The 70797-nt window shown below is 49.1% G+C and overlaps 3 protein-coding genes and 1 pseudogene across 3 annotated transcripts; all 4 read right to left on the reverse strand.

The window, feature by feature from the left end:
• Window positions 1–2411: 2411 nt before the first annotated feature.
• Window positions 2412–4003, reverse strand: LOC120640352 (putative cysteine-rich receptor-like protein kinase 35). The gene is made up of 7 exons (XM_039916188.1): window positions 3979–4003; window positions 3860–3886; window positions 3591–3772; window positions 3291–3501; window positions 2976–3213; window positions 2717–2867; window positions 2412–2624 (listed from the first exon to the last, which is right to left on the reverse strand). The coding sequence occupies exons 1-7, from the start codon at window positions 4001–4003 to the stop codon at window positions 2412–2414; spliced, it is 1047 nt and encodes a 348-aa protein (XP_039772122.1).
• Window positions 4004–11919: 7916 nt separating this feature from the next.
• Window positions 11920–13110, reverse strand: LOC120640353 (S-locus-specific glycoprotein S13-like). The gene has a single exon (XM_039916189.1). The coding sequence runs from the start codon at window positions 13108–13110 to the stop codon at window positions 11920–11922; it is 1191 nt and encodes a 396-aa protein (XP_039772123.1).
• Window positions 13111–16352: 3242 nt separating this feature from the next.
• LOC120641892 lies at window positions 16353–20567 on the reverse strand (annotated as a pseudogene).
• A 1942-nt stretch (window positions 20568–22509) lies between these two features.
• On the reverse strand, window positions 22510–25480 carry LOC120640354 (G-type lectin S-receptor-like serine/threonine-protein kinase B120). Its single transcript, XM_039916190.1, has 6 exons — window positions 25111–25480; window positions 23710–23891; window positions 23410–23620; window positions 23072–23309; window positions 22813–22963; window positions 22510–22719 (listed from the first exon to the last, which is right to left on the reverse strand). Exons 1-6 carry the CDS (start codon window positions 25478–25480, stop codon window positions 22510–22512), a joined length of 1362 nt encoding a protein of 453 aa, XP_039772124.1.
• Window positions 25481–70797: the final 45317 nt, after the last annotated feature.

Here is a 70797-nt window from a genome sequence, read left to right on the forward strand (position 1 = left end):
TAAAAGTTTCAGCTCATGAATATTAGAAGAACAACTTGGATAATTAAATTATTTATCCTAGGCATAAATCAAGACTTAAATAAAACCTACAGCTAAGAGTGTCAACTGGCCACCAAACTTTTACAAAAGCCTAATCTTCTAACATGCAACATACTGACCAAAAATGGTAGCCATGCACTATATAGAACTTGAGATCAAATTAAGTGCCTAATAAATTTATATTTAATCTAGACCAAAAACCAGTAAGCAAATGAAAAAGTACATGTAAAGAAAGTTGTAGATCTAGTAACAAGGAACTCAGCTCAATTGAGTTTGCATTTTTATGATTTTTATACGAATTTATATCTATTTTACAAGTTTGCTATTTTTGAAAACAAAAGAAAAAGAAAACGAAACTTTGCAGTTGGGCCCCTGGAATGTTTTGGGGGTTTGCAATCCAGCCCCTGGCCGGACTTGAGCAGGGGAGGCGGCTCAGCCGGCCGGAATCCGGCGATTCCGGTGGCCTGCGGCGAGGGCCCCGTGGGGAAGAGGCAAGGGGGCGCTGCGGGCTACCTGTGGGTGGGTTTTGGTGGGCTAGGGCGGCTGGAAAAGATGTCGACGGCGGCCGTGGGCGGTCGTGGGCAGGCCTGGGAGCTTCGGTGCGAGGTGGGGATCCCGTTTCTGGGCTCCGTTGGGGGCGAGGAAGGGCGGAGGAGAGGGTTCCGCGGCAGCCTAGGGAGGGGCGGTGACCATGGCGTGGCGGGGTGCGCCTGGGCGTAGGGAGGAGCTCGGCTCGGCTCTGGGGGAAAAGGATGGAGTGAAGTAGGAGTGAGAGGAGGCTTCGCGGCGAAGGAAATGAGGGGGAGGGGAGCTGGGTAGAGGAGGGGCGAGGGTAATGGCCGGGCGGCATTGATGGCCGACGGCGTCGAGTGCGCGTCGCGTTGCGGACGTCGGGGCGCGGCGTGCGCAGACGGCGATTAGGGCTTGGGGTCAACGACGGCCGCAGCGTGGTGGCAGCAGCGGCACGTGCTTGATGGGGCATCATGGCCGGGCAGCGAGCAGGCGTGCGTGCGCAGCGACGGTGCAGCAGCGGCAGGCGTAGCGCTCTGCTCTGCTCTCGAGTGCCGGGAGTGAAGGAAGAGAGAGGGAGAGGAGAGAGACAAGGGAGTCAACGAGTTCGACTCAAATTTTGTCAAAAATTTCAATTGTAATATGAAAAAATTTGAATACGAAAGTTGTTCAAAATTTAAAATCCTACAACTTGACACAAACTCATTTGAAGCCTAGTTAAAGAGTTAAAATTAAATTCTTGACAAATGTGCGTTATTGCCCTATCCGAATCCAAATTCAATTTTTTCTTAAATTTTTGTATAGCAACTTGAAAAACTTTGAACATGAAAGTTGTTCACAATTTGAAACCCTACAACTTTCATGTTGGGCAAACTTTCATTTGAGCAATGGTTTAAGTGTTATTTTAAATACACTCATATTTGAAATATTTGTAATTGCATTTTTAAAGTTCAAATTTTGGTCCAACTCCTGATTCGTTCCTGTGGACTAGGTCAACATGATCATGTGGATGTATGTGGCTAAACTTGTGTAGTTGATTCTAAAAGTTTATAGGATTATTCTACTCTTACACACATACATATATACATACACATGCATGCATAGATATAAGAATACATTGTTGTTTTAATTTAAACTTGGTTATTATGCATGATGACACGTTTAATGACCTTGCTAATTATTTTTAAACACATGAGGTGTTACATCTACACCGACGCTGACTGGGCTGGTTGTCCGGACACTCGTCGCTCCACTTCTGGCTATGCCGTCTTCTTGGGCGGCAACCTTGTCTCCTGGTCGTCCAAGCGGCGGCCGGTTGTCTCCCGCTCCAGTGCCGAGGCGGAGTACCGTGCTGTCGCTAACGGCGTGGCAGAGGCGTCCTGGCTACGATAGCTGTTGGCGGAGCTCTATAATCCGCTCGTCAAGAGCACACTCGTCTACTGCGACAACGTCAGCGCCGTGTATCTCTCCACCAACCCCGTTCCGCATCAGCGGACGAAGCATGTGGAGACCGACTTGCACTTCGTTCGCGACAGGGTCGCTATCGGCGATGTTCGGGTCCTCCATGTCCCGACCACCTCCCAGTTTGCTGACATCTTCACCAAGGGTATCCCCTCCTCGACTTTCTCGGAGTTTCGCTCTAGCCTCAATGTAGCAGGTGACTAGTTGTGGCTGTGGGGGGGTGTTTGCCCTGTGTGTGCTTTCTTTGTTGTCTAGTTTTGAACTCCGCTGCGTCGGTAGTTCAGACTGCGGGGGGTGGTGTATGTGTGAGTGGCCCATATAACCCAGGTGTTAAGGCCCATCTAAAGGCCCATATACAGCTACTATATACCCACCTTCTAGGATTCGGAGGAATACACTAATCATTCACTCCTACACATTGGTATCGGGAGTGGCGTGATTTTGTTCTCGAGCATGAATACAACTGCTGACATGAGTGGCCTACAGTTCGGACTGTCTTGAACACAAAGAAGTCCTATATGGATGCATCGCGAAACTTCATCGAGGCTATAATCCTCCTTAACAGATGAGCCCACCAAATCTTCTATGTTGCCATCCTTCCATAGGTTCCATGCCTGCACAGAGACGAATTTTCGGTGAGCTAGTATATTTTCAGTGGGTAAAAATATGTAGTAGTCCTGGAGTGGGCGCATCCCACAATACTTACATAGACTATAAGGTTAGGAAAATCCTTGATAAGATATGGTGAGGTGGTCTTTAGACCACTTACAATCTCCAACATTAGAACACCAAAGCTGTAGGTGTCTGACTTGACTGAAAATGCACCTTCCATTGCATATTCAGGGGACATATAACCACTATGCAAACATTCACCAGTTTGAGTTAGATCTGCACAATCTCAAGTTCTGAACTAGTGCCAGCAAATAAGTTCCATATTAAGAATTGGCAGGGCAGGTGTTACTTACTATGTCCCAACAACCCTGTTTGTATTTGCCTCATGCTGGTCGCCACCGAATATCCTAGCCATGCCAAAATCTGATATCTTAGGGATCATCTCTTTATCTAACAAAATATTGCTTGCTTTGAGATCTCTGTGGATTATAGTTAATCTGGAGTCATGATGGAGATACATCATTCCCCGTGCTACTCCCTTGATTATCTTGAACCTTGTCGGCCATTGAAGCATTAAGTTTCTTTCAGAGTCTGATAAAAAATGAGGTATGTTAATTATGTCACAGGGGGTTTGATCAACAGTTTGAAAAATTGAAAACTGAATGTACCAAAGAGGAAGTAATCCAAGCTTTTGTTGGGCAAGTATTCGTAGACTAATAGCTTCTCATCTTCATGAATACAGCAACCGAGAAGCCTAAGTAGGTTTTTGTGCTGCAATTTTGCAATCAGGGCTACTTCGTTTCTAAATTTCTGGGTGCCTTGCCCAGAACTCTTGCTAAGTCTCTTGACGGCTACTTCATTGGTGCCTGCCAACAGTCCCTACACGATTGTGTCACACAGAATTATTATACAGGTTTACTAGTGGTATATATAACTATCAAGGTAAAAAAAACTGTTGCTACTAGTACCTTGTAAACTTTTCCGAAACCTCCCTTCCCAAGCATATTGGCATCAGAGAAGTTGTCTGTTGCCACAACAATGTCGTGGAAGCTAATAAATGGAAACTCTATGTTCTTGTCCCCAGTTTCGTCCGTAGACCTCAAGTATTGTAACATCAATCTCTTCTGTACTTTCTTCTTTCGCCGTGTGCCTGCCAATAGAAACAACGAAGGGTTTCTCTGTCAACACTTGCACAACAACTTGCGTCTTGGAAAACACTGGCTCCTTTTCTTTTTACCTCTGTATTTGTATGTCCAGACAAGGACTGCAAATGCGAGTAGCAGAACGAATGCTGTAATCGGAAGGACAATCTTCACCAAATTGTTCTTCTTTTGAACTGCAAATAGAAGTGTATGCCTTCAGAAATTGCTGCACCGAGCATTACTTGCAATGGTTCTAGTTTGCTTGAGTATTGGAGTGCTAGTTATCCGTCAGTAACCTGAACCTGATCGAGCTTATTATCCGTGTAAAATAAGAGTTCATTTATAGTTGTAGGCAATGTACAAAATAGCCCGCTAATAGCCCGCTATTAGCTTTTTAGGAGATCTACCGCTACGCTATATAACATTTGTCCGCTATGTCCTCTAAAGGGGGTTTTACAGGATTTAGAGGTAATAAATGTCTGCTATGTCCGCTAAAGATTTATTCAAAAAAAATAAAAAAATCAATATAACTAGAATGGATCATAAACAAAACAGCAGAGGCATAGTTGGACAGTCAAGAGATGAGTTGAGTCTATTTTTAGAGTGTTAGACCAGTGATTCTTCTAAATTTGTATGTAATTATTAATTATTTTATTATTCCGCTAAATGATTTAGCTTTTGCTGTAGCTTTCACTATAGCTCTTTTAGCTTTTTGGAAGGGCTTCCGCTAAATATCTTAGCCCGCTATTTTTTACATTGGTTGTAGGCATCGCATCATCAACGGTTTGTTCGGATTGAGCAGGATCGGACACAACCTTTGACATTGAGGGGGAAAAAATAAAAAATCTCGCTGTGTGGGATCTTACTATTATTAATTAGAGACTCCTTTTAAAGCCTCACATGAAACCATCTAGGATCCTAGGTGGACACTTTAAAAAAATAGATAAATCCTAAAAATGCTTACAAAAATAAAAAACATCCGGCCATCAATTTTACTATTACTAAATGGAGACTCCTTTTGAAACCTCCCGTGAAGCCACCTAGGATCCTAGGTGGACACTCTGAAAAAAAAAATAAAAAAATCCTAAAAATTCTCACAAAAATCAGAAACATCTTGCCATCAATTCGGCAACTCTAATCATAATATCCATTGAATCTGTTATCTTTCCTAATAAATTACCCAACTATGCCATTAAAAAAAATCTAAAGTAACATCTAATCTTTCAATAAATCACCCACCATGCTATTAGAAAAATAATAAAAATAACTCCATAAATTTGCATATAAATTATCCAATTATGTCATTATTAATAGTTCAAGTAACCTCTAAATTTGAATCTAAATTATATAATTATAATAAAACATTGAAATGAACCAATATAAAATTCTAAATTTCTATATCTATCGTTATTAATATATTATTTATGTTATTGAAAGCGATCGGGTGCTCTAGCCTAAGAGGGGGAGGGGGTGAATTAGGCACTCTAAAACCTTAACCTACGGCTCCAACTAGTTTGCACAAAACTTAAACTAAAACAAGCTATCTAGATGTGCATCTACGGTTCACCTTAGTGTGAAACACTCATCCCAAAAGAGTTTTGCAACCTATAGCCAATCCTAGCAAGATACTACACTAAGAAAGTAAAGGCACACAAGTTGCAATATGAAATGCGGAAGCTAAAGGAGAGGGATGAGAGAAACCGAACTCTCGACATGAGGATATATCCCGTGGTTCGGTTTGCCACAAAGGCGCCGCTACGTCCATGTTGTTGAAGCACTCACTAAGAGTATCGCTTCCCGGCAATCAAGTCTCTTCCGTGAACATAATCACGGTCACCTTGATCCCGATCTTCAGTAAGGGAGATTGCCCACGAAGGAGGGGTCTCCGTCCCCCGTACAATATCGTCGACGCCGCTCCACACCAAGTCGGAGGGTCGTTGACTTGCCGGCGAGCCACCAAGGCTCCAAGGAGGCCGGCGCACCAAGATACAATGTTGGTTCACTTTAGAACCACATCACAAGAATCTAAACCTTGCTTGATTACTCACTCAAGAGCTAACCTTGCACTAAAACTCACAAAATTTGTGCTAAGGACTAAGGATTTGATCTTTATGCTCTTGGATGGCTTGGAGGTGTTCTTAGGTGTGTCTGGAATGTCCAGCAACTCCAGCAAACTTCAAATGGCCGGGGGAGCTCATATATATAGACCACCAACTAGAACTAGCCGTTACTAGCCGTTAACCAGTTTCTGCGTAGGCATCAGAACTTCCGGTCACTCACAGTAACTGAAGTAGCCGTTGGCTTGCTGACACAGTTGCAGTGACTCCAGAGACCATCGGATGAACCGATGCTATGGGCGTCAGTTCAACCGGTCACACATGGCAACTGACTAGCCGTTGGGCCTCCCTCTTCTGCTGACGTCATTGCTCCGATTGTATGCTCCGATGCGCCGTCGGTTGAACCGGTGCTGAAGACTTGGCTCATGGGCGCTTGACATCGTCTCTGCAACATAGTACATCCAATGCACCGATGCCTATCTTGACGCCGTCGGTTCAACCGGTGACCTGACTATCTTGACTTGGTCTTCGCTTGATCTCCATTAGGTGCTCAGACTTGCACCGATGCCAGGACGTTGGAACTTCCGACAACCATCGGATGCACCGATGCTACAGGCATCGGTTCTTTCGGTGCTCCTGTTTTCTGCAGAACTCATCCAATTCAGCGTTTCTTTGAGTTCTTTCTTCGTGTTTTGCTTTGCATGACCTTTTTACTTCATCCATGTGATTTAGAAATATTCACTTAATAAACCATTAGTCACATTGATTGCGTTGTCATTCGATCACCAAAATTACTCGAAATGGCATAAATGGTGCCATGTTCGTTACAATCTCCCCTTTTTAGTGATTGATGACAACACAATCAAAGCAAGCATAAAATTTGTAAGAATTGACAAATCTAACCACTTACACTCTCTTGGATGCTTACCATCATCCAATGACGGTTTGCCCCCCCTAAAACCATGATCCCCTTTGTTCCTTCTCCTATTTGCTACTCTTCTCTCATATGTTGACTTGATCCAGTCGGCATTTTCCCCCTTTGGAATATACTTTTTTCTTCTTGGGAACATCTCCCCTCCTTTGTTTGTTGGGAACATGCCTTGCTTTGATCCACATTTCTCCCCCTTTGGAATCAAATCACCTAAAAGGTCTTGCACCTAAAAGGTCTTGCAAAATAATATAGCTCAAGAGAAGATTAGTAGCCTAGAGAGTTAGTTTCATGACTTATGATCCAATTGTATGATATCAATGAAGATACCAATTGAAAATTTTACTATGGTGGATCACAAAATCACAAAACTAGCATGACATGAGCTAAGCTTTCCACAAGTGTGTACACAACATGATAATATGAAAAACAAGTGTACAACTAAAAAATTCAACAAGAAGGCTTAGATCATATCATGCACGGAGGTAGCTCTAAAATAAAGGTAAGAAATTGACAATTATACTAATTGAATGAGTTTAGAACCTTGCATACCTCCGGGGGATGTTTTTCTTTGTTTACCTTGTATGTACCAATTTGAAAGTGACATGCAACCAATTGAAAGTCTTTAAAAGAAGAGCACATGGTACACCAAGATTAAACAAATGTATGAGCACATAGCCTATGAACTTAGATATGAGCATTTAAGTTCAATAGAGCATGTCTCAATATGCATGAAAGTACGATTTATCTAATCACTCTTATAGAGTTGTTTGTTCACATTGATAGTGAGAAACATTTTCTTAGAGTGTTAACTCCACATGAGACTACAAAAGATAAACTTGCAAATATGTTAATCTCAAAATCACAAGCCATAGAGTGAACTCCCCATAAATGTGTGCATTTAGTGTTTGAATCACTAAGTAAATGTATGCACATTGATTTTGACACAATTGAAAAGTTTACCCTATAACTTGTGTTCATGGTACACATATGAAATACATACCTTATGAGGTCCATGTACCATGAAGGGTAGCTTTGTGTAGCTTTCTACACACTTATCAAACCATATAGGTTGCTCATGGGTTAGAATCATGACACAAGCAATCCACCATATATAACACTAGAAGATGCAATGCATGCAAATATCATAGCAAGAGCAATGAAGCTACATGATGCTTGAATTGAAATCTAGCTACCATTACCTTATGGGGGACTTGGGCAACAAATATCCAAGTTGTGAGCTTAGCTTGTTTAGCTTGAACCTTCACTTCAACTTGTAAGCTAAGCCTCCAAATCCCCCGAAGCCGTCCTTGGCTTTAAGTCTCCTTTGGAACCCACACCATTTGAGGCCCCTTCATATTGGTGATGATATCCTTGGGCACCCAAATAGAGTGGTTCCAACTCCTTTCCTTCTTCCCAACCTTGTGAGCAACCACCTTGCCATTGGCCTTCTTTTTTATCACATAGGAGGTGCTCTTGCTTTTGTTCCTCCGGTTGTGCTTGGTGTAGATGAGAGAACTCTTAATTGTAAGCTTCTACTTCTTCTCATCCGGAAGTTTTTTCCTTGGTTGAGGACACTTGTTGGACTTGTGGCCTTCTTTGTGGCATTTTGAGCAAGTCACGGTGGACCCCTTCTCAAGCTTCTTCACCATGTCTTCACGGTTATCTTGAGAAGGTTGGACATTGCTCTCTATTTCTTTGCCCTTCAATCTATGCAAGTCCTTCATGAGCCTTTCCACTTCTTGCTTGAGCTCATCATATTCCTTGGTAATGAGATCATCACATGATTCTACAACAACATTCTCATAGCATTTCTCATTATAAGGGTTAGAGCAAGAATCATCAATTAAATCAATGCAAGAAGTTGAAGCATTTACCCTAAAGATAGGAATTGCACAAGGGATAATTTGCTTCATTTCCAAAGAGTCATTAGTATCATTAATGCTCTCAAATTTTAATTTGAGCTCTTCATGCTCTTGCTAAGCAATTTGAATTTGCACATCAAATCTTCAAAATTTGTAGCAAGAGAAGCATTTAGATCATTGAGAGCATTAAGGTTTTTAATTTCTTTTGATTGCTTCTTAATGACTTTTTGGTGCTCATGAACAAGGTCAAAAAGTTCATCAATTGAAGGAGAGTCGGAGTCATCATCACTTACATCACTATCCATACCTTTGGCCATAAAGGAAGTGTTGGATGATGATCACATGCGGGTGGTGAATTTCTTGTTTGATTCATCACTTGAACTTGCACTTGATTCTTTACCACCGCTAACCCATTCACCAAATACGGCATATGATACATGCTTGGGCTTTTTCTCCATCTTTTGCTTGTTCTTCTTGAACTTCTTCTCAACCTTCATGAGTTGATGGTGAGGCCCATCTTTGAGGAAGACCATATACCCCATTGAGTTGATTTTCTTCAAACATTTGTTTATCTTTTTTACTTGCTTGTAGAGGTTGGGGTGCATAGGCTCTTTATCATCACTTGAGGAGTTTCTTGCATCCTCTTCTTCCGCATCACTTGAGCTACCTTTGATGGCCATCTTCTTCAACTTCTTGAGTTGCTTGCATGCAAGTGCACTATGTGTTGGTGAAGAAGATGGCGCTTTTGTCTTGATGTCATTGCGTAGCTCATGGGCGATCACCTTGTTGAGAACTTGATTTGGTGTCATTGTGTCTAGCTCTTTCTCATATAAAATTGTGGTCACCAAATCATAGTCCGGCCTTCGGAGTGAGTGAAGGATTTTGCGAATGAGTTCCAAGTCTTCAATTTGCTTCACACCTAAGGAATTAATCTCATTCACAAGAGTGTTCAAGCGTGAGTACATTGATTCAGCATTTTTTTATCATCAAGATGCTTAAAACTATTAAGCTTATCAAGGAGAACATGATATCTTTCGTTGGCAACATTCTCCGTGCCCTCATGGTTCTCCTTGATAGTCTTCCATAGCTCTTTAGCATTTTCACAAGAATAAACATGATTGAACACATTGTCACTAAGAGAAGACAAGATTATGCATTTAACGGTGACATCATATTGCTTCTCTTGTTGACCATTATTTTTTACAACTTCACTCACTACTCTCCAAATATTTAACCCGGTTGCCTGGAGATGGGCTTGCATTAAGATCTTCCATCGTTGGAAGCCCGTGCCGTCGAACCGTGGAGCGGGTCTAAAAGGATCCATTCTTTCTCCCTAAGAGCTAACTCACTAGGCGGTGAAGCCTACCGATCTAATGAGCTGGTAAACATAAATTTGCCAATGGAATTGGTTTTCTTTGTGAGAGAAGTGAGTCCTGGCTCTGATACCAATTGAAAGCGATCGGGTGCTCTAGCCTAAGAGGGGGAGGGGTGAATTAGGCACTCTAAAACCTTAACCTATGGCTCCAAATAGTTTGCACAAAACTTAAACTAAAACAAGCTATCTAGATGTGCAACTACGGTTCACCTTAGTATGAAACCCTCATCCAAAAGAGTTTTGCAACCTATAGTCAATCCTAGCAAGATACTACACTAAGAAAGTAAAGGCACACAAGTTGCAATATGAAATGCAGAAGCTAAAGGAGAGGGATGAGAGAAACCGAACTCTTGACACGAGGATATATCCCATGGTTCGGTTTGCCACAAAGGCACCCCCTACGTCCACGTTGTTGAAGCACTCACTAAGAGTATCGCTTCCCGGCAATCAAGTCTCTTCTGTGAACACAATCACGGTCACCTTGATCCCGATCTTCACTAAGGGAGATTGGCCACGAAGGAGGGGTCTCCGTCCCCCGTACAATATCGTCGACGCCGCTCCACACCAAGCCGGAGGGTCGTTGACTTGCCGGCGAGCCACCAAGGCTCCAAGGAGGCCAGCGCACCAAGATACAATGTTGGTTCACTTAGAACCACAGCATAAGGATCTAAACCTTGCTTGATTACTCACTCAAGAGCTAACCTTGCACTAACACTCACAAAGTTTGTGCTAAAGACTAAGGATTTGATCTTTATGCTCTTGGATGGCTTGGAGGTGTTCTTAGGTATGTGTGGAATGTCCAGCAACTCCAGCAAACTTCAAATGGCCGGGGGAGCTCATATATATAGATCACCAACTCGAATTAACCGCTACTAGCCGTTGCCAGTTTCTGCGTAGGCATCGGAACTTCCGGTGAGGAGGCGTCGGAACTTCCGGTCACTCACAGCAACTGAAGTAGCCGTTGGCTTGCTGACACAGTTGCAGTGACTCCAGAGACCATCGGATGAACCGATGCTATGGGCGTTGGTTCAACCGGTCACACACGGCAACTGGACTAGCCGTTGGGCCTCCCTCTTCTGCTGACGTCATTGCTCCGATGTGCCGTCGGTTGAACCGGTGCTGAAGGTTTGACTCCTGGGCGCTTGACATCGTCTTTGGAACATAGTACATCTAATGCACCGATGCCTATCTTGACGCCGTCGGTTCAACCGATGACCTGGCTATCTTGACTTGGTCTTCGATTGATCTCCATTAGGTGCTCAGACTTACACCGATGCCAGGACGTCGAAACTTCCGACAACCATCGGATGCACCGATGCTACAGGCATCGGTTCTTCCGGTGCTCCTGTTTTCTGCAGAACTCATCCAATTCAACGTTTCTTTGAGTTCTTTCTTCGTGTTTTGCTTTGCATGGCCTTTTTACTTCATCCCTGAGATCTAGAAATGTTCACTTAACAAAACCATTAGTCTCATTAATTGCGTTGTCATTCGATCACCAAAATCACTCGAAATGGCATAAATGATGCCATATTCGTTACTATTATTATTTATATAAACATACTACCTATGATATGTGTCACCTTATTTTCATGTATGATGAAAGAGATAAGAATATCAATTCACAAATAAATATTTCAATTAAATATATACCAAACACACATGGATGTGTGATGAAAAATAAAATTTATTGCAACTAGATAATGATAAATATATATTTTTAAGTTTATATTAGAATATTTAATAGATTAAAGAGAGTGTGAGATATATAATTATAATTATTAGCTATAAGTTTATTTTTATATTAATTTTAATTAGTCCGTGGAGTAGCATGGGTTGCTTCAATTAGCAAGCGCGCACCTGTTGATGAGCCGGCAAGACGGAGGTACAGCTTCTCTCCATCGATGTTGACGTCCTTGGCTATGTCGACAAGCTAGCCGAACCACAGCAAGCACCTGGACATGTGGCCCCCGCTTATGGCGGTGCTCAGGTTGGTGTAAGCGTAGGCCGTGCACGAGCAGTTGCCACGGCACTCCGCCGTGCAGCCGTCGAAGCTCCTGTTCCTGACGAACACGGGCATCGCTGGCGTCTTCACGCCCGGCAAGGTCGCGAAGTAGTCCCCGCCGCCGCATTGGAGCGGCTCCCTCCTCGTGCATCCGCCGGACGGGCTGGCCCCGAACCCGTCGAGGCACTTGCACGCCGGCGAGGCTTCCGTGGCGTCGCAGTACCCGAACGGGCCGCACGCCGCGTACCGGTCGCACCCGGCACCAGGGTGCGCCTCCAGGACTGCCCACGCCGCCGCGGTGCGGTTCCAGACGGTGAACTCGTACCTGCCCATGGAGGCCACCCTGACGTACATGCTCGGCGACCCGTCGGAGACGCTGAACATGAGCGAGATGTCGTCGCCGTTGGTGACGATGGACATGATTATGACGGTGCTGGCATTGTTGGGCGTGTAGTCCAGGACCATCTCGCCGTTCCAAGCCCCGCTGCGCCACAGCAGGCGGGGCCCGTCCTTGAGGACATACTGGATGCCCGAGCTGGCGTCCGCGCCCAAGGAGAAGTTGCCGGCGGATGGGTCCTCGGGGCTTCTCCAAGAAACCAGCTGGCTCTGCGTGAAGCGTGTCCGGTAGTTGACCCAGACCGGCATGCCGGGGAGGATGGTGTCGGTCGGGTGGTCGAAGCTCTGCCACAGGGTTGCGCCTTGGGATGATCGGAGGACCAGGTTGCCCTTGTCGTCGAGCATCGCCGCCGCCGTGCGCCCGGTGGTGGTGATGTTGTTGGTCGTAGTCCAGTAGATGCGGCCTTGAGTGTCTGACAGGACGAGGTCAGAGCGGTTCGTTACCGCGAGCGTCGCGGAGGAAGGGGTGACGATTGGGCTGTCGCGGTTGGCGACCCACACGACGGTGCGCTCGGGGTCGTTGTTGTACCATATGCCGATGTAGAAGCGTGGTGTGCTTGAGTTGGTTGGGGAAAAGAAGCCCAGAGCGAAGACGCCATTGTTGGAGATGAGCTTGCCGTCGGGGAAGGTGAGGGGTTTGGCAGGTGAGAGCTGGTCAGCGGATATGCATAAAGAAACCCAAGAAAGGAGGAGGAGCACGGTGGAACGGGAAGCCAAACCCATTGGTTTGCCTTGCCCTTTTACAGAAAGATGCACACAACTGTTAAGAAGAGTAGCTATGATACAACTGTTAAAGAGGTAAACTTGCTGACAATTCCTTTGGAATAGTACTGGATTTTCTTTGGAAGAGAGAAAGCAGAGATGAGCATGTTGCTGACTCCCCGCAATAGAAGACGAGCTTGCGTTTGATTTCTGATGGCAGTCGTGCTCGCAGAAAGAGCTAAAGAACAGTTGGACCGAGAGGCCTGGACTCGGGAAGAATTTTCATTTTTTCTGGCCGTTAAACCAAGATGTAGCTCTGATCTGTGTGATCATGCCATCACAAGCTAGAGTAGTGAGAACATTGTAAGGCGGCAATTGGCCAAGTCTTACTCTAACAGATAATGACAACGAACACCAAGACCAAAGGCCAAAGCTAGCATGCGCGTCGCGGACTTAACGAAAGTTGACAGTGCCGCATGCGCAGACTCTGCTACGGAGTCAGATCTGAAGAGTGTTGGACTCGGTGTTCACGGAAAAGGATGAGAGCGAACGTCGCTGTAAACAGTACCATTTTGTATCTTTTTGTACAAATTAATTTAGCTCAGATTTCAGGAGATTTTGTTTTTTGAGATTAGAGCTCAGATTTCAGGAGATGCTAGTTCATAATCCCTCGGCAAATTAGTTTAGTCCAATGACACGGTAAACTTTTATTGGGCTGGAGTGCTTTGTGTTGGGCTGCCAACGACCCATGTCATTTTTCCACTGGGCTGGAGCGTAAGGAACCGAGGAGGTGCCCAGCCTAGCCGCTAGACGGGGCTTGGTAAACTTATCTCGGCCTCACATGGTCGATCCAATGTCCCCAGGGGTGGACGGTATTTGAAATCCGGTCCCCCAAGGTCGGTGTTTCAGGCGCCGTCCACCCCGGCTGTCGGGCTTGTCGCAAGGACGCGCCGGCTCTGCTACATGCCGTGGCGGATGGCTAGCCGGAACGCCACTCCTCGCATACCGAGCGTCAGTTGATCTCCTCCATCCATGCTTCTTAGGTCACACGCTTCAAACATGGAAGAGGAGCCGTACCATGGCGGGCGGCGAGCACGGAGAGGGTGGGCGGTGTTCTGAACGAGGAGCGCCGCCTCTGCCCTCTACAGCATAGCGTGGCTCGCTCGCCGGAACGCCATCGCGTCCGTTAAGTAGCTTCCTCCTGCCCCTAAGCCCCTTCCTGGGGTTCGATTCCATGGAACCCTTGCTTGCACCGACAGAATTAAACAGTCCTAAGGCCGGTGTCACCCTCTCCGTCCAAGGCGGCTCGCTGGAGCGCCGCCTCGTTCCGGTCTTCCGGATACGCGGGCACTGCCACCACCGCCAGATGTCGCCGACGATGCCCCGGTGGACATGCCAGCCCGTCCGGCGTCCGCGCCCACGCGCGGCTGGTGGCGGAGGCAGCCTCCGTTCCGAGAACGGCTTTGCACTGCTGGCCACGCGTCATGCTGATAATTTCACAGCAGCTCTCCCCGTACACGCGCAGCCCCGGTGGCGACGAGGAGATGGCCGGCCGGCCGGCCGGCCAGCTGCGGTTTCTCTGGATGCAGCCTCGCCACGACGCCAGTCGCCCATCTCCTATGCCACAATCGTAGTTCTCGGCACTATGCCTAAAGGAAGAAAGGGATGAGATCCATCAACGCCCAGGACGCGGTGGCGCTCCGGCGAGCCACGGAGGCGGTGTCCTCGCGGCCGCTAGGGGCGGACGGCGCCGGAGCCTGAAACACCGACCGGGGGTGGACGGTATTTCATTGGATCGACCCATGGGTCCACCCATGGGTCCCTGCTAGTCATTGGATCGACCATGTGCGGTTCAGATCGGGCGTAGATCGCAGGTCAACAGTTGACTGGATGGATCGCCCCCATCATGCAAGCCCGGGGTGGGAGCAGGGGGCAGAGGGAGGGGCAGGGCGGCGCCACGCTGAAGGGTGGGTGGCGAGAACGCGACGCAGTGCAGCGGCGTCGGGAGAACCCGCAGCTTGTTCATCACGGGCAACACGAACGCGTGCTTCGATCTGGGCAGAGCGTCCATGGCCCCGGCCGCCCGGACAGGGAGACGGCCGTCCAGGTCTTCCTCCTTGCGCTCATGGACAATCCCAATGCGCCAGCGCTCCGGCGAATCAAGACCTGCAGTAGGTGGCCGGCCGGCAGCCGCCGGAGTTGCGCAGGACCGTCGGGCAGATCGAGCACCAATCGTGCGCTGCTTGCTGTTCGCCGAGCCACGCCGTGCTGCAGAGGCGGCGCTCCTCGCGGCAACCAGGGTCGGAACACCCCGCCCTCTTCGTGTTCGCCGCTCGCCGGCCATGGTACATCTCCTCTTCCCTAGTTGAAGCGTGCGACCTATGCAGCATGGATGGAGCCATGGAGGAGATCAAATGACGCTCGGGACACGGGCGGCGGCGCTCCGGTGAGCCACGGCATGCAGCGGAGCCGGCGCGTCCTTGCGACAAGCCGACAACCGGGGGACGGGGGTGGACGGTGTTTCAAATACCGTCCACCCCTGGGGTCCCTTTCGGACGTTGGATGAAAATTGTGCGGCCGAGATCGGTCGTATACTGAACGTCAACGGTTGACTGGGTCCTCCATTCTCGTCCTCCCTACCAGACAAGCGCGGGACGGGACGGGAGCCGAGGCAGGGCACCACCACCGCCGGAGGCTGGACGGCGGGAATGCGACGCAGCCAGGCGGCGCTGCTCAAGCTCGGAGCTGAATCAGCTGATGGGGGGGGGGGACCTCGCCGCTTCTTCTTCTTCATCAAAAGCAGCTCGATGACGCGCTCTGTTCTGGGCAGCAAAGCGCCTATGCGGCCGGCCAGCTCTGGCCTCTGGGAGATGAACGCGGCCGCCGCCGTTGTTGGGGCAGGCAGACGCAATTTCGCAGTGCGGGGTCCAAAGTGGATGACGGATCAGCAGGAACAGGAGGAGAAATGGCACGGAGAGATTCTGTCTGACAAATGCTTTCTGCTAGTTCTGTGGTCTCAGACTCTCAGTTCAGCATTTCTGCTATGAGTATCCTTAACCGTCCGATAGAGCTTGTTCATCTGCTGAGTATCTGGCATTCCATGCTTATGGCCTTATGGGGCTGCTTGCTTTTTGAGACTCTTGTTCGCCGAGCATGCTTGTTCCTCCCAAAGTGTACAGGTTCTCTGAAGTCTGAACAACGGATGGACTGACAGTAGATTACTGAATTACTGATGCTCGCATGTGTATTGTGTAGATGCCATGGACCGCAGCAAAGCAGAGCACAGGATTTTAAAATATCAATATTACAAAAGCACTACCGATATAAATATCAATACCTTGCAGCTAATGTTTCACACACACACATACACTCAACCAGTAGAATGGCTGCCTATCCTGGAAATGGAATTCACTTATCATGTACAGTTAAGGTAAGACTCTTGAACACTTGCAGAATCATAAGACTCGTGCATATAAAAAGTACTATCCATTTAGCATCTAACGGCCTTCGACCACCGTGAGGCTCATGCCATTCATGGACGGTACCCTGTTGTCGCTGCCTCTTCCAGGTTCAGCATCCCTTCGCCCAAAATACAGAGGCTGCAGGGGTGTTGGGAGTGGTGTGCTTTTACTCTCTAGCATCAACACAACCGTTGACATGAGCGGCCTACAGTTCGGACTGTCTTGAGCGCACAAAAGCCCTATGTGGATGCACCGTGAAACTTCATCCAAGGGGCAGTTCTCCTTAACAGATGGGTCCACTAAATCTTCTGTTTTGCCATCTTTCCATAAGTTCCATGCCTGAACAGAGAGATTTTTCTTTCAATGAGCTAATATATGTTCAGTGAGTAGGTTATGGTGCTGGATTGGGAGCATCACCCGAAACTTACATAGACTATAAGATTAGGGAAGTCCATGATAAGATGTGGTGAGCTGATCTTTAATCCACTCACAATCTCCAACAGCAAAACACCAAAGCTGTAGGTGTCAGACTTGACCGAAAATGCACCTTCCATCACGTATTCAGGGGACATGTAGCCACTGTAAAAGCGAGTCATCAGTACATGAGATCTGCATAATTTTAATAAGTCCAAGATTATGATTCCCTCTGAATAATTCGATAGTGCACGAGTTACTTACTATGTCCCAACAATCCGGTTAGTATTTGCTTGGTTCTGATCACCACAGAATATCCTGGCCATACCAAAGTCTGATATCTTTGGGCTCATCTCTTTATCTAACAAAATGTTGCTTGCTTTCAGATCTCTATGGATTATAGTTAATCTTGAGTCCTGATGGAGGTACATAATTCCTCTTGCTACTCCCTGGATTATCTTGAACCTTGTTGGCCACTGAACCATTGATTTTCTTGCAGAGTCTGATAAGAATAATATGGAACAAAACACATATGCATATTTATTTGTTGAGTTTTGTAAACATTGTGAAAAATTAGAAACTGAATGTACCAAAGAGGAAGTAATCCAAGCTTTTGTTGGGCAAGTACTCGTAAACTAGCATCTTCTCATCTTCATGAATACAACAACCTAGAAGCTTAACTAGGTTCTTGTGCTGCAGTTTTGCAATCAAGACTACTTCATTTCTGAATTCCTCTGTGCCTTGTCCAGAACCCTTGCTTAGTCTCTTAATAGCTACTTCCGTGCTACCATCCAACATTCCCTGCATGATCCCTCATTCATCAAAAAACAGTTACAAACCATATAATTTTCTATCAATATATAACAATCAAGTGAAACTTTTTGCTTGTACCTTGTAAACTTTACCAAAACCTCCTTTGCCAAGCATGTTGGTGTCGGAGAAATTGTTTGTTGCTGCAACAATGTCGTTGAAGCTAACAAATGGGAACTCTACATTATTCTTGTTCCCTGCTTCATCAGTAGATCTCAAGTACTCTAGCATCATGTTCTTTTGGACTTTCTTCTTTTGTTGTTTGGCTGCTAGTAGAAACATCAATGAATTCTTTCTCCTAAACACTTATGCAGTAGTGTTGCATTTTTGAAACTAGAGCTATTTTCTTTGTACCTCTTCTCTTACATTTCCAGATAAGGGCCGCGAACGCTAGTAGCAGCAAACATGCTATAATTGGCAGTAAGATCTTCAGCAATTCTCCGTTCTTTTGAACTGTATAAGAGGAAAAATATGTCTTCAGAACTTACCGCGACAAGCATTGTTTGCAATTGTGTGAGTTTACTTGCACAGGGTTACATGAGCAATCTGTGAATGCTTTAAATCTAAATAGACTGACTTGCTGTTGTGAACACAGAAGAACATGCAAGACGTTAACTGATAGGCTTTTGATATCGTGGTAAGTTTAGTCAGGTTGCGTTACGTATGCTCATGCAAAATAACTGTTGCAAAAATAAAAATAGGGTTGGGCATTTGTTATACTTTTTTTTTCTACTTTGATTGCATTGAAACTAGCACGGAGTAGATAAATGGTTGCTGCCATGGTTTATTTGATGCAAGTCGGTTTTAAACCCATTCAGGCCTTGCACAAATTTCAACTAAATCATAAACAATTTTAGAGCAATCTCCATCTTACTAGTATCTGACAAACATGCCTTAGAGCAGCGATGGCAGCACATTGTCACATCGAAGTACTAAACACTAATGCAACTTCTGGTGAAAGAAGGATCACTGGATGAGATGTACGGAACGCGCGTACCAGGAGATTCGGCAAGCCGGATGTACAAATTCTCAGTATAGAAGCTGGCCTTCTCCATGTCGATGAGATCCCCAGTCCAAACCAAACACCGCGATGTGTCGCCCATAGTGCCCCCAGCCCTGCTCAAGTTGGCATAGGCGTATGCCATACACGAGCAGTTTCTGGAGCACTCTTCTGCACACTGGCCGAAGTTTGTATTCCTAATGCGCAAGAATTTGTCAGGGACCTTCATGTTAGGCAAGGTCATGAAATTCTTCTTTCCGCATCTTAGCGCTTCCTTTCTCTGGCATCCTCTCGATAAGTTGAGACTGTCGACGAGCTCAAACCCATCAGGGCACCGGCATGTCGTCGGGATAGTTACCGCGTCGCAGTAACCGAACAGGCCACAAGAGGCGTAGAGGGCACAAGAACTGTTCTCGGTGTAATCAAATGTCCATGACAATGTGGTGTTGTTCCAGCTCAGGAGGGCCAGGTTACCTCTGTAGTCAAGCAAGATGCGTGTGTAGGGTGACCCATCTGAGACTGTGTAGGTGTAGTACAACTCATCCCCATTGTGGTAGAGATACTGAGACATGATATAGGTGGTGTTGATCTGGTATACGCTGCCGGATTCTGAAACTTCGTTTACAACATTGGGGCGCTTGTACGGCAAACTCCCGTTCTAGATGAAGAATTGAAGGTTCGAGCTGGGATCGATGCTTAAGGAGAAGTCCCCACTAGATGGATCATCAGGGCCCTTCCAGGCAACGAGGTGTCCAACCACCTGTGACTTGTAGCTCACCAAGACCCTCGTGTTTGGAAGTACGGTGTCGGTAGGATGATCGATGCTTTGCCACACGACCGTGCCGTTGAGCAACCGGAGCACAAAGTTACCTGAGTCGAGTAGAACCGCGATAGCTCCGTCAGCACCACCAGCGGTGGTGGTGTTCGCCGTCATCCAAACAGAGCGTCCTTCAGAGTCGAACAACACCATCTCTTGACTATTGGTGATGGTGAGCTTCACGGATGAATGGTTGGAGATTGGGCTGTCGCGATTCGCGACCCACACGACGGTGCGCTCGGGGATGTTGTGGTACCAGATTCCAAGGTATAGGCTCTTGCTGGAGTTGGTTGGGGAGAAAAAGCCAAGAGCAAAGACTCCCCCATCAGAGATGACCATGTTGCCGGGGGAGAGTGAGTTTTCCTGTGTTACTGTTAGTTGGTCGTTGGACTCACAGAAAGAACTCAAGATCAAGAATAGGAGGAAGAAAACATGGAGGTTGGCCTTGCCCATTACGTTCTTCAGTGCTGGTTTGTTTGCCTCTGAAGGGTGAAGAAAGTAGCGTATAGCCATGGAGTAGTTGGACCGTAAGAAATAGAGGCATACTTGGGATTTTCTGTCTGTCTCAAGGTGTCAGATCGAAGTGTGGCTCTCATAGAATTATAAGACGTGGAGAAATACTGGACAGGAAAGTCTGCAATAATTCAATCCCGTTCCCGTGCGTGGAATCTGGGAAGAGAGGGCGAGAATGAAACTTCAATGCACTACCTTGGAATAATTCAATCTGAAGCTCGAAACAATTCAACCTTGGAACATCTACATCTCGATGGACGATGGAGTCTCCATCAGTGCCGACGTGAGAAGAAAAACTGCCTCCACAGAGTTAGCAAGATGGGACCGTCACTACCGGATTTCGAGACTTCGCCGTGTGCCCCAAGCACACAACGAACCCTAGAAGGCACACGGCGAAGTCTTCGCCGTCGGTGGCTGACGGCGAACCCACGACGACAGCGCTAGGCACGGCAAAGACCTAGTTTGCTATGTGTCATTTATCGGGCACATGGCAAACACGTTCGCCGTGTGTATCCAAGAGTACATGGCAAAAAAAGACGAAGACGGCGTGACGGAGGAGTTCGCCGTGTGCCAGGCAGTAGGCACACGGCGAAATTTTCTACTTTGCCGTGCGCCACCTGGCTAGGCGCACGGCAAACGCGTGCGCGCGGGGCCCAACGGCAGAGGGCTTCGCCGTGAGCCTTACCTCTGGAGCACGGCAAAGTAGTAAGGTTCGCCGTGTGCCTTCGTGAGGCGCACGGCAAAGCATGGTCAGTTTGCCGTGTGCATGGCCCAGGCACACGGCGAACTTGTTTTTCAGGGCAGGCCAAATTGTCACTTTGCCGTGTGCCTAGTCCCTGGCACACGGCAAAGTCCCTCCAACTCAAAAGCTGCTCTTGTCACTTGTCAGTTGTCAAATTTAAATGGGATAGGAGGAATAGTCCAGCTTAGTGGTCAAAATTTCAGAGTATAGGATAGCGCCATCAGCTGTTTGCTGAAGCTCATATTCGAGGCGCATAACTCGAGGACGAGATGATAAGTTTCGAATACTAATTCTGGAGACATAGGATAACGGCCGGAAATTTCCGATATGTGTGGCGTCGTAGCTGATGCTGACAGCTTGACACTCGCCACCTCGCTGGAAATGTTGAACTAGCAGAAACACAAGTGGGCAATTCAACGTCGCGACCAGCCTATTGAGGGGAAATGCACACCAAGAATAGCACCGAGGCACAGGTGGTCGTGCGAGATCCACATGAATCTACAACGATAATCGTAACTACTCCTAGCTGGGAATGCACAGAAATCAAATGCATAGGAACTCCGGATTCGAGCTGCAAGAAGTCAGATTCCAGGTTTTCACAGAAAAGGGAGATGCCAAGAAACTGGTTACCGTCAGGCGGGGCTCCGAGCGCCGAAGGGACGGTTAGCTTCCCGCCGCCGGGGCAGCGCGACAGCGGGCTGGGACGGTTTCCGAGTTGTGACCTTGCATCGCGGCCAGGGGAAATGGGGAATAGCCCTTTGTTGGCTGTCGGAGCAGGCGTAGAGGAATACGAACGGGGTAGTGTGGCGGCTAGGTAAAGGGAAGGGAGATGAGGCACGCGGGGGCGGCGGCGGCATGACCGCCGGGCTGCGAGAGCGCGGCGTGCCGGCAACGACCGCCGTTCCGTTGTGCACGACGGGTTCGGGGTTAGCTGGCCCGCGGAACCCACTATGCTGGACCGAGAGCGGCGAGCCCATTGGGTTCTGAAGGAAGTGGTATGCCTCTTTGGTGGTCGGCGTTGGGCGGCAAACTCGTCGCTCTAGGCCCCTCCCACTCCAAATTTTATGAACTGATCTACATGTGTAATTCAGTCAAATTTGTGTTTAGAATTTTTTTTATTTTAAAATAATTTTTAGTTGTTCTATCAATAACAAATTTATTTGGAAATAAAAAAATTGTTCGAGAAAAAAAATAGTTATTGGGCAGTTACACGAGCAACTCTTAATATTTGTGTCGGCGTTCGCGCGCCGCTGCCAGTTACACTATTGAGAATCAAGCACACAACAAGTTACTTCAGTTAATGATATCGGATAACCTTCATTCGCAAGCATTGAACAACCGAAGATTTTTTTAAAAAAGCAAACTCTTGTAAATTATCTGAAATGAGAAATTTACCAATATTGCAATATAAATATGATCCAACACCTTCCTCAACTTGTTGAACGATCTCCTACCCTGGAATTCACATATACATTGTACAGTTTTTTTTGGGGGGGATATATATTGTACAGTTATGCTAAGACTTTACACTGCTGCAAGCTTATGAAATTCAGATACACTAAAAGTTGTTGGCATTGAAAATTTAACGGTCTTCTAGTGCTGTGAGGCTCATGTCATTCATGGAGTTGTCAGCTCTTACAGGGCCAGCGTCCATACAGGAAAATTACACAGGCTGCATTGGTATTGTGAGTGGCGTGGTTTTGTTCTCGAGCATGAATACAACTGCTGACATGAGTGGCCTACAGTGCGGACTGTCTTGAACACACAGAAGTCCTATATGGATGCATCGCAAAACTTCATCGAGGCGATAATCCTCCTCAACAGATGAGCCCACCAAATCTTCTATGTTGCCATCCTTCCATAGGTTCCATGCCTGCACAGAGAAGAATTTTTCGGTGAGCTAGTATATTTTCAGTGGGTAAAAATATGTAGTAGTCCTGGAGTGGGCGCATCCCACAATACTTACATAGACTATAAGGTTAGGAAAATCCTTGATAAGATATGGTGAGCTGATCTTTAGACCACTTACAATCTCCAACATTAGAACACCAAAGCTGTAGGTGTTTGACTTGACTGAAAATGCACCTTCCATTGCATATTCAGGGGACATATAACCACTATGCAAACATTCACCAGTTTGAGTTAGATCTGCACAATCTCAAGTTCTGAACTAGTGCCAGCAAATAAGTTCCATATTAAGAATTGGCAGGGCAGGTGTTACTTACTACATCCCAACAACCCTGTTTGTATTTGCCTCATGCTGGTCGCCACCGAATATCCTAGCCATGCCAAAATCTGATATCTTAGGGATCATCTCTTTATCTAACAAAATATTGCTTGCTTTGAGATCTCTGTGGATTATAGTTAATCTGGAGTCATGATGGAGATACATCATTCCTCGTGCTACTCCCTTGATTATCTTGAACCTTGTCAGCCATTGAAGCATTAAGTTTCTTTCAGAGTCTGATAAGAAATGAGGTATGTTAATTATGTCACAGGGCAAATGTGCATAATTATTTATTGGGTTTGATCAACAGTTTGGAACATTGAAAACTGAATGTACCAAAGAGGAAGTAATCCAAGCTTTTGTTGGGCAAATATTCGTAGACTAATAGCTTCTCATCTTCATGAATACAGCAACCGAGAAGCCTAACTAGGTTCTTGTGCTGCAATTTTGCAATCAGGACTACTTCGTTTCTAAATTCCTGGGTGCCTTGCCCAGAACTCTTGCTAAGTCTCTTGACGGCTACTTCATTGGTGCCTGCCAACAGTCCCTACACGATTGTGTCACACAGAATTATTATACAGGTTTACTAGTGGTATATATAACTATCAAGGTAAAAAAAACTGTTGCTACTAGTACCTTGTAAACTTTTCCGAAACCTCCCTTCCCAAGCATATTGGCATCAGAGAAGTTGTCTGTTGCCACAACAATGTCGTCGAAGCTAATAAATGGAAACTCTATGTTCTTGTCCCCAGTTTCGTCCGTAGACCTCAAGTATTGTAACATCAATCGCTTCTGTACTTTCTTCTTTCGCCGTGTGCCTGCCAATAGAAACAACGATGGGTTTCTCTGTCAACACTTGCACAACAACTTGCGTCTTGGAAAACACTGGCTCCTTTTTTTTACCTCTGTATTTGTATGTCCAGACAAGGGCTGCAAATGCGAGTAGCAGAACGAATGCTGTAATCGGAAGGACAATCTTCACCAAATTGCTCTTCTTCTTCTTTTGAACTGCAAATACAAGTGTATGCCTTCAGAAATTGCTGCAACCAGCATTACTTGCAATGGAGTATTGGAGTGCTGGTAATCTATCAGTAACCTGAACCTGATCGAGCTTATTATCCATGTAAATCTTAATAAGAGTTCATTTATAGTTGTAGGCATCGCATCATCAGCGGTTTGTTCGGATTGAGCAGGATCCGGCACAACCTTTGACATTGGGTTGGGGGCGGGGCGGGGTGTGTGTGTGGAGGGGTGGGGGAATCAAAAATCTCGCTGTCAGTCCAGTGGGATTTTACTATTACTAATTGGAGGCTTTTTTTGAAGCTTCACATGAAGTCACCTAGGATTCTAGGTAGACACTCTGAAAAAATAGAGAAATTCTAGACATTCTCACAAAAATCAGAAATATCCTGCTATCAATCCGGCAACTCTAATCATAATATTCATTGGACCTGTTATCTGTCATAATAAATTACTCACCTCTGCCATTATAGAAAAATCTAAAGTAACACCTAATCTTCCTATAAATCACCCACCATGCTATTATAAAAATAATGCAAATAACCCTCTAAATTTGTATATAAATTATCCAATTATGTCATTATTAAAAGTTAAAGTAACCCTGAAATCTAAATCTAAATTATATAATTATAATAAAATATTAAAATGCACCAATATAAAATTCTAAATTACTATTTCTATCATTATTAATATATTATTTATGTTATTATTTATAAAAACCTATTACCCACTTTATGTGTTACCCTGTATTCATGTATAATGAAAGAGATAAGAATATCAATTCACAAACAAATGTTTCTTATCTCTTTGTGTATTCACCTGAATGTGTGATGCGAAATAAAATCTATTACAATGTGATAATGATAAATATGTATTTTTAGTATATATTATAATATTTAATAAATTAAAGAGAGTGTGAGATAGATAATTATAATTATTAGCTATAAGTTTTATTTTTATATTAATTATAATTAGCCCGTGCAGTAGCATGGGTTGCTTCAAATAGCAAGCGCGTACCTGTTGATGAGCCGGCAAGACGGAGGTACAGCTTCTCTCCATCGATGTTGACGTCCTTGGCTATGTCGACAAGCTCGCCGAACCACAGCAAGCACCTGGACATGTTGCCCCCGCTTATGGCGGTGCTCAGGTTGGTGTAAGCGTAGGCTGTGCACGAGCAGTTGCCACGGCACTCCGCCGTGCAGCCGTCGAAGCTCCTGTTCCTGACGAACACGGGCATCGCTGGCGTCTTCACGCCCGGCAAGGTCGCGAAGTAGTCCCCGCCGCCGCATTGGAGCGGCTCCCTCCTCGTGCATCCGCCGGACGGGCTGGCCCCGAACCCGTCGGGGCACTTGCACGCCGGCGAGGCTTCCGTGTGAGGAATGAGCATTACTCACTCCTGGTTGTGATGAGTGAATTATCAACCGTGCGGTGTGATCGTGAGCTTGGTCTTTGGTTGCAGGTACACGGGCGTCGAGTGTCGACGGAGAGCTGCCGTGGAGGTGCTGTGGCCGATGGACCGCGCGGTGGACGGCGGTGAAGGGCAGCCGGGACCGGAGTTTGGGCCGGGCAGCAGCTGTGGCGTCCACTCCTGGATTGAGGGCGCAAGCGGCGACGGAAGGCGGGTTTCTTGGTTTGCGCCACAAAACCAAGCAGGCGGACGGCGGTTGAAGACGCCAAGTCGTGGAGGCATGGGCGTCGGTCTCGGGACTGGCGAGGAGGTGACGGGCGTCGGGCGGCGTCTAGGGCCGTCAGGAGGCCGAGGCGGGAACGGCGTCTAGGGCCACGGCGTGGAGGCGGGAATCTTCCCGCGCGTGGAGTTTTGGCAGTTTTCTCAAAACCGGCCATCTACCCGGGTTTCGCGGACCCTCCAAAACCGCGGACCGGATCTTCGTCAACGTGGAGGCATCACAGGGAAGACTTCGAGTCGAAGAAAGAAACTCCACCGTTGATTGAGGTCGTGTACAGGGCTGCTGCAGACCCGACCGGTCCCTTGGACCGGTCTGACAGGTCTGGCCGCTGCAGCTGGGTATTTAAGTCCCCTCACCTGTTCGTGGGGGTTGAGTCTCTTGAGTCATTTTTGGTTTTTCCTTCCCCTTCCCCCTGCTCCAGGTTAGGGCCAAGGTCTCCAACGCAAAGTAAGGTTAGATTATAGCTAATCTCTCCAATCTAGAGGGTGGATGATGGTGTGGTAGGCTCTAGCCTTTGTATAGGTGAATTCCTCTGAGATTAATGAATGAAATTTATTTGAGATTCACCTTTGTGTGCTGAGTTTTCGTCCTCTCCCTCCTCTCTTGCGTTTTGGGTTCGAATTCTCCTCTTTTGGTGTGTTTTGTGTTTGGAGGAGACAAATCTTTGAATTCGTGTTTTGTTGAACTCTTTGTGACGATTCCGTTGCATCTAGCCTAGTGCCAAACCCCCTGCAATCGCGAGTTCTCACGAATTGGAGTTTTTGTGTTCTTCAGAAAACCCCAATCCACTTTGATCTTCCTCCGAATTCTCAAGATCCTTTAATCTTTTGGGAGAGATCTCTTGGGGATATGTTCACGGGACAGGTGTGAAGGTATCCTCCAAGTTTCGTTGGATTTAGACTTCGTTTGCTCGAGATTTGCCATTTGGAGCTTTGGTTGTGGGCTGTCTGGGAGCGACCGGTCTGGGTAACCGGTCTGACCGGTCTGAAATTTCAATTTCCAACCCAACCGGTCTGACCGGTCTGAGCTAGTGGTCAGACCGGTCTGACTCAGCAGAGCTGCTGTTTGGGGAGTTTTCTCGTATTGCTTTTGTTTCTCTTCCTAGGCCTTCTTGCTTAGAGATAGCTAGTCCATAGCTACTCTCTCATCCTAGGTTCGAGGGCTTGTGGTGATTTTCGGGATATAGGCCGACGGATCGATTTCGAGAGAAATTTTGATCGGCTCCCATTCACCCCCCTCTGGTCGCCAGTTTCGGTCCCTCAATTTGTATCAGAGCTCGGTTAAGGTTTTCAGTACCTTAACCGGTTCGAAAACCACTTGGCGACCATGGCGAGTCTTGGGAAGATCTCGGTGTTTTCCGGCGAGGACTATGCTTACTGGAAGGTTCGCATGGGAGCCTTCTTGCAGAGCATGGGAGCCGAGGTCTGGGATATTACCAAGAACCAGGCTTACGAGGTGCTTGTCATTCGGACCACGCCTCTTCAGGTGTCCGAGCACGAGGCTAACGCCAAGGCTGTCAATGCCTTGTTCGCTGGCATTTCTCGTGCGGAGTTCTCACGCGTCCAGGGTTTTCAGGAAGCCCACAAAGTTTGGACGTGCCTTGTGAACTACCACGAGGGCACACCTCAGGTGAAGGCCAAACTGTTTGAGACTCACCGGCGTGAATACGAGAACTTCACACAGGGGGCGGGTGAGAGCATTGGTGATATGTTCAGTCGGTTTCAATCGATTGTGAACAAAGTCAATGCGAACAGATCTGCTGATGCTCTTAAGTACACAGAGCACGAGAAGGCCCTCAAGTTGCTCTATGCACTTGACCGCTCTGTGTGGGATCTCAAGGTGAACACGATCATTGAGTCTGCAGGCTATGAGACTCTGACCGTGAATGAGCTTTTCAGCAAGCTCAAGGCCGCGGAGGTGGATAACTAGACACGAGCCAAGCTCAATGGTACCCCTCCTTCCAAGAGCATCGCTCTTGTGACTGGCCCGGGTGGATCGAGCTCTAATGCTAACTCTGCTCTTGGCTTTTCTCTTGCCTCTTTGCCTTCTGTTACAGATGAGCAGCTGGAGACGCTGGGCAACGACGACTTGTGCCTCCTCATCAGCAAGTTCCAGCGCGTCTACCACAACAGGCAGAGGAAGAAGAACCCCGGGTGCTACAACTGCGGCGATTTGAACCACTTCATCGCCGATTGCCCCAAGAAGTCCGGCGGTGGCCAGAACAACCACTTCGACTACTACCGCCACCGCAACCGCGACGAGGGAGGCTCCAACAAGGAGCGTCGGCGCCACAAGCACCGCAGTCGTGACCGGGGGACGCTTCGACAAGGAGTCACTCAAGAAGCGCTTACAGTACAAGGCCAAGAAGCGGGAGAAGGACTTTCTGGCGCAGCTCAGCGACCTCGACAAGAGCTCCGACACCGACCGCTCCTCTTCACCGACCTCTGACGACAACGACAAGAAGAAGAAGAAGAAGCGGGACAAGGAAGCCACCGGCTTCATTGGCCTGTGCTTGGCGGCCGGTCGGCGCAAGGGTTTCTGCACCATGGCGGGCGAAGCCGATGGTGCTCGTGCATCTTCGGGTGGACATGCTACACCGACGCACGTCGACTCTTCTCCTGGATCCGAGAGCGATTCAGAGGTAAACTCCACAATCGACCTGCTTGATACGGAGGTTAGGGAGTTGTACGCCACTCTCGACAACCAGAAGAGGCTGCTTAAGGAAGCAGCTAGAGAGCGTAGAAAGCTTAGGGCTGAGCTGGCTTGTGCTAGGGAGAAATCTAGTGAGGATGAGTGCGTTGGCTGCATATCTCACATAAACGATCTTGTTGCTCTCTGTGCCAAGCATGATGAGAACGTTGCGAACTTAGATGTTGCTAAGACTTCACTTGCTGACGTGTCTCATGAGCTCGCTAAGGCCAAACATGAACTTGAGTTGGTTAAGGACGCTCCCATTGTTAGTGATGTGCTTGAATGTGATGAGTGTCCTATCTTGAAGGCTGATCTAGCTTCTTTACAGTCAAAGTTTGCTACTATTGTGTGTGAACTAGAGGAGCTTAGGTCTAGGCCTGTTCTGCTTGGTGCTTGTAAGCTTTGTCCCACGCTAAGGTCGGAGCTAGATGAGAAGAATGCCTTGGTTAAGTCTTTAGGGAAGACTAAGGTCGTGGAGTCTAGCCCACCTATTGACTGCTCTGTTTGCCCTGGTTTGATATCTGATTTGGATAATCTTGCATTAGAGAAAGCCAACTTGGAGAATGAGAATACCTATCTTAGAGCGATTTTTAGTTGGGTTTCTGCTAGTGAGCCGCAGTTGGGCATTATAATTAAGCAGTTCAAGCGTGGTGATGGTTTTGGGGTCAGTTACACCTACACGAAGTCAGACTTTGACAGGTTGTATGGTAAGATCGGCAAAGGCTGCTGGAGTTCAGAGTGCTCTAAACACTGCTAGTTCGAGCACGCAGCCTTCGCTTGTTGACCCCGTGGATGGTGTGCTGAAAGAACCATCAAAAGCACCTCCACAGAAGCAGGTTTGGGTTCCAAAGCCCAATGAGCTGAGGAATCCCCTCGACACACTCCCTGCTGCCGCAGCTCAGGTTGCCCAGAAGAAGAGGGCTGCTCCTCCCCGTCCGCAGTCAAGACCTCCACCTCCCAAGAGAGAGGTGAGGTACCACTGCGAGTTCTGTGACAGAGAGGGTCACCTGGAGGAGTTTTGCTTCAGAAGGAAGCGAGCTGTGAGGCGTGAGCAGAAGAGATGGAACGTGGACATGTACTCTGCTCGGGTGCATGGTACCCCTCGGCGTGGTGGTAGGCAAGATGCTAGGGCGCGCCGTGTAGGTGGAGGTCAGGGAGACAGTGGTGCTTACCGTGCTCCAGCGGGTGGTCGCTTTGCCGATCGTGCTTCTGGTCGTTTTCAGTACGGCTATGGACCACGGGACCGAGGCTTTGGAGGAGGTTATGATGCACCACGCTTTCCTCGCGGTGGTGTTCGTCAGTCACGCGGTAGACGATATGAGGGATACGCTTTGCCTGGTTTTGCTAACCCTTCTGTAGAGCAAATGGCTCGACACTGGTTTGCTTCTCACTTTGCTAACCCTAGTGTTGAGACATTTGCTCACCCTTTGTCTCACTACTGATGTGCAGGTTCGAGGCTTGGAGAACAGGTGGATCATGGACTCCGGTTGTTCGCGCCATATGACTGGGAATGACAAATGGTTCTCCAGCCTCACCCCGATGCGCTCAAAGGAGTACATTGTGTTCGGGGATAATGGAAGAGGAAAGGTACGTTGACTTGGCATTGTTCGAGTTTCTGATCGCTTTACCCTGAGAGAGGTTGCTTTGGTTTCGAACCTTGGGTTCAATTTGCTTTCTGTTTCGCAACTTCTTGATGAGGGGTTTGAGGTTCGCTTCAAGGAGGGTTGTTCGCGTGTTTTGGATTCCAGAGGAGATTTGGTTTGCCGGATTACACCTCGCGATCGGGTTTTCTTGGTTGACTTTTCTGGAACTCCTCTTGGCCCTTCTCGTTGCTTGTTGGCTGGTCCTTCTTCTGATCTGTGGAAGTGGCATATGAGACTTGGACATTTGAGCTTTGATCTGTTGTCGAGACTGGGCTCATTTGGCCTGATCCAAGGATTGCCCAAATTGAAGTTTGAAAAGGACCTTGTTTGCCATCCGTGTCGCCACGGGAAGATGATTGCTACTTCACACTCGCCTATTAATCAGGTGATGACCGCTCACCCTGGAGAGTTGTTACACATGGACACAGTTGGTCCTTCTAGGGTGATGTCTGTTGGTGGGAAGTGGTATGTTCTTGTGATCGTGGACGACTTCTCTCGCTATTCTTGGGTCTTTTTTATGAGAACCAAGGATGAGGCTTTCGAGTTTGTTTGAGACTTGATCTTGAGGTTGAAAAACGAGCTACCCCAGGCCATGCGAGCGATTCGCAGTGATAATGGCACAAAATTCAAAAACGCTAGTTTTGACGCCTTTTGCAGTGATCAAGGGCTTGAACACCAGTATTCTTCTCCCTACACTCCACAGCAGAATGGAGTTGTAGAGCGGAAGAATCGGACGCTAGTTGAGATGGCGAGGACGATACTCGATGAGCGTAGGACTCCTCGCAAATACTGGGCTCAGGCGGTTAACACCGCTTGTTACGTGTAACCGTATTTTCTTGCGTGCTTTCATGCACAGGACCTCTTATGAGTTGTGATTTGGACGCCAGCCCCGTGTTGACCATCTCAGAGTTTTCAGTTGCTGGTGCTTTGTGCTGAAAGAAGGAAATCTTGATAAGTTTCAGTCTCGCTCGTCGGACTGCATTTTTCTCGGTTGTGCTTCTCACTCCAGAGCTTACCGTGTGCTAATTATTGATACTAACATTGTCAGAGAGACTTGTGAAGTCACTTTCGACGAGATTGCACCGTGCAATGCTTCTATCTTTGAAATTGCAGGAGATGATGAGCTCGGCACCTCCATCTTTGAAGATGAGGAGGAAGAAGCTGCGGAGGGTGAGGCTGAGGCTACCACACGTGCTGTGGACCCAGTTGCCTCCGCCACGAGCTCGGACAATGATGACGGCCCCGATCCGACTACGTCTACTTCACGGGGGCCGATCGAGCAGGTGACTCAGGCTTCACCAGCTGCACCTAAGGAGTCACCAGATTTGGTTGAGGAGGAGGCGACTTCGACAAGGGAAGCACTGCGACACATTCAGCGTCGTCATCCACCTCAACAGATGCTAGGTGACCTCAATAAGCGAGTCACACGGTCCAAGGTAACAAGTATCGCTGGCTTTGCTCATTCAGCGTTTGTTGCTTCTTTTGAGCCCAAGGATATTGGACACGCTCTTTTTTATTCTAATTGGGTCAATGCCATGCATGAGGAACTTGAAAATTTTGAAAGAAACCAAGTTTGGGTTTTAGTCGAGCCTCCACCTGCTTGTAATCCCATTGGAACGAAGTGGGTTTTCAAAAACAAGTAGGGTGAGGATGGGTTGGTTGTTTGAAACAAGGCTCGTCTTGTTGCCCAGGGGTTTTGCCAAAAAGAGGGTATTGATTTTGAGGAGACTTTTGCCCCTGTTGCTCGTTTGGAAGCTATTCGAATCTTTCTTGCATTTGCTGCTTCCAAGGGTTTTAAAGTTTTCCAAATGGATGTGAAATCTGCCTTCTTAAATGGTTTTATCGAAGAAGAGGTTTATGTGAAACAACCCCTGGTTTCAAAAATCCCAAGTTTCCAAACCGTGTTTATAAACTTCAGAAAGCTCTTTACGGCTTGAAACAGGCGCCTAGAGCTTGGTATGACAGACTGAAAACTTTTTTGCTGGCTCAGGGCTTTAAAATGGGATGTGTGGATAAAACTTTGTTCCTCATGCGGTCTGGCACTGATTTTCTGTTAGTTCAGATATACGTGGATGATATTATCTTTGGTGGCTCTTCTCACGCTCTTGTCTCCAAGTTTTCTGAGCAGATGTCCAGGGAGTTCGAGATGAGAATGATGGGTGAGCTGCAGTTCTTCCTCGGGCTGCAGATCAAGCAAATTTCCCAGGGCACGTTCGTCCATCAAGCCAAGTACACCAGAGACTTGCTGCGGAAGTTCGACATGAGTGACTTGTCTCCTCAGCCGACTCCGATCAGCACATCGACGGTTGTAGCGAAAATGGCCTCTCGTGCCAAATTTCAATATAATGTTTTGGAGATTGATGACACACACAACACTTGGACTAATATGATTGTTAAAGATGACCATTCTCAGGCTTTTAGGTTCAAGTGATGACAAAGAGAAGATAGGCGTAGCTAGGCCCAAAGGGCCGCCCCTCGCGGGTCTCAGGGCAGCGCCCTGAAAGCTCTTCGATTCAGGAGCACCGGAAGAACCGACGCCAGGGCATCGGAGCATCCGGTGGTAGTCGGAAGAACCGACGCCATAATACCTTGGTGCAGAAGGGAATCGAAGCCAAGTCAGCCTATAGGCACCGGTTGAACCGACGGTCCAAAATAGGGCATCGGTGCATTGGGCGTCCTATGTACCAGAGACGATGTCAAGCGCCCAGGAGAAGTTTCTTCAGCACCGGTTCAACCGACGGTGCATCGGAGCATACCGTCGGTGCATTGGCCGTCCTTTGTACCAGAGACGATGTCAAGTGCCCAGGAGAAGTTTCTTCAGCACCGGTTCAACCGACGGTGCATCGGTGCATACCACCGGTGTAATGACGTCAGCGTCCAGGAGAAGATTCTTTCAGCACCGGTTGAACCGGTGAGGCATCGGTGCATTGCATCGGTTCAACCGGTGGTCTCTGCGTCTGCTGTCAGGACTTCAACGGCTACTTCATGTTGTGAGTGACCGGATGAACCGACGCAACCCCACCAAGAGGCATCGGTTCTTCCGGTGATACGCAGTTTTTCAGCTGACCGTTGGAGCAACGGCTACAAGACTTGGTGGCCTATATATACGCCTCACCCCGTCCATTTGAAGTGTGCTGGAGTTGCTAGACATCCCATACACACCCAAGAACATCTCCAACCACCATAGAGCTTCATTGTACATCATATAGGCTTAAGCACACTTGTGAGAGTGCTTAGTGCTTGTTTAGGCTTAGTTCTTGAGAGAACTAGCTTGAGAGAAAACCTTGCTGCGGCAAGCACCTTGTGTACTCGTCGTATGACCCTCTGACTTGGTGTGGAGTGGCAACGACACTTTGTGCGGGGAAGGAGGCCCCTACTTGGTGTTAAAGCTCCAAGATAGTGAAGACGGTGCCGTGGTGACGCTTCGAGGTAGACGGTGGCGGTGACCTTGTCTTTGTGACTTGGCGTCACTTAGCCTTTGCTTGCCGGAAGCCTTGGTGGCGAACGCAAGACGGTGATCAAGCGAAGAGACTTGGCATCACACTTGTTCGTGTTGGACAAGTGGCCGTGGACGTAGGGAGGGACTTTGGTGTCCTAACCGAACCACGTTAAATCGTGTGTCTTGGTGTCTTCACGGGAGTTTGCATATCCTCTCCCTTACCGCTTTACTTACCGCATTACGTTTCCGCATTTACTCTTCCTTGCTTACCTTTACTTTCCTAGTTAGTTTGATTAGGATTGGCTATAGGTTGCAAGTCTTTTGGGGTAAGTAGAGGGTAGCATAGATAAACCTTAGTCATAACTAGTATGTGTAGGACGTGTTAGGTTTATCTTATGCAATTAGATTGAGCCCTAGGATAGAAAAGCGATTAGCGACCCTATTCACCCCCTCCCCCTCTAGGGTCGGACACCCCGGTGATCCTTACAACGGTGCTTGATGAGGACTTGGATGGCGAGGCGGTGGACCAGAAGGAGTACAGGAGCATGATCGGCCCCCTCCTGTACCTGACGGCGACGCGGCTGGACATTCAGTTCGGTGTCTGCCTCTGTGCGCGATACCAGGCTTCTCCGCGCACCTCCCACAGGCAGGTGGTGAAACACATCTTCAGGTATCTGAAATTCACACCTGAATTTGGTCTTTGGTACTCTGCGGATTCTTCTCTGGTTTTGGTGGGCTTTTCTGATGCCGATTTCGGTGGGTGTCGGTTGAATCGTAAGTCGACATCCGGCACTTGTCAATTTCTCGGTACATCTTTGGTGTTTTGTTCCTCTCGCAAGCAGGCTAGCGTAGCGCTTTCTTCCACAGAAGCTGAGTATGTTGCCGCTGCTAGCTGTTGCTCCCAGATCCTTTGGATGAAGCAAACCTTGCAGGATTATGGATTGAGTTTTGGTAGGGTTCCAATCTTTGTAGATAACATGTCTGCCATTAGTATTGCAAAGAACCCTGTCCTACACTCCAGAACCAAACACATAGATATCTGAAGCGTCCCCTCATAAGAGAAGACTTAAATGTGATAACAACATCAGTCCCAGGAGGCTGATGACACATTTATTACATCATATGGTTCATCACCGTACAACTCTACGCGGTAGTGAGCAAAGAAGCGCCACTATCGCGAGGATTACAACCCACACCCACACAATGATATTAAATATAAAAAGGGGCTCATCAGAGTCTTGCACCATGCGGTATCTCCTGCGGGTGACCCTAATCCACAGCCAAGGCTGGGTGCAGGACGGTACCCTACTCGTTGTCCTCTGGAACAAAGTCTGGGTCTTCCTCTGTAAAAATTAAGAATGGGGTGAATACAAACGTACTCAGCAAGTCCAACCACACCCACGGAGGGGGTATAAACAGAATATCATGCATAGGATAAATCAAGGATAAGTCTAGGGTTTACTTTGCGGAAAGCAATATTTCATGCAGGGGTCCATTTTAAAGAAGAGATTTTCAAAACCAGTTTTTCTTGTACCGAATAACACATAATGTTGGCCCACACAGGACCCAAGTTTTAGACTGCTACCGGACTCCTCATCCGCCGTAGCACACGGCACATCTGCCGGACACTTTTCCAAAACAAATCACGCCAACTGTAACACCCTAATTCAAATTTCAGTATTTAATAATAAGTTTAATTGGCTTCAATTAAATTTCTAAGGTTTATTGTGTTTAGACTTTCATTTAATCTAATTTTGATCCTCAAGTAATTAAAATTTATCATAGGTTTAATTTTTTGTTGTTGCATCATGCTGGAGCATTGTTTTAATTGTTGAGTGCTTGTGTGAATTCAAATTCAAATTTGAATTCATTTGCCTTGAGTTTGAATTAGAATTAGAATTAGAAAGGAAAAGAAATAGAAAGAGAAAGAAAACCCAAAACCCAAAACCCAAACTCAAACCCAATCCCGTGGCCCACTTCTCTCACTCAAGCCCAACCCTTTTTTCCACGCGAGCCCAGCTTTTCCCTCCTCTCCAGGCCCAGCTAAGCCGGCCCAGCCCGTTCCTCTCCATGCGCTGCGTTTCCTCCGGTTCCCAGCGCTGCAACGCCTTTCCCAGCCCACGTACGCGTGCTCTCCCGCTGCCAGCACGACCCCACGCGTCAGCCGTGCCCTACCCGCTCAGCCACGCAGCGCCGCGTCCCGCACTCGCCTCGCGGACAGCCTCCGCCCGCACGTTGCACGGCCGCACGTGCAGCACACCCGACCGGCTTGGGCCCGCACGACAGTCTCCTCCCGCAGACGTGCGCCCCGCACCCCGCTTCCCCGGGCCCGCCTGCCTGTGGCACGGTTTTGCCCGCGCATTCCCTACTCTGGGCCGCAGGCCCACGAGTCAGCCTCACGCCCTGCTCACCTCGTCAGCCAGCGCGTTCGCCACGCCCGCTCCTCTCTCTAGTCAACCGGCCCGCGCTCCACCCGCGTCAACACTCCGGCCCAGCTCCTCCCTCTCCCTTCCCGGCGGGCCCTTCCCTTCCCTTTCCCCAACCCTGCGGCCCAGCAACTCCCGCCTTGGCCCAGCTCGTGCGCTCGCGCCAGCGCGGCCCAACTCCGCACGCCCCGCAGCCCGGCCTACCTCGCGTCGCCGCTCAGCCCGCTCGCCCCGCTCCGCAGCGCGCGACGCCCTCCCCGTCTCGCTGACAGCCCGGACCCGCATGGTAGCTCCTTCTTCCCCCTCCCGCAACCGAGTGCCGTGATCCTCGCCGAGGATTTCGCCGGCCTTTCCATCCCGGGAGCGCACGCCCAGGACGCCCCACCGCCTTATAAGTATCGCCCGCGCTCCCCTGCACCTCATCCCCATCGCAGCCGCTGCCCCAAACCCTAGCTCGCACCGCCCGCCTTGCTCTGCCGCGCGGAGTTCCTGCGCCGCCGTGCTTACACCGCTCCACTGCACCCCGGCCCCCACAAACCCCCGCCTTAGCCCCACATCGACGCCCCGAAGCACGACGAGCCCTTGCTCGCGACTCCGAGGCCCTGCAGCACGGGAATTTCTCTTGTGCAGCGCCACCGGTGAGCTCGACCGCCGCTGCAATCCCGTGCCGCCGTTGCCGCTCCGTGCCTGCTGACCCCCTTTTCGCCCTCGCAGAGTCTTCACGAACCGATCCAAGGACACCAGGATGCCGGAGAACACCTCGACGTCCCCTTCCGCGAGCACGGCCTCCACCCCGCCGCCAGTCGTCGTCGGCAACCCCCTGCGCTGCGAACCCGACCGCCCCGCGCCCTCGGTGAGCCACATCCCGGTCCGCCCTTTCTTTACGCGCTAGATTTGGTAGCCGTAGCCCCCTGGAGTCACCGAACCGCCTGCTCCGGCAAGGTCTCGCCGTCCAGAGCCGCCATGGCCGCTGAACCCCGTGCTCCGGACCTCCCCAGACCCAACCCGCATCTCAGGTGGACTACACGTGCCACGAGCACCCTCCACGGCCAAACCCCAGCCCAAGCGGAGCCCTGCAGCCCCCAGAACACTTTCTCCGGTCGGGCGCCGCCGCGGGTGCGCGCCGCCGGCGAGTCCTGCCGCCGCCCGCGCTTCCCTTTGCCTGTAGCCGCCCGATCCGAATCTTACGGCCACGATTAGATCCAAGCCATCAAATCTGAGCCACCCGATCCGGATCCAAGCGCCCAGATCTAAACGTACCGGTTCGACCTGTCAATTTTGCTTAAGAGCCCCTGTCTTTCTTCCTTATCAACCCGCGGCCCAGCCTTATTCAAAAATAATTCCAGTTTGACCCAGAATCTTGCACATACCCCCCTGAGCTTTCCAGAAATCAAACCCGCCATCCAGCCCTTGCCTTTTTGCAGGTTAGCCCCTGAAACTAAGGTTTATTTACGTTTAAGCCCTCGGTTTTTGCGGAAAACCCCCTGGAACTTAGTTTTTCTCGCAGATAAGCCCCTAGAACTTGTTTTTAGCCTAGAATATGCGTTTTAGCTCCGTTTTAGGCGTTCTTTATATCCACACGATCGTTGTAACGCGTAGAATAGTTTTAGACTAGTTTAGTGTGCTGTTTTCATGTATTGTTGTACTGTTTATTAGTGTTAGCCTTCGTTTGCTTGTATGTTTATGTTGTGTACTTTTTTTGGCCATGTGATCGTGAGTAGACGTTGATCCATCTGAGGAGCCCCAGTACCAGTACCCGTAGCAGCCGTCTTTCGAGCACTTTGAGCAGCAGCAGGAGCAGTACGAGGAAGGCAAGTATAACATGAACAACACCTATCACTTTTAAATACATTTTCATGCTGCATTTAATACTATATACCTATAAGGATTTCCTAGCCACTTTATATCCTTTATATATATCCTTTGGGGTTGCATTTTGGTTAGTTGTGCTAGGTGCCGCGCTATAACACATAATGGTCCTTGTTAATTAATTTGATTAATGGTATATGCAACTTAATTCTGAGAGTGGCACTCTGTGTGGCTTGAGTGGCTCACTTCTCGTTAAAATTGGTTTTTGTTAGAAACATGGTTTAGGGGGCCAGCACGGTGCTTACTGCCTGGTTGGCCACTCTCCATAAGGACCGGTTCATAGAGCGACAACCTGGGACAACAGTGCTACCACAAGACTGGAATGGGACGGTCTTGGCTTACTAATTAGGCCATCTTGGTTCGGGAGTAACTTACCGACGGGGCAAGAGGGGAGTCGAGCCTCAATGGTGCCCAGGCTACGAGGCTTGGTGTGCGTACCCCTCGAGGTGGGTACCATCGTTGCATTGCCTGAATCCTTAGCGGTTACACCTTACCAACGTGTCCTTTGTAACGGCCTCGTAGTGAGTTTGCTAGTCATGTCACCTAAGGAAGTGTGATGAACAACTGGCGTAGCTCACGACTTGTGGGTAAAGATGTGCAACCTCTGCAGAGTGTAAAACTGGTATACTAGCCATGCTCACGGTTATGAGCGGCCCAGATCCTCCTTTTGATTAGTGGGGTTATCTCCTTCCGACGAGGGAGGTGCCTCCCGGGGTTACCTTGGCTTGGTTCAGTTTGGTTCTCAGTAGTTCCATAGTTAATTCTGATTAATTACTATGTAACTGGGTTAATGGTAATTCATCAACTCGTAGTAAATAGCTTTAATAAAAATTTGCCAACACTTAAAAACTAATGCAGTCAGTCAGCTAACCTTAGAGCCTCATAGTTTGTGTTATACTTGTTGAGTACAAGTTGTGTACTCACACTTGCCTCTTCTCTACTTTTTCCTCTTGGATACTCTACTGCTACTCAAGTCCTGCCGACGCGAGGGAGTTTGCTCAGCGCTTTCAGGACTACGAGGACTTCTAGGCGTTCGTCTCCCAGTCGACGTCCCTGTGGCGCCCTGCTCAGCTTCGGAGAGCTTTTATCGTATTTGTACTTCGCTTCCGCTGTATCAGACATTTTTGTCATTATTGTAATAAATAACCTTCGTATTCGCTTTATTATATCTTTTTACGTGATATGTGCTGTGATATACTGTTCATTCTGTTGTATATACGTGTGACTTGATCCTGGCACGTATATGATTGCTCGGTTTATGTCCTTTTATAAACCGGGTGTTACACCAACCCATCCCAAAAGAAACACTAGTTGTGTGACCACACCGTAACTCGCCCAGTACCGTGGGCATGGCTATTCGAATAGGTTCTTAACTCTGCAGAGGTGTGCAACTTTACCCACAAGTGGGGTACCGCAACTCGATCACCTTAGTGTCGGTGCAGATCCCAACAAAGCCATTACCCACCTTAGATAGACCTGACTAGCCATCACGGGATCCCCAAGGGGTCATCGACCTATCATCGAGGTATAACCGGGGCATAAGTCACACAGAGCATATCCCTTCTCCTTAGTCACCCGTTGCTCTCAGCTCTCCTGATGGCTATCAGACTAACTAGTGGGGTTTATGCTAAGCCGTTGCCCATTCAACGGTCGAGTGGTTTGCACGATAGTGGAGTTAGGTGACATGACACACCAACTCGGTCTTTAGTGGTGACAAGATGGATATCTCCCTTCCTTGCTCTGCCACACAGGCACAAGCACACCAATCGGCAAATCACACAGAAATGCCATCCATCCCGTCTAAACTCATCTTTTGAAATACCACATTTTTCGCTTCCCACACACGCACACGTTTTCTTTATAAAAACAAGTTGCATAAGGTCCTAAGCGTTCTAGCATCGATTAACGTCCAAGCAAAATCTGACATTAATCTAGGTGGTCAAGGAATGGTCATAACAAATCAAGGGGTGGCTATCCAACCGTGTTTTCAGCAAGCAAAATATATGCAATTTTATAAAACAGGCCAATGGGTTGTGTTTATAAAAACTAGGACAAAAGTATGCAACAAAGGGTGGGATTGAACTTCCGTCTTCGAATCCTTCCGGGAGTTCCTGATCGAAGTGCTGTCCTTCGGGCTCAGGGTTGCGGAACTGGTCCTCGTTCGCTGGCTAGAAGGGAGGGGGTTATGGGCAAAAGTGCCCTGTCTCCTTCCTCCCCTCGCGCTGAAGAACAGGGGAGGGGGACAACGCTCACCGGCGGCGGCCAATTTGGCCGTCCAGGGCCATGGCGGCGGCCGGGAGCGAGGGGGAAAGGAGGAGGGAGGTGCAGGGAATTGATTCCCTGTCTCACCTCGGGTGGAGGTGGCGTGTGGCGGCCTGGCCACGGCGGCCAGCGGCAGCAGCGCTGCAGCTGAGGAGATGGGGTTGGGGTGGCGGTGTGGCTCGTGGTGGTGGGTGTGGTGCTCGGGGGGGCTCTTTATAGCCGAGGAAAGGCGGTGGGGGTGGGGTGCGCTGGTGACGGCTTGGCGGGCGGCGCGGGGCGGAGTAATGGCGCTCGGCGCGAGCGGCGAGGCACGCACTGGTGACGCGACGCCACGGCCAGGCGTCGAGCGGCGCAGGCATCGCTGTACGAGCACAGCAAGGTGGCAGCGGCGGTGGTGGGGCGTCGCACGTGGGAGGGCAGGGCACCAGCGGCGGGCGGCGCGTGTAGCCCTGCTCGCGGAGTGACGAGCAGCGCGGCGGTGATGGCGGCCCTGTGGCGTGCGCGTGGAGCGCGTGGGGGCGGCCAGGTGCGGGCATGTGCACGCGTGGCGAGGAGCAGGGTCGGGAGCAGCGGCGTCGCGGCGGGCGGCGCGGGTACGGCTCGGCGAGTGGTGCGGGCACGCGGTGCACGCGCGAGCGGGGAAAGTCGGTGGGCGGTGTGTACGTGTGCGGGTGGGCCGGTGCTGCAGCGCACATGGCTTGGTGCGCCGTGGCGCGGCAAGCGAGTGCACACGCACGCATGTGCACGGCCCGGGGTCGGCTTGGCGCGACGCGGTGCTCGGCGAGGGAGGGGGAGCAGGTGCACGGGTGCTGCGGCGAGCGCGTGCGCAGGCAGGCCGAGAGCGGGGCGTGTGGGGCAGGCGGCTGCGGCGAGCGTGGAGGAGGGGTGGCACGGCGAGCAATGCTCAGGGAAGGAGAGAGGAAGGGGAGGGGGAGGGGGGAGAAAAGAAAAAGAAAAGGAAAAATGGAGGAAGGGAAAAAGAAGAAAAAGAAGGAGAAAAGAAAAGGGAAAAAGGGAGGGGAAACGGGCGCTCGCCGGCGGGATTCACGGCGGCCGCTGTGACCCGGTCGGCCACGCGCAACATTGTGTGTGCGCGCGGATGAGGCCACAGGAAAAAGATCGGGGTTGGGAATCGGACGTTTGGAACGGAGTGAGGGATTCCGGGAAAATGGGATTCAGGGTCTAAGAGGATTTAGAGCTCAATGAAGAAAGAATTTAGAAAAAAAACAAATTTTTAGTGAGCGATTTAATTGGTAGATTTTTCAGGATGTCACAAACCTACCCCACTTAAAATGAATCTCGTCCTCGAGATTTGGCTGGTTCCTAAAGAGGTGGGGAAACTCCTTCTTCAGAGTGTTTCGCGTTCCCACATAGCCTCTTCTACTCCGTGTCTGCTCCACTGGACTCTACAGATCCGTACTTCGGAGTTTCTGGTTCTCCTGGTGACAGTGTCCGAGATCTTGACCGGTATTTCCTAGTATCGCAGGTCTGGCTGTAGATCTATCGTTTCTACGGGCACGTGTTCTGCCTCGGGTACCCTCAAACACCTTCTTAATTGCGAGACGTGAAACACTGGGTGTATATCCGACATTTCTTCTGGTAGCTCCAGTCGGTACGCTACGGCTCCGACTTTCTTCAGAACTCGGTACGGTCCAATGTACCGAGGGTCCAAATTTCCTTGTACCTGAAACCTCCGGGTCCCTCGAATGGGCGAAACCTTCAGATAGACGAAATCTCCCGGGTTGAGATTTACTTCCCGTCTTTTCTTGTCTGCGTAGCTCTTTTGTCGAGACTGGGCGGCTTTCAACTTCTCATGGATTTCTGCTACTCTTTCCTCGGCTTCTTTTATGAGAGCTGGTCCGACCAATGAACGTTCTCCCTCTTCTGACCACATTAGAGGGGTTCTGCACTTTCTCCCATAGAGAGCTTCAAACGGCGACATACCTAGACTCGCTTGATAACTGTTGTTGTACGAAAATTCTGCATAGGGTAAACTTTGTTCCCAATCCTTGCCATAGGTAAGGACACATGCCCTCAACATATCTTCCATAATCTAATTCACCCTTTCAGTCTGGCCATCTGTTTGCGGGTGATAAGCGGAGCTGAAATCCAATTTTGTGCCCATGGCTTTATGCAAACTCTTCCAAAACCTAGAGGTGAATTGGGTCCCTCTATCTGAGACGATTCGGCTGGGCACACCATGTAACTTCACTATGTTCTCCACATAGAGCTTGGCTAGATTTTCCCCGCCGTAGTTGGTTCGTACGGGTATGAAGTGAGCCGCTTTAGTGAGTCGGTCTACTATTACCCATATAGAGTCATGTCCTTTCTGGGTTCTGGGCAAACCCACTACAAAATCCATTCCTATCTCATCCCATTTCCAAACCGGGATGGGTAGGGGTTGCAACAAACCTGCTGGCTTTTGATGTTCGGCCTTGATCCTCTGACAAGTATCACAACGGGCGACAAATTGTGCAATATCCGCCTTCATTCCCTTCCACCAATATTTTTGTCTTAAGTCCATATACATTTTGGTGGATCCTGGGTGGATGGAGTAGGCCGAGTTATGGGCTTCATTCATGATTATTTGCCTGAAGTCTCCTTTCTGGGGCACACAAATCCTATTCTTTATACCATAACGTTTCCTTATTATCCACTCTAAAGTCCGGTGCCTTATTTTCTCCAGTCTGCCTCCGGATTTCCATCAGCCCCTTGTCCAAACTTTGTGCCTTTCTGATTCTGTCCTCTAGTGTGGGTTGGACGTTCAGCACTTGGCTGGAGCCTCGAGGGACGATGTGCACATTTAACCGTGCCATTTCCTCTCGCAAATGCTCATCCTTGGGCCCATAGGATTTCCGGCTTAGGGCATCGGCTACCACGTTTGCTTTTCCGGGGTGGTAATGGATTTCCAAGTTATAATCCTTAACCAATTACAGCCATCTTCTTTGCCTTAAGTTCAAATCCGGCTGGGTGAAGATATACTTCAGGCTCTTATGGTCGGTATAAACCTCGCACTTATTTCCAATCAAATAATGTCTCCAAATTTTAAGGGCATGCACTACGGCTGCAAGTTCCAAATCATGGGTTGGATAATTCTGCTCATGCGGCCTGAGTTGGCGAGAAGCATATGCAACAACTTTCCCGTCTTGCATCAGTACACAACCCAATCCTTGTCGGGATGCATCACAATAGATGACAAAATCCCGATGAATGTCCGGTATGGTCAGCACTGGGGTGGTCATCAACCTATTCTTCAATTCTTGAAAACTCCTCTCACATGACTCTGTCCAGGTGAATTTCTTCTCCTTCTTGAGCAGCTCTGTCATGGGCCGGGCTATCTTGGAGAATCCTTCAATGAATCTCCGATAATACCCAGCTAATCCAAGAAAACTTCTGATTTCACTAACATTGGTTGGTTACTGCCAGTTGGAAACTGCTTCGACTTTCTTGGGGTCCACTGCTACTCCTTCTGCGGTCAGAATGTGACCAAGGAAAGCTACTTTCTCCAGCTAGAATTCACATTTACTGAACTTGGCATATAACATGTGTACTCACAATTTTTCCAGTACTACCCGCAGATGTTGCTCGTGCTCCTGAATACTCTTCAAGTAAATAAGTATGTCGTCGATGAAGACTACGACAAACTTATCTAACTCGTCTATAAATACCTTGTTCATGAGGTTCATGAAATAAGCCGGTGCATTTGTGAGTCCAAAGGACATCACGGTGAACTCAAACTGTCCGTAGCGGGTGACAAAAGCTGTCTTTGGAATATCGCTTTCTCTGATCTTAAGCTGAAAATATCCTGACCTTAGATCAATCTTGGAGAAGTACTTGGCTCCTTTTAGTTGATCAAAAAGGTCATCAATCCTGGGAAGGGGGTACTTATTCTTGATGGTAACTTCGTTCAGCGCCCGGTAGTCCACACACAACCTCATACTCTCATCCTTCTTCTTGACAAATAGGACTGGGGCTCCCAAGGCGACGAGCTTGGTCTGATGAAGCCAATTCATTATAATTCTTCCAGTTGCTTCTTTAACTCTGCCAATTCGGAGGCTGCCATGCTATAGGGTCTTTTGGCTATAGGGGCGGTTCCAGGGACAAGGTCGATGACAAACTCTATGTCCCTATCTGGTGGCATTCCAGGGAGTTCCTCCGGGAAAACATCTGGGTACTCATTTACTACTGGGACTTCTTCTAAGGACTTGGCTTCCATGCTAAACACCGTTGGGTTAGATCCACTTTCCCGGGTATGGCAGGTTACTCGTACTCCTTCTGGGTTCGTTAGGTGTACCACTTTGTCAGTACAACCTATGAGACCGTTGTGTCGGCTTAGCCAGTCCATTCCAAGGATCACGTCTATCCCCTTAGACTTAAGTACTACTAAGTCTGCTAAAAATTCTACCCCACTTAAATTGATCCTTACACGTAGAAAACCCAGTTGACACTTGATGTCACCTCCAGGCGTCCGGGTTATTAGGGGTGTTTTTAGCAGTACTGTAGGTATGTTGTGTTTTTCCACAAAACTTGAGGATATGAACGAGTGTGATGCTCCCGAATCAAATAGTACTGTCGCAAGAGCTAAGCTGACTAGGTACTCACCGAGCACTACGCCCTGAGCTCCTTGAGCCTCCTGCGCGTTGATGTGGTTGACACGGGCTCGTCCAAATGACTGCTGGGGCTGCCTCATCTGCTGGCTGTTATTGTTGGTGTTGTTGTTGCGGATGGGCACTCGGTTGGCACCTAACAGAACTGGCCTTAGTCCATTTACTGTGTTGGAGAAGGCTGACGTAGCCAACTTGTTCTTGGCATAGGGGCAATTAGTGATGAAATGCCCTATCTCACGGCAGTTGAAACAGGCCCTAACATTGCTGTTGTTGGTGGTGACCTGGCTTGCATTACTCTGCGGGGCCTTCATGGTGCTCTGGCTCCTGAACTGTGTGTGCGAGGCCTGTGGGCCTGTCACCTGAGATTGAGTCCTATACTGCATTGGGGTCTGGGATCTTGGTGTAGTGTAGCTGAAGCTTCTTGGTTTCTGGAAGCGATCCTGCTGGCGGGACTTGCTTTCCAGAAACTTGCGCTTGTTATCCTTCCTTTCGTCAATTTTGGCCCTCTCTGTAAGAATTGTTTTGTTCATCAGAGTGTTGAAGTCAGGGTAGATCTGAGGGGTAAGTAAGGTCCGGAGTTCTGGGTTCAGTCCCTTCTTGAACATATCCTGTTTCTTTTCATCATCGTTAACTTCCTCTGGTGCATACCGGGCCAGCTCCATGAACTGATGGGTGTACTCTTCCACCGACATACTTCCTTGCTGTAGTGCGCGGAACTCATCCGCCTTGCGCTTCATGGTGGCCGAGGGAATATGGTAGCGGCGGAATTCCTTCACAAACTCCTTCCAAGTGATGGTGGAGGCATCTTCGGCAGCAGCGCAGTAGTTTTCCCACCAGGCTAAGGCAGTCCCGGTGAGTTGGTGGGCTGCCAGAAGGACCTTGTCTCGATCCTGGCATTCGAACGGCTCGAGCTTCCTCTAAATTACACGAAGCCAGTCGTCTGCATCCAAGGGGTTGCTGGATCCAGCAAAGGTGGGCGGCTTGGTTCTCAGAAAAGCAGTCAGCTTGTCGTTCATGGTTTGCTCCCGTGGCCGCTTGTTAACGAGTGCATTGGCCAGTGTCTCCAATATGAGGGTCTGGTTGTGGATTATCTGTGCCAAGTCTCCGAGAGGTGGTGGTGGGGGCAGTGGCACTTCTCCTTGATTTTCTCCTCAGTTCTGGCTCACTTCCTGCTCTACCAGAGGAGGAATCTGCCCATTAGGCTGTGCTTCTGCATCAGCGGCTGCAAGGTTCCGGATGCGGGAGGCCCTGGTAACACTTCGGGAAGCCATCTATAGGTGGGGTAGATCGGGGTTAAGATTATGTGATGTTTAAGTTGTTTAATTCGTATTTCTGAAATGGTAGAATCTACCTTCTGCCGGTAAGCACACAACTAACAAGCACACAAACATAGCAAGCAACAAGCACACACAACTTTATTACTGCAAGGGAGGGTACAACACGGGCAAGACTAGAACGTGTACTACACGTCCGAGTACAGGTTCACACTTCAGGGTACAACTTGGAAGGGTACAATACTAGGGTGGCGTCGGGAATTCTACTCGCGGGGCGAGACTTCTTCTGGGACGGAGTGTGCGAGTAGTCCTTGCTTGCTGTCCTCTAGGTTTCCATTTGCCAGGGGTGGCGTAGGAGCTTCTCTTTCACCGACGGCAGTAGACCTTTCAGGGTTCTCGGGTGGGGATTGTGGGGTTATCACGAGTGGCCCCCATCCTATGACGGGCGTCCCGAGTAGAACATGGTCTTCCCCAATTGCCGGGATTGGCGTTCCACTTATGGTCCATTCTTGCATACGCCGGTCTCGAGCTTGCCTGAGGCTCTCCTGAGCAACTGCTTCACTGCTGACCACGGCTGCGATTCTTGCCTTGGCTTGGGCTGCCCGTATCTATTGCAGTCTCACCGCGAGCTCTGCTTGTTCGGCTCGGTGGACTTGCTCCCTCAGGATGTTGGCTTGCTCGTTAAAGAGCTGATCCAAGGAGGCTAGGTAAGTAGCCACTTGGTACAGGGGGTCTTCTTCATGGCAGCGCCGTTCCAGACTTCTCATGCGTGCTTCCCAAACTGGGGTTCTGATGCCGGCGGAAAGAACCTCATTGGTGTGGAAGCGAGGTGTCTTTCAAAAATCCAGCACAGGTAGCGCAGTGCCTTCCTGATGGACAAGGGATAAGTGTCTTGGTGCCTAAATCCTGTAGCAGTCACTCGCCATGGCTGGATGTCGAGGTAGCGATTACTTCTGGCGATGACTAGGATCACCCTGCAGCAGAGAGTGTCATGATGCTCGTACTCTCTGCTGTAGTACCTTGGGCGTTCTGTAATGCTAAGGCTTTCCAGGGCGTTGATCAAGAGGCTGAGGAAGCCAGGTGCAACTTGGCAATTGCCCTGGGTCCATCCTTCCTCAGCCATCTGAAAACAAAGATAGGGTGAACAATCTTGCACAATTATTTGAGGTACACAAATGGATTTGTGAGTAGATGATATTTATTATTGCAACATGGTGGGATACAGACTTCATGGATACACGATTATCATGGATACTCCTATCATGGGGTCTCTTCCTCGATCCGGATGGGGCGCTTCTTCAGTGGAAGGCTTTGATCCATCACGTCATCTTCGGTCTGAGTACCCCTATCCCAATGGGTTTCTTCGGGCTCTTTTTCTTCGGTCTGAGTGCCTATGTCCCAATGGGTTTCTTCAGATTCTTCTTCTTCTTCCTCTATCCACCCACCTATTCCTCTGCGGGCCTCGTATTCTTGCATTCGGGCTTGGAGAGCGGCTAGGGAGTTCTCAGCGCGTGCGGCTCTTGTCCGTTGTTCTTCCAGTTCTGCCTCACATTCTTGCATTTGGGCTTGGAGAGCGGCTAGAGAATACTTGGCGCGTGCGGCTCTTGTCCGTTGTTCATCCAGCTCTTGGGTTGCCTTTTCTGCTCTGTGAACTTGTTGCTTCAGTTGTGCCGCTTGTTCGCGGTAGAGCTCATCCAGGCCGGTGAGATAGATGGACAGGTGGGAGACAATATCTTCTAGGTTTTCTTCTTCTCTTCCAAGTCCTCTCATCCGGGCAATCCATGTGTGTCCTCTTCCTTCAGTAGGCGGGAAAAATCCCATGGGGGTCCGCTGAAGGTGGTGCTTATAGATTACACGCAGACGTCGCAGGGCTTTACGGGCGGCTTTTCGATAGGTGTCCGGGAAACGAAAACCAGTGGTGGAGATGAACCAAGGGCCCACGTCAAGGTAGCGGGTGCTCTTTCCCATGAAGATCATCAGGTCGCACCGAAGAGTGCCCTTGGAGTCGTACTCCCGGTAGACAAACTCTGGTGGGTCCACAACTCCGATGCGTTCCAGGCTGAGTATCAACAACTTAGGAAGGTCGGGCTCTGCGTGACAGATTCTGCCAATCAATCCATTGTTAGCCATCTGGGACAGGGCAAAAATCAGTGGTGAGTGTTTGTGTGAAAGAAGGGTTAAGAAAGGAAAAGTCCTCAAGTGAAAGGGCCTGAAATAGGGTTTCGCTCCTAGGGTCACGTCCTACGGCCAACCTACGGCTCTGATACCACCTGAAGCGTCCCCTCATAATAGAAGACTTAAATGTGATAACAACATCAGTCCCAGGAGGCTGATGACACATTTATTACATCAGATGGTTCATCACCGTACAACTCTACGCGGTAGTGAGCAGAGAAGCGCCACTATCGCGAGGATTACAACCCACACCCACACAACGATATTAAATATAAAAAGGGGGTCATCAGAGTCTTGCGCCATGCGGTATCTCCTGCGGGTGACCCTAATCCACAGGCAAGGCTGGGTGCAGGACGGTACCCTACTCGTCGTCCTCTGGAACAAAGTCTGGGTCTTCCTCTGTAAAAATTGAGAATGGGGTGACTACAAACGTACTCAGCAAGTCCAACCACACCCATGGAGGGGGTATAAACAGAATATCATGCACAGGGTAAATCAAGGATAAGTCTAGGGTTTAATTTGCGGAAAGCAATATTTCATGCAGGGCTAGTTGTGTGACCACACCGTAACTCGCACAGTACCGTGGGCACGGCTATTCGAATAGATTATTAACTCTGCAGAGGTGTGCAACTTTACCCACAAGCGGGGTACCGCAACTCAATCACCTTAGTGTCGGTGCAGATCCCAACAAAGCCATTACCCACCTTAGCTAGACCTGACTAGCCATCACAGGATCCCCAAGGGGTCATCGACCTGTCATCGAGGTATAACCGGGGCATAAGTCACACAGAGCATATCCCTTCTCCTTAGTCACCCGTTGCTCTCAGCTCTCCTGATGGCTATCAGACTAACTAGTGGGGTTTATGCTAAGCCGTTGCCCATTCAACGGTCGAGTGGTTTGCACGATAGTGGAGTTAGGTGAGATGACACACCAACTCGGTCTTTAGTGGTGACAAGATGGATATCTCCCTTCCTTGCTCTGCCACACAAGCACAAGCACACCAATCGGCAAATCACACAGAAATGCCATCCATCCCGTCTAAACTCATCTTTTGAAATACCACATTTTTCGCTTCCCACACACGCACACGTTTTCTTTATAAAAACAAGTTGCATAAGGTCCTAAGCGTTCTAGCATCGATTAACGTCCAAGCAAAATCAGACATTAATCTAGGTGGTCAAGGAATGGTCATAACAAATCAAGGGGTGGCTATCCAACCGTGTTTTCAGCAAGCAAAATATATACAATTTTATAAAACAGGCCAATGGGTTGTGTTTATAAAAACTAGGACAAAAGCATGCAACAAAGGGTGGGATTGAACTTGCCGTCTTCGAATCCTTCCGGGAGTTCCTGATCGAAGTGCTGTCCTTCGGGCTCGGGGTCGCGGAACTGGTCCTCGTTCGCTGGCTCGCAGTACTGCTCGTCAACGGGCTCTCCTTCGTTTACACCGTGGTCTACGATGCATACAAATAAGCACACAATCAAGAACAAAAATAAAAGTTTTATAGTTGAGCTCGAATCGGACAAAATTAAGATATGGAGTTCGGAGTAATATTTTTGGGTGGTTTCCTAATGGCATGGACAAAACTATGTCATGAGAGGCGTGGTAAAGTTCTACGTAGATCCGAGGTCGTTAGGCGCATGAACTGATAGGTTATATAGAGGTTTAGGGGTTAAATAAGGGTCCAGGGACTTGTTTGTGATTATATTTGAGAAGGCAGGGGCTTAGTTTGTATTTTAGAAACTATTTGGGTCATATTAAAAAGGGTCAGGGGTTTATTTATAAATATGTTGCATAGTGGAAGGGTTTGTTTTTGAATATCATAAAGGATAGGGTGTTATTCGAAAGAAACCAAAGGGTGGACATGTTCTTAATTAAATAGAATAGAAGGGAGGGGGTTATGGGCAAAAGTGCCCTGTCTCCTTCCTCCCCTCGCGCTGAAGAACAGGGGAGGGGGACAGCGCTCGCCGGCGGCGACCAATCCGGCCGTCCAGGGCCATGGCGGCGGCCGGGAGCGAGGGGGAAAGGAGGAGGGAAGTGCGGGGGATTGATTCCCTGCCTCACCTCGGGTGGAGGTGGCTTGTGGCGGCCTGGCCACGGCGGCCAGCGGCGGCGGGCGGAGGCGCTAGCGGCGGTGGCGCTGCAGCTGAGGAGAGGGGGCTAGGGGTGGCGGTGTGGCTCGTGGTGGTGGGTGTGGTGCTCGGGGTGGGGCTCTTTATATCCGAGGAAAGGCGGTGGGGGGTGGGGTGTGCCGGTGACATCTCGGCGGGTGGCGCGGGGCAGAGTAATGGCGCTCGGTGCGAGCGGCGAGGCGCGCACTGGTGACGCGACGCCTCGGGCAGGCGGCGAGCGGCGCAGGCGTCACTGTGCGAGCACAGCAAGGTGGCAGCGACGGTGGCGGGGCATCACATGTGGGAGGGCAGGGCGCCAGCGGCTGGCGGCGCGTGTGGCCCTGCTCGCGGAGCGACGAGCGGCGCGGCGATGATGGCGGCCCTGTGGCGTGCGCGTGGAGCGCGTGGGGGCGGCCGGGTGCGGGCGTGTGCGCGCGTCGTGAGGAGCGGGGCCGGGAGCAGCGGCGTCGCGGCGGGCGGCGCGGGTACGGCTCGGCGAGTGGTGCGGGCACGCGGTGCACGCGTGAGCGGGGAAAGGCGGTGGGCGGTGTGTGCGCGCTGGGGCGGCTTGGCACGGCTGCGCATGCGGGCGGGCCGGTGCTGCAGCGCACGTGGCTTTGTGTGCCGTTGCGCGGCAAGCGCGTGCGCACGCGCGTGTGTGCACAGCCCGGGTCAGCTTGGCGCGGCGCGGCGCTCGGCCAGGGAGGGGGAGCAGGTGCACGGGTGCTGCGGCAAGCGCGTACGCAGGCAGGCCGAGAGCGGGGCGTGCGGGGCAGGCGGCCGCGGCGAGCGTGGAGGAGGGGTGGCGCGGCGAGCAGCGCTCGGGGATGGAGAGAGGAAGGGGAGGGGGAGGGGGAAGAAAAGAAAAAGAAAAGGAATAATGGAGGAAGGGAAAAAGAAGAAAAAGAAGGAGAAAAGAAAAGGGAAAAAGGGAGGGGAAACGAGTGCTCGCAGGCGGGATTCGCGGCGGCCGCTGTGACCCAGTCGGGGTTGGGAATCGGACGTTTGGAACGGAGTGAGGGATTCCGGGAAAATGGGATTCAGGAGAGGATTTAGAGCTCAATGACGAAAGAATTTAGAAAAAAAACAAATTTTTAGTGAGCGATTTAATTGGTAGATTTTTCAGGATGTCACAATATCCGGTTCCACTTCCTGCGAGATAACCATGAGTGAGGCCACATAGACTTGATCCATGTCCCTTCAGAGAGGCAAACCGCAGATATCCTCACAAAACCACTTGAGCAGGACACATTTGCTCGCTTGTGAGGGGAGCTTGGGGTTTGTTACCCTTTTTGATCGCTGACTTTTCTTTGGTTAGCTCTTTGTAGGTCTTTGTTTTTGCTTCTCTTCGTTTTCTAGGTTTGGTAGTTGCATTGTGCATATACATTGTACATCTTTGCATTTTGCATTACTACACTGCACTGGCATTCTTGTATACACTGTTATGATCTTCTAGTGCTTGCTATTGTAGTTTCTTAGACTCGATCATGTATAGCTTGCTTCACAGTATATGTCATATCATCTGAGTTAAGCTATTTTGATTTGAAAATCTGAAAATATGGTCACCCTGCCTTGGCTACTAGCATGATAGGATGTATTGATGTGCTTTGCTATCTTATTCATGCTAGTGTGGCTTGTAATCTTTGACATGAGCTAAAATTGTTAAATTTGTTTAAACTATGTCTGAAATGGAATGAAAATATCCAGGTGGGATTGCTTCTCGCACTGATCGAGCTTTCGGGACGGCTCACATAGCACAAGTGAGAACCCGGGCAAGGTTGTGCATGACTGAAGCGAGTGCCTTAAGCTTCTGACTACCTTTGGCATAGGCTTGGCCTCGTTGCTAAGTAAAGCATGACAAGCTTTCAACCCCTAGCAAAATCACTTGCTTGATAAGTTTGAGATGCAGAATCGAATCATGATAAAATATATTGGCTGCTTTGGATCACCTTGTATGAGTTTGACTAGCACTGCTTTCTTTCTTCTACTTGCTGTTGCTAGATCTTGGGTGATGCTTTTATTTTTGCTGAACTGAACTTGCTAGCTCTAGAATTGATTGATATATCCTGTTGAGCTAGATTCAGTTTTTGTTTATGAAGCACACATGCCTGTCACTAGTTGATCATATATGTGTATGTCTGAGTGTTTTACGTACACCCTCTGCACGACATTCATTGCATAGCATGATTTCAGGGGGAGTTTTAGGCATCTTTTCGGCTTGATGTGTGCATGTGCCAACAAGGGGGAGAATTTTTGGGAGAAGTGATCGAACAAGGGGGAGACTTGTTTGATTTTTGAAACTTGTTGCGCACAAGGCTTTGATGTGGTGAGAGTTGCACTTGTGAGAGGGATGGGGAGTGTCTGCTTTGTTTCTGGCTCCTGAGTTTTCCTCGCTTTCCCTCCGCTTTCAGCATGACTGCGTCGAGCGTTACCTCTGTCTTTGAGGAGTTATGTTTTGGCTTTTGATCGATTGCGTCGAGCCGTTGCCCTTGTCTTAGGGGATCGATCTGTGCTTAAGTAAGTGACTGGTCTTGCCTTTCTGAGCTTTGTGTCACTTGCTTGAGTTCTTCACTTTTTTGCTTCTCTTTTTATCACTTCTCTGGTTACAGGTGGTGTGTTTACAATGCACTCATCAAGGGGGAGATTGAGGAATGAGCAGTACTCACTCCTTGCTGTGATGAGTGAATTGTCAACCGTGCGGTGTGATCGTGCGCTTGGTCTTTGGTTGCAGGTACACGGGCGTCGAGTGTCGACGGAGAGCTGCCGTGGAGGTGCTGTGGCCGATGGACCGCGCGGTGGACGGCGGTGAAGGGCAGCCGGGACCGGAGCTTGGGCTGGGCGGCAGCTGTGGCGTCCACTCCTGGATCGAGGGCGCAAGCGGCGACGAAAGGCGGGATTCTTGGTTTGCGCCACAAAACCAAGCAGGCGGACGGCGGTTGAAGACGCCAAATCGTGGAGGCACGGGCGTCGGACTCGGGACTGGCGAGGAGGTGACGGGCGTCGGGCGGCGTCTAGGGCCGTCAGGAGGCCGAGGCGGGAACAGCGTCTAGGGCCACGGCGTGGAGGCGGGAATCTTCCCGCGCGTGGAGTTTTGGCAGTTTTCTCAAAACCGGCCATCTACCCGGGTTTCGCGGACCCTCCAAAACCGCGGACTGGATCTTCGTCAACGTGGAGGCATCACAGGGAAGACTTCGAGTCGAAGAAAGAAACTCCACCGTTGATTGAGGTCGTGTACAGGGATGCTGCAGACCTGACCGGTCCCTTGGACCGGTCTGACCGGTCTGGCCGCTGCAGCTGGGTATTTAAGTCCCCTCACCTGTTCGTGGGGGTTGAGTCTCTTGAGTCCTTTTTTGTTTTTCCTTCCCCTTCCCCCTGCTCCAGGTTAGGGCCAAGGTCTCCAACGCAAAGTAAGGTTAGATTATAGCTAATCTCTCCAATCTAGAGGGTGGATGATGGTGTGGTAGGCTCTAGCCTTTGTATAGGTGAATTCCTCTGAGATTAATGAATGAAATTTATTTGAGATTCACCTTTGTGTGCTGAGTTTTCGTCCTCTCCCTCCTCTCTTGCGTTTTGGGTTCGAATTCTCCTCTTTTGGTGTGTTTTGTGTTTGGAGGAGACAACTCTTTGAATTCGTGTTTTGTTGAACTATTTGTGACGATTCCGTTGCATTTAGCCTAGTGCCAAACCCCCTGCAATCGCGAGTTCTCACGAATTGGAGTTTTTGTGTTCTTGAGAAAACCCCAATCCACTTTGATCTTCCTCCGAATTCTCAAGATCCTTTAATCTTTTGGGAGAGATCTCTTGGGAATATGTTCACGGGACAGGTGTGAAGGTATCCTCCAAGTTTCGTTAGATTTAGACTTCGTTTGCTCGAGATTTGCCATTTGGAGCTTTGGTTGTGGGCTGTCTGGGAGCGACCGGTCTGACCGGTCTGGGTAACCGGTCTGACCGATCTGAAATTTCAATTTCCAACCCAACCGGTCTGATCGGTCTGAGCTAGCGGTCAGACCGGTCTGATTCAGCAGAGCTGCTGTTTGGGAAGTTTTCTCGTATTGCTTCCATTTCTCTTCCTAGACCTTATTGCTTAGAGATAGCTAGTCCATAGCTACTCTCTCATCCTAGGTTCGAGGGCTTGTGGTGATTTTCGGGATATAGGCTGACGGATTGATTTCGAAAGAAATTTTGATCGGCTCCCATTCACCCCCTTTGGTCGCCTGTTTCGGTCCCTCACCGTGGCGTCGCAGTACCGGAACGGGCCGCACGCCATTGTTGGAGATGAGCTTGCCGTCGGGGGAGGTGAGGGGTTTGGCAGGTGAGAGCGGGTCAACGGATATGCATAAAGAAACCCAAGAAAGGAGGAGGAGGAGCACGGTGGAACGGGAAGCCAAACCCATTAGTTTGCCTTGCCCTTTTACAGAAAGATGCACACAACTGTTAAGAAGAGTAGCTATGGTACAACTGTTAAAGAGGTAAACTTGCTGACAATTCCTTTGGAATAGTACTAGATTTTCTTTGGAAGAGAGAAAGCAGAGATGCATGTTGCTGACTCGCCGCAATAGGAGACGCGCTTGCGTTTGATTACTGATGGCAGTCGTGTTCGCAGAGAGAGCTAAAGAAGGGTTGGACCGAGAGGCCTGGATCGGGAAGAATTTTCATTTTTTTTCTGGCCGCTAAACCAAGATGTAGCTCCGATCTGTGTGATCATGCCATCACAAGCTAGAGTAGTGAGAACATTGTAAGGCGGCAATTGGCCAAGTCTTACTCTGACAGATCATGACAACGAACACCTAGACCAAAGGCCAAAGCTAGCATGCGCGTCGCGGACTTAACGAAAGTTGACAGTGCCGCATGCGCAGAACCTGCTACGGAGTCACTCAGATCTGAAGAGTGTTGGACTCGGTGTTCACGGAAAAGGATGAGAGCGAACGTCGCTGTTGTATCTTTTTGTACAAATTAATTTAGCTCAGATTTCAGGAGATTTTTTTTTTTAGATTACAGCTCAGATTTCAGGAGATGCATGCTAGTTAATAATCCCTTGGCAAATTAGTTTAGCCCAATAACATGGTAAACTTATTGGGCTGTAGTGTTTTGTGTTGGGCTGCCAACGACCCATGTCATTTTTCCACTGGACTGGAGCGTAAGGAACCGAGGAGGTGCCCAGGCTAGGCGGGCCTTGGTAAACGGAGGCTCCGCTCGGGAAAGCATCCAACCAGATTGAATCCGAAAATGAAAAGAAATCTGATCACTGGGATAAACTCGGAATGTCATATCTTCGTGCATGGACCATGGTTAATCATCGGCATAACCCAGAAATTGAGAGGCAGTGGAGGCCTGCTCCTTAGTGTGATGAGTGATTGCCAACACGTGGAGTGGACTGACAGTGGTGTAGTCGCGACTTCGTGGAGATTGCGTCGATTTCTTGGTCTGTGGTGTGCAGGTATACGCGGTGGCAGCGAGTCGGTTTGGACAAGAGCGTGGTGCGTGCCGATGTACCATGCGGCGGCGTTGCAGTGGCGGGAGCTCGACGACCATGCGGAGGCGGGAGACCTTGCGGTGGCGTTGGAGGCCCAACCGGACGACCGTGCAGTGGAGAAGGACAGCCCAGATGCTTGGGCCACTGCTGGGCCGCGTGGCGATCCACTCCTGGCGCCAAGGCGGGACGGCGTGGAGGTTGTTGGTACCTCGGGAAAAACCAACGGCGGGATGCGTCGACGTCGGCCAAGTCGAAGAGGTTTCGGCGGGAGGTCGGACACGTGGCGTCATCGGGCTTGGCGGGTGTGCCCGGAAACATCGCGCGGGAAGGGTTCGCGGTTCCCTCCAAAACCGCAACCGAACTCGGTTTCGGCAGTTTTCCAAAAACTGCCCCCGAAAGATTCCAGAAGGACGCGTGGCGACATCAAGGGGATTGCGTCGAGATGAAGCAAGGTTCTCCGAGTCGTCGCGGTCGTCGGATGTCTTCGATGTATCTTTTCCGGTTTTGCCCCTAAGGGCCTTCTGGTTTAGTCTAGCACTTAGGGGTAGTTTAGTCTTTTAAAGGGAGACTTGGAGTGGAAGAAAGGATGGGAGAGATGGAGTGGGTGGTGGCTGCCTGGACACAAAAAGGCAGGGCCTCCTCCCTGGTCCCTGGTGCCCTGGCAATCAGAAGAGAAAGGAAAAAGAGCCAGGCGCCCTCTTCCTCCTCTCTCCCGTGTTCTTCCTCCTCCCTCACCTTCTCTAGGGTTTAGGCATGGATTCTTGAAGAACTTGTAAGGAGAATTCGTGGGAAAGGAGGCCCATCCCTCCTTGTGCCCTCGGGGCTTTGAAATCAAGGTTCGTTCCATGTCCTACTGAGCTCTGTGTGCATGAATCATCCTTGTTCTTGATTTCTTCGTGTTGGTGTGTCTACCACTTGTTGCCGTAGTTCTTGAGGCTCTTCTTGGCGACTAGAATCATCGTAGTCTTGTGCTAAAACTCATCTAGATCGTGAGCCTTCAAGAACTCAGTTTTGGAAAATTCCTGAAAACCCCGTTCTTCCTCGGTTCTTCGTCGATTCCTCTCAAACCATGGAGTAGATCGTCGATTCTTTTTGTGAGTAGGCTCACAAGGTCTTTGTGAGTGTGCCTGCAAATTTTGGAGAACTTTCGACCTGTTTTGATCGATCAATCTTCGAGTTTTTGGTCGTGCCGAGAGGAAAACAGAGGTTCTGCGCTCGGGCAGGATTTTTCCTTAACGCCGGTTGAACCGACGCTGGCGTTCCTGAGCGTCGGATCAACCGGTGAGTGCTTTTGTCACGGGTTAGGGTTTTTGGGGTTTTGTGTGATTGCACCGGTGCTTTGATCTCCCCGACGTCGGTTTAACCGGCGTTACTAATTTGGTTTGCAGTTTTGGGCGGTTGACCGACGTATAGGGTTTTGCCTACGTCGGATCAACCGGCGTTCATTTACTTCGGTTTTGTTGTCTCTCTGGACAACTGCACCGACGTGAGTTTGCGATTTTGTCGGTTTAACCGACGTTCGATCACCGGTTTAACCGACGAGGTTCAAAACCCAGCGTCGGTTCAACCGGTGCTCACCGGTTGTTTGCTGCAGGCTCTGTATCACCGGTTTAACCGACGTCGTTCAAACGTGTGCGTCGGATCAACCGGTGATATATACCTTGCTTGGTTCTTGCACTGCTTTCGTGCAATTGCTTCCGCGCTTGATCGCTTTGGTTCCTAGGCTTGTTTTGTGTTAGTGTAGCTCCCTTGTAGCTACTCTGCACATCGCCTAGAACTCTGGGGTTGGGGTGCACTCTAGAATCGTGAGCCGAAGTTTTTGATCGCGATTATTTTCGAAGGCTCCCATTCACCCCCCCTCTGGTCGCATTTCTCGGTCCTACAATTGGTATCAGAGCCGGGACGGTTTCTCTATAGCCTTCTCCGGTTCGAAACCGTTGTGCGACCATGGGTTCACCGGGCAAACCCCCGATCTTCGATGGATCCGATTACGACTATTGGAAGGTGCGCATGCGTGCCTATCTTTTGAGTCTAGGTTCCGAGGTCTGGGAGATTTGTGTGGACCCTGATTATGTGAACCTTGCGGTCCGCACGACCGAGCTTCAGGTTAGGAGACATGAGGTCAATAGCAAGGCGTACAACGCTCTCATAGCCTGTCTCTCTCGTCCTGAGTTCGATCGTGTCAGCGACCTTCTCACAGCCCGGGAGATCTGGACACGGTTGGCCAATTTCCATGAAGGAACCAACCATGTCAAGTCGAGGCTGTATGAGACTCACCGGCGGGAGTACGAGAACTTTTCTCAGTTGCCGGGTGAGAGCATCGACATCATGTTCAGTCGTTTTCAGTCGATTGTGAACAAGGTGCGTGCGAACCAACCACAGGGCACCCAGGCCTACTCCGATCATGAGAAGGCTATGAAGCTTCTCTATGCTCTTGATCGCAAGGTCTGGGAGGTGAAGGTCCAGACTATCATAGAGTCTGCTAGCTATGAGACCCTCACTGTGGATGAGCTGTTCAGCAAGCTCAAGGCTTCAGAGGTGGAGAAGCTCTCTCGAGCTAAGATGGAAGGCAATCATGCTGATGCCTCCGCCTCCAAGTCTATGGCCCTAGTAGGCACCTCTGGAGCTAACTCTGACCCTTCTCTTGGAGGTTTTTGCTTGTCTTCTCTTGTGTCTGTGACAGATGAGCAGCTGGAGGTGCTGGGAAACGAGGAGCTTGCATTGATCATCCACAAGTTCCAGCGTGCCTTCAACAACAGACAAGCACGAGCGAAGACCTGCTTCAACTGCGGCAAGACCGGCCACTTCGCCGCCGAGTGCCCCAAGAAGAAGAGTTCCAGGGATGATGACGGCCGCTCCAGGCACGAGGAGTACCGCGAGCACCGCCACAAGCACAAGAGTGGGCACTCCCACAAGAAGAATGGCGGACGCTCCAAGCGGCACCACGAGCGGAAGAAGAAGAACGTCGGCAAGTACAAGGACAAGCAGGCGTTCGTCGCCCAGAGCGAGGATCACTCCTCCACCAGCCAGAGTTCGACGTCTTCGTCCTCATCCAGCTCCAGTGACTCCGACTCACACCACCGCGGCGAAAAGAAGCGGAGCTCCAAGAAGAAGGCCACAGAGGGCTTCACTGGCCTTTGCCTCCATGCTGGGAAGGCGGCCGGTCTCTGCACCATGGCCATCGACTCCGACGCCGACGGAACTCCTTCCACTACTGCAGAGCTTGCACCTCAGCTAGAGTCAAGCTCTGAGGTACGTCCTGAGCACCCCACTCCTGAGGAGTTGGAGGATCTTTACACTGCTCTAGATAATCAAGACCTGATCATTAAGGGTGCAAAGAGGCAGTTTAGAGCTTTGAGACAGGAGCTGAAGGAAGCTAAGCTAGCTCTAGAAATTGTTCAGTCTGCACCTATTGTGGAGGAGTGTGTTGAGGAGGATGAGTGCAGTCAGTGCATCGGTTTGATGTCTGACCTGTCCGAGCTCAGGAGCAAGTATGATGAGAACTTGCTCAAGCTCGAGGAGGGCAAGAAGGCCTTGGATGAGCTCAAGTCCCGGCCTACCCTCTTGGGTGCTTGCAAGGAGTGCCCAGCACTTAGAGAAGAGCTTAAGGAGAAGAATGTTGCTTTGAGGAAGTTGGAGAAATCCGCATTTCCTAGCTCTTGCTCTACTGATTGTACTGTGTGCCCAAGCCTGATCTCTGAGCTTGAGGAGGCACGGAAGGACAAGACCCGGATGGAGGAGGAGAACTCCCACCTTCGGGAGATTCTCAGTTGGGTGTCCGCCCGCGAGCCTCAGTTGGGCATGATGGTTCAGCAGTTTAAGCGTCCTGATGGTGTTGGGGTTGGTTTTGCTTTTACTCCTGCTGACTTTGTCCAACCCTATGGTAAGATTGGTGAGATACTTGAGCCGAGTGTGAATGTACTCTCTTCCACAGCTTCACCAGTTCCTAAGCCAGCACCAGTTAAGGACGGAATCCTCACTGAGCCACCTAAAGCTCCACCTAAGAATCCAGTGTGGGTTCCCAAGCCTAACCATCTCAAGAACCGACTGGATACACTCCCTCCTAGTGGTAAGCCAATTCCTAAGCCCAAGGTGAGGACTCAGCCCCCCAGAGTTCCTCAGAGACCCCCAGCTTCTACACGACAGCCTACACACAAGAGAGAGCCTTACCTGTGTGAGTGGTGCGAAAGGGAGGGTCACTTGGCAGAATTTTGCTTCCGGAGGTTGAGGTTTGAGCGCAGGCAGTCTGAGAGGCGCGCTCCGGAAGTGTTCCACCAGCCTACAGGTGGACACACTCCAGCTCGACGTGGGCAGAGGCGGGATGCCAGGCCACGTCGTGTAGGTGGAGGAGGGGGAGGCGGTGGTGGTTACCGTGCTCCTGTTGGTGGTTTCGCCGGCCCCGTTCCACACCGTGCTTTCGGTGATGGTCAGCGTGGCCGAAACTTTGGTGGCGGAGGCGCACCACGTTTTCCTCAGCGTGGTGGTCGCCAGCCACAGTTTTCGTTTGAGGATACTTACCCTGCTTTCGAGCAGATGGCACGACACTGGTTTGCTTCTTTCTGTGCTAACCCCAGTGTCGGGCCATTTGCCCGCTCTTTCTCTTCTTACTGAGCAGGACACTCGAGGCCTGGAGGACATATGGCTCATGGACTCCGGTTGTTCGCGCCACATGACCGGAAGTCACAGATGGTTCTCCAGCCTCACCCCGATGAAGGACAAAGAGTACATCACCTTCGGGGATAACAGCAGAGGAAAGGTACGTAGAGTTGGCGCTATTCGGATTTCAGATGACTTCACCTTGAGAGAAGTTGCTCTTGTTGATAAGCTGGGTTTTAATCTGCTCTCTGTTTCACAACTTCTTGATGATGGGTTTGAAGTGAGTTTTAAGAGAGGTTGCTCGCGTGTTCTTGATTCCAGAGGAGAGTTTGTGTGCGGCATTGTTCCTTTTGGCCGTTGTAAGCATCTAGGCACTCAAGGTATGTTTCGGTGATTAATGACAACCATTATTGTGACTAATGAGTTTCTGCAGCTTAATAGATCATTATCGCTCATTTGGTCATATGTCAAAAGAGGCCCCTCAATTTCGGTCATTCAAAAAGGCGATCTCGGCTTTTAACTTATATTTGTCAAGGCTAAGGATCTTTCTAGTCCTAAGTGTCACAAGGTTGAGAAGGACACTTAGGTTAGTATAGGTTTTATAGTTTTGTAGTGATCGCACTATTAAGAGGGGTTCATGAGTTAGTAGCTTGATCAAACTTGAGTTGGCCCTAGACATATTACACACTCACTCAAAAACAGCAAAAGATGGTCAATAGAAGTCAACACAACTCTTGGAAGAAGAAACAATCAAAGTCACATTCGAATCCAAGTCAAAACAGCTGAAAACAAAGAAAATCAGTAGCACCGGTTGAACCGGTGCTCAAGCATCGGAGCATCCGATGCATGGCGGAAGGACCGATGCCCTGTCGGTCCATCTTCTCTGGATAAAGGCAGATATCAAGTAAAGCACCGGTTGAACCGATGGTCAAGAAGATAAGCACCGGTGCAATGAAAGTCCTTTGTTCCAGAGAGCATGTTTTGATGGATTGCAACCTCTCTTCAGCACCGGTTGAACCGACGCTCCGAAATCAAAGCACCGGTGCAATGAAAGTCCTTTGTTCCAGAGAGCATGTTTGATGGACTCCAACTTCTCTTCAGCACCGGTTGAACCGATGGTTCAGAAACAAAGCACCGGTGCATTGGATGTACTTTGTTCCAGAACGCTTGTTTGAGTTGATCAGCGAACCTCTTCAGCACCGGTTGAACCGATGCCCCTACGGAGCATGCACCGGTGCAATGACGCAAGCGTGGATACTGTGTCAGAACTCCAACGGCTACTTCTTTGACACAGAGAGACCGGTTGAACCGATGCCCATATTTTCTATACCGTCGGTTCTTCCGGTGGTCACGGTTTTTCTGCAGAAAACCTCCAACGGCTATGTGACCTCCTTCACTCTATATAAGGGTACCCCCTGGTTCATTTCAGTTGCCTTTTGACACCTTGAAAACCTGAGGCCACCCTTGAGAAGAAGAGATAGAGCTTTGAGCAAAAGAGAGAAGATCTAGTGCTTAGTTTGTGTTTCAATCTTGAAGAACTCATCCATTGCAAGTGTAGCAAGTGTGCTTGAGCTAGGGCCAACTGAGTGTAGGTCAAGTGAAGGCTTAGGAACTTGTTACTCTTGGTGTTTGGCAGCACCTAGAAGATCTTGGTGATCGAAGTGTTTCTCGCGGAGCTTGCCAAGGATTGTGGGAGCCCGGAGAAGAAGATTGTACGTGGCTTGAGCTCCACCACGCCGGGATGGTGAACGGAGACTCTTAGTGAGCGCCCAAGTCTTGGTGACATGGGAGGTGACAAGACTCTTAGTGAGTGTCACAACGTGGATTAGGGGTGTGTGCCAACACATCGACACCACGGGAAAAATCCGGTTGTCTCTTGCACTCTCTTTCATTTCAAGCACTTACTTTCATGCTTTCTTTCATGTGCTTGACCCTAGAGATCATAGCTTAGCTCTACCTTGCTTAGTTTCATATCTTTGTTAGCTTGTGTAGTTTGCTTTGTTTAGCCGGTTGGTGAATTGAGCCTTACTAGCCTTGCATAGGTTAAGGTTGTTTTATTGCTTTAGAAGTTTGAAAAAGGCCAAATTCACCCCCCCTCTTGGTCCATCGATCCTTACAATTGGTATCAGAGCCTCGTTGCTCATTTGGATCATTAGGCTTCACCGCCTAGAGCTATGGCCAAGATGGGAGGTTCGCCGCCTCACTTCGAGGGCAAGAACTTTGCCTATTGGAAAGTTCGTATGGCCGCATACCTTGATGCGATTGCCCCCGAAGTGTGGTTGGCAACAAAGACCAGGTTCACCGGAACTCCCACCACGGAGCAATTAAAATGGAATGCAAATGCTAGAAATGCAATTTTCGAAGCCATTAGTGAGGAAGTCTTTGCTAGAGTAAATGACATGGACTTAGCAAGTGATATATGGAAAGAGCTAATTGAAATTCATGAAGGCTCCACAAAAGTCCGTGAACAAAAATATCACTTGTTTAGAGCAAAATATGATTCTTTTAAAATGCTTGCTCATGAAAATTGCAATGATATGTATTCCCGCTTGAATGTCATTGTCAAGGACATTAATGCTCTTGAAGTTTCCAAAATTGACAGTTGCTCCATCAACCGCAAGATTCTCATGCTCCTTCCGAAGCCCAAGTACAACATTATCAATGCTATGCTTCAAAAGGAGAATCTTGATACAATGGAAGTGGGAGAGCTTGTGGGCGAAATTCGCGCTCATGAAATGAGTATCCTTGGTATGACCGAAGAGCCAACAACAAGCAAGTCAATTGCTCTCAAAACCAAGGCTAACAAATCCCGCAAGCTCAAGATGGTCAAGCAAGAATCAAGCTCAAGCAATGAAGAAGAGGATCATCATGAGAGCTCATCCGATGAAGAAGATGATGGAGAACTTGCTCTCATGATGAGGAAGTTCACACGCTTGAATGACAAGATCAACAAGAAGGGTTTCAACTTTGACCCCAAAAGAAGAATGTTCCGGCCATGGGGAGATGTCAAGAACAAAACTTGCTATAATTGTGGAGAAAAAGGCCACATCTCTCCCGATTGCCCCAAGCCGGACAAAAGGAAGAAGGACAATAAAAGCAAACATCGCCATGATTCAAGTGATGATGAAGAAGATGAGAAGAAGAACAAGAACAAGAAGCTTGGGAAGAAGAAGAGCCATGACAAGAAGACCAAGCTCTTCCCAAAGAAGAAAGGGCACACCAAGAGAAGCTTCTTGGTGGAAAAACAAGAATGGGTGACCGATGTCTCATCAAGCGAAGATTCAAGTGATGAAGAAGACATAGTCACCATCGCCCTCACAAATGAAGAACCATCACTACCTCCACCTCCAATGTGCCTCATGGCAAAAGGTAACACCAAGGTATGTGAGGTAGATAGTGAAGATGAAAGTGATGAAGAGCTTGATCCTTATGAATTCACTAATCTCATTAATGAGTACACATCCGTCATCAAGAGGGAAAAGGGCAAAGTCAAGACTCTTGAGAGCACTCATGCCAAGTTAGAGCTTGCCCACTCCGACTTGCTTGGCAAGTACAATGACTTGCTCAAAAAGCACAATGAGTCACTTGTACTTGCTAAGCAAGTTGAAGAGAGCCACAAAAAGCTTAAACAAGAGCATAGGGAGTTAGCTCACAAATATCAAGAACTTGAATTTGCCTATGAAGCAATTGACCCAAGTCTTGAGAACTTTGCTCATGAAACTATTGAGAAGGTCAATGCTTCTACTTCATGTGATGACCTACTCATTAATGCAAATGCCACTGATGCTTTGCCCAAGCTTGTACCTTCTAGGGAAAAGGAATTGATGGATCAAGTGGCAAGCCTCAAGAGTAGTGTGGAGAAGCTCTCAAGAGGAGAATACATCCACAAGGAAATTCTCTTCAATAATGCACGTGACTATGGCAAGAGAGGTCTTGGTTCATTTCCGGAGCCAAATCAAGGCACTACTCCTTCTCCGGAAATCAAGATTAGCTTCATCAAGGAAGTTGGATCATATTGCCAACATTGTCAAGTCACCGGGCACCACACTAGGGAGTGCACTTTACCATCACGTCCTCTTCCTAATTTACCCAAGAATTACTCTTCAATGTTTCAAAATAACCATTTTCTCTTGAGTAAAGTGAAGGGCAAGGTGAAGGCCAAGTTTATTGGCAAACTCACTAAGGAGTCAAAGAAAAAGCTCCCCAAGCAACTTTGGGTCCCAAAAGCTCTTGTCACACATGTGCAAGGCCCAAAGCTTGTTTGGGTTCCCAAAACTCAAAAGTGAATTCTCATGTGTGTAGGTGAACTACAAATCCGGTGGAAAACATTGGGTACTTGATAGCGGTTGCTCTCAACACATGACCGGCAATGATAGCATGTTCACCTCTCTTGAAGACCCCGGCGATCATGAACATGTCACCTATGGTGATAACTCAAGGGGAAAAGTTTTAGGTTTGGGTAGAATAGCTATCTCTAAAGATTTATCCATTTCTAATGTCTTGTTTGTAGAAGCACTTAGTTTTAATCTTATTTCTATTGCTCAATTGTGTGATCTTGGACTAACGTGTACCTTTGACAAGAATGGTGTTGTAGTAACTCTTGAAGAAGACAAGTCAATGGTATTCACGGGGTTTAGGCATGGCAACATCTATTTAGTGGACTTCTCTTCAAAGCAAACAAGTACCATGACATGCCTCTTCACCAAGTCTTCTCTTGGGTGGCTTTGGCATAGAAGAATTGCTCATATTGGCATGAGCAACCTCAAGAAAGCCCACAAGAGAGGGATGATCATCGGCTTGAAGGATGTCACGTTTGACAAGAACAAGCTATGTAAAGCATGTCAAGCCGGGAAGCAAGTTGCAACACATCATCCCATCAAGACGATGTTGTCTACCTCCAAGCCGCTCGAGCTACTTCACATGTATCTCTTTGGTCCAACTACATACAAGAGCATTGGTGGTAACCTCTATTGCCTAGTAATTGTTGATGATTTTTCACGTTACACTTGGGTTATGTTTCTAGGCGATAAGGGTGAAACTCCGGAAATCTTCAAGACTTTTGCAAGAAGAGCTCAAAGGGAGTACAACTCCCCAATTGTGAAGATCCGTAGTGACAACGGCACCGAGTTTAAAAATATGAAGATTGAAGAATGGTGCGATGAAGAGGGCATCAAGCATGAGTTTTCCGCCACCTACACACCTCAACAAAATGGAGTGGTGGAAAGAAAGAACAAGACACTCATCACCCTAGCAAGAGCAATGTTGGATGATTATGGCACGTCCGAGAAGTTTTGGGCGGAAGCAATCAACACGGCGTGTCATGCATCCAACCGAGTGTATCCCCACCGACTCCTCAAGAAAACTCCATATGAGCTCATCACCGGGAAGAAACCAAATATATCCTACTTTCGAGTCTTTGGTTGCAAATGCTTCATCTATAAGAAGAAAAGGCTCGGTAAGTTTGAAAGTAGATGTGATGAAGGTTTTTTTCTTGGTTATGCATCAAACTCCAAAGCATATAGAGTATTCAATCAAACCTCCGGGTTAGTTGAAGAAACATGTGATGTGGAGTTTGATGAATCTAATGGCTCCCAAGAGGAGGTTGTTGGCTATGAAAATGTAGGTGATGAAGAGATTGATGAAGCTTTGAAGAATATGTCCATTGGGGATATCAAGCCGGAAGAGGTACATAAAGGCAATGATCAAGGGGGAGGACCTTCCTCATCTACACCAAGCACCTCCAAGGCACCACAAGTGGATAAAGATCAAGAAAAAGATGATCCACTACCTCAAGAAGATGTGCCAACACCAACACCCCAAGTCCAAGAACAAGAAGAGCAAAGTGTTCCACAACAAGTACAAGTCACACAAGATCCACCCCAACAACCATCCACGCAAATACCGCTAGTGAAGCATGGTCGCATCTCCAAGGATCATCCAATTGGTCAAATCATTGGTAGTCCTTCCAAGGGAGTAAGAACTCGCTCTAAGCATGCTTCATTTTGTGAACATCACTCGTTTGTTTCTTGTATTGAACCCACTAGCATAGAGGAAGCGCTTGAGGACTCGGATTGGGTGATGGCCATGCAAGAAGAATTGAACAACTTCACCCGCAATGAAGTTTGGGTCCTCGAAGCTCCTCCAAAAGACAAGAACATCATCGGCACCAAGTGGGTCTTTCGAAACAAGCAAGATGAACATGGGGTGGTGATACGCAACAAAGCAAGACTTGTGGCAAAAGGGTTTTCTCAAGTCGAAGGTTTGGATTTTGGTGAAACCTTTGCTCCGGTCGCAAGACTTGAAGCTATCCGCATTCTTCTTGCTTACTCTTCACATCATAACATTAAGTTGTATCAAATGGATGTGAAAAGTGCTTTCTTAAATGGCGTTATTAACGAGCTTGTTTATGTTGAGCAACCTCCCGGGTTTGAAGATCCGAGGAATCCTAACCATGTTTATAGGTTGCACAAGGCACTCTATGGGCTCAAACAAGCTCCAAGGGCTTGGTATGAGAGGCTTCGTGACTTCCTAATCATGCAAGGCTTCAAGATTGGGAGGGTGGACACCACGTTGTTCACAAAAGACGTCAACGGGGATCTTTTCATTTGTCAAATTTATGTTGACGATATTATCTTTGGCTCAACTAATGATTTACTAAGCCATGAGTTTGCTACCATGATGTCTAGGGAATTCGAGATGTCCATGATTGGCGAATTGACCTTCTTCCTTGGTTTTCAAGTCAAACAAATGAAGGAAGGGACATTCATCCATCAAGAAAAATATACTAAAGATATCTTGAAGAAGTTCAAGATGGATGAGTGCAAGCCAATCAAGACACCCATGGCAACCAATGGGCATCTCGACTTGGATGTGGACGGTAAACCGGTTGATCAATCCCTCTATCGTTCAATGATAGGGTCTTTGCTTTACCTTACCGCATCTAGGCCCGATATAATGTTTAGTGTGTGCTTGTGTGCCCGCTTTCAAGCTAACCCAAAGGAGTCACACCTTTCGGCTGTGAATAGGATCCTTCGGTATCTCAAGCACACCCCTAGCATAGGCTTGTGGTACCCCAAAGGCGCTAGTTTAGATCTCTTGGGATACTCGGATTCGGATTTTGCCGGAAGCCGTGTGGATCGCAAGAGTACCTCCGGGGGTTGCCACTTGCTTGGGCGTTCTCTAGTTTCTTGGTCGAGTAAGAAGCAAAATTCCGTGGCTTTGTCCACCGCGGAAGCGGAATATATAGCGGCCGGTGCATGTTGTGCCCAAATCCTATATATGAAGCAAACCCTTTTGGACTTTGGTGTGAAACTAGATAGGATCCCGCTCCTTTGTGATAATGAAAGTGCCGTAAAAATTGCCAAAAATCCGGTTCAACACTCTCGCACAAAGCACATTGATATTCGCCATCACTTCTTGCGTGATCACGAAGCCAAAGGAGATATATCTCTACAAGGTGTGAGATCCGAGGAGCAATTGGCGGATATATTCACAAAACCTTTAGACGAGAGTACTTTTGTTAGGCTAAGGAGTGAGCTTAACGTTCTAGATGCTTCTAACGTCATATAATTGCCTTGTCATATAGATGCATTTCATATGTACATGTGCTAGGGGCTTGTCTAACCTTGTCAAGATAGTGATGAACATGGGTCTTGCATGAGCCGGTGGTCTTGGTTTTGCTCATGGCATGAAGAATGGTTCATCATGAAGAAGCTTGACGAGGGTTCAAACTTGACAAGATAGATTTGAATTTTGCAATGCATGTGCTTGTCATATAGAATGCATCCATGTTTAATTTCACGCTTTGCATTGGCATTGCATCACGTTAGTAGCATCACAAGGGAGCAAATCACACTTCGAGAAAGATATTCATGCTAAATATGATATATCATCTCCACAAGAGTGATAAGATCAATGTTGTGCTTTCATGCCTATTGAGTTACGTCCTATCGAACTTAAAGTTTAAATCTCTAAGTTCATAGGCAAAGTGGCTCATACATTTGGTTTTTGTGTTTAAACCTCGCTTGGTTCTTAATTTGCCTAAGTTAATATAAAAGCTTGCGAGCATTTAGTTTGAGTGTTTGAGGGGTGAGGTTGTCTCTCGAAAATGATCCAAAACTGAGTGTTTATGGCTTTGGCTTTGAGTTTTTGGATCAGAAGTAGAGTTTGTAGTTCAGCAGAAAATTTCTTTAACCACCGGTTAAACCGACGCCGTGTTTTTCATCTCATCGGTTCAACCGGTGCTTAAGTCTTCGTGGCTAGGTTTCTGCAACGCCTCTGGAACAACCTCCGGCCGTTACTCCGATGGATCACCGGTGCTTCCGATGTATGGCGGATGAACCGACGCTTCAGCATCGGTTCAACCGGTGCTACTGCTTGGAGTAAATGGGCCTTGCATAGCCTCTGGACCTTACTCCTGCAGATACACCGACGCCCATCGGATGTTCCGGTGCCTCAGTGGCGGATCTTCCGGTGCCCTTCTGACCACGTTTCAATCTCGTTCAGATCTAGTCAAACTTACACCGGTGATTACACCGACGGTCTTTTCTCTGCACCATCGGACCTTCCGGTGCTTAGGGTTGGCGGGCCCGTCAGTTCTGTTTTCACTTAATCCTTCCGCGGGCCCACGCATCAGTCTCACTCCTGTTCCTCTTCCTCCCCGCGAAACTGCCGCCCTGCACCCCGCTCCCATACGCCGCCGCCACTCCTGCGCCGCCCTTTCGCTGCCGCACGCGCGCCGCTCCTGCATCGTTTCGCCGCCGCGCCACAGACCTCGCGCCTGAGCCACGCTCGCACCGCCCTGCTCCGCGCCTGCGCCGTCTGTGCGCCGCTGACCCCAGGCCGCCGCCATCCAAGTCCAGCGCCGCCGCCTGCAGAGCCAGCACGCCTTCTCCGCGCGCCGTGCACCTCCATCCTCCTCTGAATCTCCTCACGCGCAGGGAACCGAGCTCACCGTGCCCCTCCCACCTTGTGCTCATCTGCACTCAAGGTGTTCGACAGTTTGTCTCTAAGACAACTTGTGACGTTTTTGTCGGTTTTTCCTCATTTGATCTATCAGGGTATGATCTTAACCTCCTCGTCATGTGTTGTGTCTCTGTTTCACTTCAGTTACACACATGCTCACATATATTACTTACCTTGCACAAATCACACTCTTGCTCAAACACTTCAAGATCTTTATTAGTGTGCTCTTTCCGAGGATATCCACTAGAATTCTTGTTTTAGGCTCATATCCCATCATACTACTTCTATGACAGATGGCAGGAGACAAGAAAGGCAAGAGCAAGATGATTGTGCAGAAAAAGAAGAAGCGCACCCGTGAGGACCGCGAGCGAGAGCAGGCCGAGGCAGTGGCAGACGCAGCTGACAGGCAGGGCTCACTCAGGATCAGGGATCCTCAGGCTCAGGGGGAGCCACAGCAGCAGTTACGTCGCTCAGGACGTACTCAGACAGCTCAGGCCACACCTGAGTCCCGTTCACGTCCACGGACTCGAGGTGGTGGCACTCAGAGGGGAGCAGGTCATGCACCGCAGCAGCACACCGACAGTCAGACTCAGACAGGTGGTCAGGACAGTGGTGAGGAGCTGCCCGAGGTTGAGTTGTTCGATCTCAGGGGTATTCCAGGACCTAGGGTCAAGAGACTGCGTTATGTGACCCCGGAGCAGTGGTTTCCCGAGCAGAGGGATGTCGGAGTTGATCGTCGTTTTTACACTCTGCTTCAGGAGTCTTTTTACCACACCTACTGCCAGTTGGACATCAAGATTAGTGAGCACAAGATGCTCCACTGGGTAGCTATGCGTGTAGCAGCAGGTGGGACTCCAGTGCTTCCTCTCTTTGAGAGATATGTTGGATTGCCTGCTCTACTCAGTGAGAGGTCCAGATATATTCGAGAGTGGGTTCGAGTCTTCTACGCCACTCTGTTTATTGAGGAGGACCGGCAGTTTATTGACTTCATGTTCCAGGAGAGGCACTATCGTCTGACCCGAGCACGACTGGCTACCTATCTTGGAGTTCAGATTGCCGAGGAGCCACACTTCATACACTATCAGGCTTATGGCAGCACGGTACCTCCTCGACGTCCTCATGAGTCTCATGTCCCTTCTGACGAGGAGATCAGTGTTCTTTTTCAGCAGCCCTTCCTGCCTGGCACACCGAGGACTCCGGACAGGCTGACTCCCATGGCGCACACTATCCACTTAGCTCTTAGGAAGAGTCTGTTGTTCCGGATTGGATACAACGAGGGGATCACAGCTCTGCAGCAGTGGCTCCTACTTTATATCATGACAGGTCGTGACTTTGACCTAGTCGACTTCTTTATCTGCGAGCTAGAGGATGTGATTCTGGATGGCATGACAGTTCACCGTCGGCATCCGTTTGCTCATTGGATCTGTTGGATTCTGGCTCAGCTAAGTCAGAATGAGCACATGGATGAGCTGGAGCACTCGAGG

Source organism: Panicum virgatum, chromosome 7K, assembly GCF_016808335.1.
Source record: "Panicum virgatum strain AP13 chromosome 7K, P.virgatum_v5, whole genome shotgun sequence".
Taxonomy (NCBI): domain Eukaryota; kingdom Viridiplantae; phylum Streptophyta; class Magnoliopsida; order Poales; family Poaceae; genus Panicum; species Panicum virgatum.

Coding starts and splice junctions, on each gene's coding strand:
- LOC120640352 (XM_039916188.1), bottom strand. CDS start 4,003: ATGCTCGGTGCAGCAATTTCTGAAG. Junction 3,502..3,590: donor GTTTCGGAAAAGTTTACAAG/GTACTAGTAGCA, acceptor ACAATCGTGTAG/GGACTGTTGGCAGGCACCAA. Junction 3,214..3,290: donor CTTGGATTACTTCCTCTTTG/GTACATTCAGTT, acceptor ATTTTTTATCAG/ACTCTGAAAGAAACTTAATG.
- LOC120640353 (XM_039916189.1), bottom strand. CDS start 13,110: ATGGGTTTGGCTTCCCGTTCCACCGTGCTCCTCCTCCTTTCTTGGGTT.
- LOC120640354 (XM_039916190.1), bottom strand. CDS start 25,480: ATGCTCATTCCTCACACGGAAGCCTCGCCGGCGTGCAAGTGCCCCGAC. Junction 23,310..23,409: donor CTTGGATTACTTCCTCTTTG/GTACATTCAGTT, acceptor ATTTCTTATCAG/ACTCTGAAAGAAACTTAATG. Junction 22,964..23,071: donor AACAGGGTTGTTGGGATGTA/GTAAGTAACACC, acceptor ATGTTTGCATAG/TGGTTATATGTCCCCTGAAT.